General features: G+C 41.0%; 5 protein-coding genes across 5 annotated transcripts in view; 2 read left to right on the top strand and 3 right to left on the bottom strand.

The window, feature by feature from the left end:
* The window catches only part of LOC124148019, a 9,146-nt gene extending 473 nt beyond the window's left edge, over positions 1-8,673 (bottom strand). The window contains exons 1-2 of the mRNA XM_046518946.2: positions 8,274-8,673; positions 1-443 (exon numbers count right to left, since the gene is read on the bottom strand). The exon at positions 1-443 is cut by the window's left edge and continues 473 nt beyond it. Of these exons, the coding sequence (XP_046374902.1) occupies positions 98-443; positions 8,274-8,587 (660 nt within the window). The 5' untranslated portion in view covers positions 8,588-8,673 and the 3' untranslated portion in view covers positions 1-97. The remainder of the gene's footprint in view (positions 444-8,273) is intronic.
* A 10,363-nt stretch (positions 8,674-19,036) lies between these two features.
* Positions 19,037-28,973, bottom strand: LOC124148018 (protein rolling stone-like). Its single transcript, XM_046518945.2, has 3 exons — positions 28,837-28,973; positions 21,873-21,975; positions 19,037-20,140 (listed from the first exon to the last, which is right to left on the bottom strand). The coding sequence occupies exons 2-3, from the start codon at positions 21,960-21,962 to the stop codon at positions 19,382-19,384; spliced, it is 849 nt and encodes a 282-aa protein (XP_046374901.1). The 5' UTR covers positions 21,963-21,975; positions 28,837-28,973; the 3' UTR covers positions 19,037-19,381.
* Positions 28,974-42,736: 13,763 nt separating this feature from the next.
* Positions 42,737-47,541, top strand: LOC124148017. Its single transcript, XM_046518944.2, has 2 exons — positions 42,737-42,887; positions 45,684-47,541. The coding sequence occupies exons 1-2, from the start codon at positions 42,873-42,875 to the stop codon at positions 46,707-46,709; spliced, it is 1,041 nt and encodes a 346-aa protein (XP_046374900.2). The 5' UTR covers positions 42,737-42,872; the 3' UTR covers positions 46,710-47,541.
* A 233-nt stretch (positions 47,542-47,774) lies between these two features.
* On the bottom strand, positions 47,775-50,864 carry LOC125377795 (uncharacterized protein KIAA1958-like). Its single transcript, XM_048391815.1, has 3 exons — positions 49,508-50,864; positions 48,585-48,849; positions 47,775-48,076 (listed from the first exon to the last, which is right to left on the bottom strand). The coding sequence occupies exons 1-3, from the start codon at positions 50,662-50,664 to the stop codon at positions 47,852-47,854; spliced, it is 1,647 nt and encodes a 548-aa protein (XP_048247772.1). The 5' UTR covers positions 50,665-50,864; the 3' UTR covers positions 47,775-47,851.
* A 4,748-nt stretch (positions 50,865-55,612) lies between these two features.
* LOC124148081 (spidroin-1-like) lies at positions 55,613-57,694 on the top strand. The gene has a single exon (XM_048391584.1). It carries the CDS (start codon positions 55,613-55,615, stop codon positions 57,692-57,694), a length of 2,082 nt encoding a protein of 693 aa, XP_048247541.1.
* Positions 57,695-72,089: the final 14,395 nt, after the last annotated feature.

Genomic DNA, 72,089 nt, shown 5'->3' with positions numbered 1-72,089 from the left:
GTTCGAATATTAATCTTCATCAGAATCCGGGTTCGTTTCCCCACGAACTAATCACCGTTCCAGTTTTGGATAAAACGTTTGATGATGCAAATCAGTGTTAATGGGGGGTAGGGCTCTTGTCCTGCACTGGTTTCTTCTTCTTCCATTTCTCCATCATTCTGTTGGATTCTCTCTCCATCTTCTTAAAGTAGATGCTTGCCCCCCTGTCCTCAATCTCCATATGACGTAGAAGCACAGCCTCTACCTGTTTGAGGTGCTGGTGCGCCCTCTCCTGAATCTGTTCCATGCGTTGTTTGTGACGTAGACGAGCCTCCTGTATAGAGATGCTGCTTCTTCGACACGCACTCTGTACCTCCCGCTTTGGTTCCCACAGCTCTCTCTCTCTCTGTGTTTTAGGGGCGGTTTTTTGGGCGGTTATGCAATTGCGCAACGATGTGCTGTCGCTGTTCAACATATATGAAGCAGACATTATGTGATGCAGAAACGAGAATCGGGTGATTCCGGAAATTGAATCAAACGATACGATTGATTTCTCCTCCTTAAACCATGTTATGGTTAATTTATAATTTCTCTATAATTTTGTATAACGACAATAGTTGCGTCAGTTTTTCGTTATAAAATACACGCTCAGAATAGCTGGTGAATTCCTGGCTCAGAATGAACTGCAACAAAACGAGCGTCACGTCATCATAACGGTTTAACTTGGAGATAAACATGTGTTTTCAATGTAGAGTTAGGTGACCTGTAGATTTAACCATGCTAAATTCAATTTGAAACCTATGTTTCTGCTCAAGATGTATTTCCACGCATACATTGATATTGACGTAACTGTAATTCTGCATGTTGTAGCCAAAACTGCGCATATTATTATTTACATTGCCTTCCGACAATGACTTAGAAAGAAGTACTTTTCGATAAATATTAGATTCCCCGGTGATGCGGCTGTTTTAATCACAGATGGTTATTGTGATTTTTTACCTCTGAAACGCCAATTTCAAGGTAGAATATTGAATTAACTTTTTGACTGTGTCACTTTGTCTGTTGTTTTATGCAAGAAACGTCCTTTTCATTGCGTATTGGTGTAGAAACGTAACAAAATCCCCTGTACGTTGAGTGAGTGAGTGAGTATGGTGGCACGCCGTTTTCAGCAATATTCCAGCAACATCACGGCGGGGGACACCGGAAATAGGCTTCACACATTGTACCCATGTCGGGAATCGAACCCGGGTCTTCGGCTTGACGAGCGAACGCTTTAACCACTAGGCTACCCGACCGCCTCCTTGTACGTTGAAACTGCCTTGCCATCATAAACAGTATGAACATTAAGGAGTGAATGAGTGAGTATGGTTTTACGCCGCTTTTAGCAATATTCCAGTAATATCACGGCGGGGACACCAATATGGGCTTCATACATTGTACCCATGTCGGGAATCGAACCCGGGTCTTCGGCGTGACGAGCGAACGCTTTAACCACTAGGCTACCCGACCGCCTCCTTGTACGTTGAAACTGCCTTGCCATCATAAACAGTATGAACATTAAGGAGTGAATGAGTGAGTATGGTTTTACGCCGCTTTTAGCAATATTCCAGTAATATCACGGCGGGGACACCGGAAATGGGCTTCACACATTGTACCCATGTCGGGAATCGAACCCGGGTCTTCGGCGTGACGAGCGAACGCTCTAACCACTAGGCTACCCGACCGCCTCCTTGTACGTTGAAACTGCATTGCCATCGTAAACAGTATGAACATTAAGGAGTGAGTGAGTATGGTTTTACGCCGCTTTTAGCAATATTCCAGTAATATCACGGCGGGGGACACCAGAAATGGGCTTCACACATTGTGCCCATGTCGGGAATCGAACCCGGGTCTTCGGCGTGACGAGTGAACGCTTTAACCACTAGGCTACCCGACCGCATCTTTGTACGTTGAAACTGCATTGCCATTATAAACAGTATGAACGAACATTAAGGAGTGAATGAGTGAGTATGGTTTTACGCCGCTTTTAGCAATATTCCAGTTATATCACGGCGGGGGACACCGGAATTGGGCTTTACACATTGTACCCATGTCGGGAATCGAACCCGGGTCTTCGGCGTGACGAGCGAACGCCTTAACCACTAGGCTACTCGACCTCCCCTGAACATAAAGGAAGGAAATACGGCATATAATGAAATTGTCGATGGCGATATACTGACCACAAAAAGTTAGGGATCATGAATATTTTGAGGGATATGTTTTTGGAGTGAGGACGTAGTTTCTTTGAATGCGTACGGTATATGAAAATAGTTCATGATCCCTAACGTTTTTTTCAGTTTTGGGTTTGTTTGTTAGTTAGTTTAACGTCGAACACAGCTACTCGGCGGTCTGTAAATAATCGAGTCTGAATTAGACAATCCAGTGATTGACAACATGAGCATCGATCCACGCAATTGGGATCAATGACAAGCATCAACCAAGTCAGCGAGCCTGACCACCCGATCCCGTTAGTCGTCTCTTACGACAAGCATAGTCCCCTTCTACGGCAAGCATAGGTTGCTGATCATGATCATGAAGACCAATCCTAAAACGGATCTTCGAGGGTAGTTTTGTTCAGTACATATGTCACATCAATGTTTATTATCAGATGTCACCGCTGGGGCTACGCTAATCACTTTCGCAGAACGAGATACGGGTATGGTGCTACACAATCTCATTAAAATCAGATCTTTGTTCTCGCTACCGCTAAACAAAGATCTGAGGACATCCCATTACGGGTCACGTCAGAACGACCTTTCGCGAATTTTGACCGACCAATGAAATTACTTAAAGAAATCGACATTGGCCAATCAGAAAGCAGCTTTCTCGACCTTTACGACACTAGTTTCCAACTGGCGACTACGCTTCGAAACATATTTTGACGTATTTTTGATTAAAAAATTTTAAACTGATAAGAAGAACATTCTGGAATGGCTCATAGATGGCTTAGGTTGTATGGATATAATCATAAAACCCGGAACTGTCGTTCGGAATACCCCGTGTTAAATATATCGTGGTTGCATGATCAGAAAACACATTCCGACTGTCACTTTCATGATCTAGTAAGCGACGCTATGATTGGTCGGATGAAAGGTCTTTCTGACGTAACCCTTAATGGGATGTCCTCAGATCTTTGTTTAGCGATTGCGAAAACTAAAATCTGAATTTAATGAGATTGGGTGTTACAGAACCAAGAATAATAACATCCTGACACACCAAAGTTACGCAACTCTGCACAGCGATTTGCGGCACCTTGTGTGCCTGGGCGTCGACTGTACAAATGTTTGCATGACCAATAGTAGATTTAAAATCAAAAACTTTTCTCGTGATATGTTTTTATAGAGTATATCGTATCTTATTCATATTTTTATTGATTCATTAAATACTAAGACCAGATGTAAAGAAGACTAAAATCTTGGAAGCGTTAAGATAATAGTACAGGGGAGATAACTCCTGTTTTCCTGACCGTTGTACAGGTTCTAAGAATTCTAATGATTTTATTTAGGCTTCTTGGGTTTGCACAGATGAGTATATGGTATTAGATTGGTTGGTTGGTTGGTTTACGTCGCACTCAGCAATATTCCTGCTATATGACGGCAGCTCAGGAGGGTATGAGAATGCAGTGTCGTGTATAATTTCGAATTCATTAAAATATTTTATGCTCTTTTGTCTGCGATGAGAATAGAGTATAGAGAATACATAAGTAGTGTACACGTTTATGTTAATACAGGTATCACAGAATGGTTGTCCGAACCCCCTGTTTTGAAAAACATGTCATGAAAATATAAGATTTGATCGCCGTGAATGAGTGAGAGAGTTGGGTTTAACGCCACTTTTAACAGTATTCCAGTCATATCACGGCGTGTCAGCTTAATGTGGGAGGAAAGCCCGAAGTCATGCAGGTCTCAGATATTTACCACATCGGTGAAACCTACGAGCACGGGTATGGTGCTGACAAACCTAGAAACATAATTGGGATGAACCAGGATTCACAACTTTCTGGCATGTCAAAGGGACGCAACTCTGCACAGCGAATTGCGGCGCCTGAGACGACTGGGCCACCCGTGCCCGTTGATCGCCGTGGGTCAGGGTCCCGTTGTAGAAATTAAGCAAACTAAACGCTAGGATGATCGTAAGCCCAGGTACGGGAGATCCCTTTGTACAACGGCAACCTTTTGTACCACACGTGCCAAGGCATTACCCAGGGGCGCAACTAGGCTATTTTAATGTATGAGCAAAACCAATTTTACGAGGGCACGAATCCCCGAGGGGCATTTTAAATAATATACTGCAGAGCTGGTAAATTGAGGTTTACCTATTTTTTTTTAAAATGTGCTTTTTTAAAGTGTAAAAGAAAATTGTGCTTTTTTAGGTGCAAGCACTTGCTTTTCTGCTACAATAGTAGTTTCGCCCCTGTTATGTGGCACCAAGCAAATACATTGTATATCCACCGTCGTATCTTGCCTCTGCGTCAGCTTTTTATCAGCAGGGGTTTGTTATTAGACCTGTGAAGAGGTCGATATTTGACGTCAAGTCTACTAAATATCATTATAGCTAAAATGGATAGAATTATCATTAAACTGTCCGCATGTTATCAGAAATGAGCGGGCCACTGTAACTTGATAATGCCCTCATATTGCTTGACGAGGGGCCATTATCACTCCCGTTGTTAGGTGACGTCATAGGATAGGATAGGTGACGTCACGTTCAATAGTGACGTCATCTGGTTTGTTCTATGACTCATCCATATTTGTAAAAGTGGGTCAGTGACATTCGTGTTGATTGCAGCATATGTTTCAAACCCGATATTGTTGTTTCTTTTTATTATATACATATGAATGAAATACTTGAATTTATCAGTAAAGATAGATCAAGTTATCAGTCACTAGTGACTGATATAAAAAAAAGTTCTATCAGTCACTAGTGACTGATCACTCACCTACCCAGAGTTCCATGCGGCCGGCAGCCAGCTAGCATAGTACCTCTGCCACAGGCCAGCGCAATGTGACGATTCGTCACATCTTTCAGTCCATTCAAGATATTGCATATGCTTTTCATCCGTTTCATGTTTGACAAGTCTACACATTTTCATAAACAAATGTCAAAGAATGGTTAACTTTCATTGAGAAAGTATGCAAATACTTAAAAATCTACTTGTTTTTGCGTAGTGATCCTATGTTTACATTGGTTGTACGGCTCCACGTGCTGTCATCGAAGCCCAACGGAGAGCTAGCGACACGGTCACTTTGATGCATAAATATATATTGTTATGCAACTCACTGTCGCAGTTGTAGTAGCATATCTATATAGTTATGCAAAACAATATGTAAATCGCCCCCAAATACTTGCATTAGTCCGTTCTATACTGATTTCTGAAAAAGCGCGTTTGTTTACAAACAAGAGAAAAGTCCGGTACGTGATATGCAAATTAGCCTGTGGCAGTGGTGTTATGCTGAGTCACCACTGCGACGGAGTGTGTAATGACTGATATAAACAAGGTTCCGGAACTATTTTCTCCGGAATCAAAACATTAAAGAGTTATCCCCCTTTGTTTACGTCAGATGCCGACTGTACTCAGTCTCAACCGCAGGTGCATAACTTCTCTTCAACTGACCACAGGAACTTTTTGACGAGTCTCATGTCTGGATATAAAATCTTTGGCAATGTTAATATCACTCTTGCGCCGGACATACTTCGCCAGACATTAGGCACAAATTGCAAGTAATAAAAATAAAACATGTATATAATAAATAGAAAATTCAATGTGTTTTCTCAAATACCACTTTATCTCATCTCGTGAAGTGGGGAGAGTCTAATATTTTCACTCGTGACTGCGTCACTCGTGAAAATATTAGACTCTCCCCACTTCACTCGATGAGATAAAAGTGGTATTTGAGAAACACATTAAATATCCTCTATTTATTTGATAAAAAATTCCATCCATTTCAGCTATAATAACGGTAACGCTATTTTTCAGGGCATTATCATTTGCAGAAGCCCTCGGGCTTTTCAACTGCCCTCCTTCGTCGGGCAGTTCATGGAAGACCTCGGGCTTCTGCAAATGATAATGCCCTGAAAAACAGCGTTACCCTTATAGTAAAGTCCCCAAATGAGAATGAAACATTTCCCCATTGACCTTAATATAGTTATAAACAATGTGATGACTTGTGTTTCACTAATAACAGCATCCGCTCAATTTTATATCAATGCATGCGCATTAGATGCAGTAGTAAAATATACTGTTAAAAGTAATATGAAATATTAAAATAAGAACATTGAAGTGACCAACAAAATAACATTTATCCCAAATTGCCTGCCAAAAGTATTTAGTTTGGATTCCTTGATAAATCGCTGCATCTGTTAATTTCGCTTATATTACTCCAATATAAATGGCTAAGAAATATTGGGTCTCGTGAATATAAATTTATTGATGAATTCAAAATGACGTGAATGCATTAAATTATATATCACGCGCACAAGCAAGCGTAAGACTATTACGTGTCTTTTAGGGCTGGGACGAGTCCAAATTTACTACCCGGGTACCAACCCCCTATTACCCGACCCTACCTGGGTACCTGCTGTAGGTCTCAAGAGGTAGGTACAAACTGTCCGATTGGGAAACGTTTGACTGTAGCTCTCGTAAAATGTGTTTAGATACATGTATGAAAAGATCTGGGCCCCGTTGGACAAAGCGATCTTAGCGCTAAGGTGATCGTAACTCCCATGCCTTAACATAGTCTTACGTCAGTCGTAGCGCTAAAGTTGTTTTGTACAACGGCACCCTGGTGTATACACTGTAGTTGACTGAAGTTTTATTTTTGTTCAAACATATAAAAGTCAGGAGGAATGGGCGTAGTAGTCAAGGAAGAACTGCGAACATTAGTGACTTATAGTTTAAACATAGAGTTTTAGATACTTTTTGTCATTAAACAATATATCACGTGACTAACCACGGGTCCGGTTAGTCCTGTGGGTACCCGGGTCCTACTCAGTACCGACCCGAGTACCCGAGTACCCGAGTACCCGAGTTACCCGTCCTAGCCCTAGTGTCTTTGGCAACCTGAAAAGTATTCACCGAAGTTAGGAAAAATGTTATTATACAGTAAGGTTACTTATCTGTTTCGTATTAAATAAAACGTTCTTGTTTATCAGAACCCTTGTTTGGAGGAAGAAGTTGTTCTTATTTTTTCTTTCTTCAGTTGTTAAAACTCTGTAGATGCGAATCGAGGATCAAATGAGTGGAAAAACGAAATTTGAGTTCAAAACGACCAAATAACGGTAAACAATTGACAATGTTAAGGAGTAGGTCATTCAAGAATTGGATGTTTGTCGTAGGTCGTAGTAGAGAAGTTAAATACTAATTAATTCCTTGTTTGGTTAATATGTGTAATTAAGATACATAAGTCCATCAGGATATTGATATTTTTATTTGGGCCTACAGGGGTGGGATTTTGAAAGGCGTGGGGCAGCTAATACCCAAGTGACTTGACTGAGGGTGAAGTTAACAGGTGAGGTGTCTGTAAAAGCGGTTAGACATTCTATTAACCAATTACACAATCAGATAATTCAAGACTGTTGTCGGGACTCTCCTCGCAACATCCATGTCGCTGTCGCCGATCCTGATTTCCGTGCAATCAACGTTGCGCGTTCATTATATACCAGGAGTACACCCCCTCGACAGACGCTAATCTAGATTTTATGGCGTTTCAATCATTCTCGTCATGCCTGACCGCGGAGATAATTTGATCGCTCGGGAAATCAGCATTGGCCGAACTGAAACCAGTATTGCCGTAGACCCCACGTCTGGCCCCTATCTGTTTGTCTGTATGTATGTGTGCATGTGTACGTGCGTGCGTGAGTGCGTGCGCTCCCATTTGTGAAAAGGGTAGACTAATACTAACCAATTAGTCTATGAAAACATTTCATCAATATTTAAAAAAAAATTAATTCAAAACAGCTTTTAGATTACCTCTTCTGCTGTTTTCTTATAAGGAAACTATACTTGGTTTAGTTTGACCTAGACTTGCGAAGGCTGTGAGTAAAAATATATAAACTAGTATATAAATCCCATAGTCATGGCGCAGGAATGGGAAAATGGGATCGGCGTGCCCTTATATACCGCAAATAATTTGCGAAATAATTCATGGTTGTTGGATAAAACATTTTTTAGTTAATCGTTATTTTTGTCCTGATAGCAAATGCTTTAGGTAAGATGTATTTAATTCATCAACACGATTAGTATGGTACATGCCTACCATCTTCCATAACAGATATCTGTGAAGAATTTCAGAGGAAGACGGCCCGTGAAGAGATGTCGAACGGCAGGTGGCGCTGTGCCGTAATTATGCCAAAAATCCGCCTTCGGCAACGTCGGAGTGGGGCGCAATCTGCTGCTGAACTTGCATCCGGCTATTTGATTGACATTTGGAAGTGTGTAGCCACATTTGTTCCGCAGCTCGTTGATGTCCCCAGTTCGCTTAGCTGTGATGGGAATGACGCCCTGTTCATCGAACTGCTTCGATCCTGTGATTGTGATTGGTTTGGGAGGTCGGATGAAGCCCCGATTCATCTTTGGTCCCGGTGTGTATTACAAGAAACCGCGAGATGCGTTTACTGTGTCACCCACATCACTTCGACAAGGCTTCCCGAGCGACAATCGCGTGACGTCATAAACAGCATGTGGATGAAGCTATGACGTCATAATGTTATGACGTCATAGAAGTGCGGTGTCACGTTAGACCAGCGACATATCGCTTTGACGTCACGACGTTCAAGGATATGCACAGCTAGTTTTAGCCCCGGGGCGACGTTTCGTAACGGGATCGTGGCGCTAAGATGATCGTAACTCCTTCACATTGACTAACGACACACATTGCAATTAGATCGAAAATGATGTTTATCGACCGCTAGTTTAGACTATGTTAGACTATCTTTCCCGTTAATAAGGCCCCGGGTTCAGAGATCCCCTTGTGGATGTCGGGGTAGAATTGGACCTAAGCATACACTAAGTTTACACCTATACCTTACCGTTAGAGCCGACTAAATGGATCGGGTGTGAGGGCCCCGTTCCACAAAGCGATCGCAGTGCTGAGGTGATCGTAATTTAACTCCCATACCTCAAGATAGACGCTACGATCGCTTTGTAAACATGGGCACATTCTCAGCACGGGGCACCGTGCCCCGCCAGCTGCGGATGTTGCTAATGTTATCAACCACAAGGTTGTCTGACTCGATATTTACAGGTCACATTGATATGACGAGAACGAGGGCGGGGAAGGCTTCTCCGGTCCCTGGACACTAAAAAAATAAAAAAATAAAGGTGTTTAAATGATTCCTGGTAAAAACATTTAATTAAAAATACGATATTGCGGCCAATAACAAAAATCGAAAAAAGGTTCGGTATATTATATATTTTTCTCAATCCAATTTTAACTAGCCTTATAAAGTTTTTTCTTTTGTAACTGGGTAAAAGGATGCCATTTTGCTTGATGCTGTAGAAGGTAAGTTATATTTTACACCTGTGTGAATTACGGGTCAATGTTCGTTAAGATCCGGGGTAGAATAGGTCTTCAGCAACCCATGCTTGCCATAAAAGGCGACTATGCTTGTCGTAAGAGCCCACTAACGGGAGCGGATGATCAGGCCCATGCACTGACTTGGTTGATGCAACTCATCGAATCCAAATTGCCTGGATCGATGCTCATTATGTCAATCACTGGATTGTCAGGTCCGGACTCTATTATTTTCAGACGGCCGTCATACAGCTGGGATATTGCTGAGCGCGGCGTTCAAAAATCTTTTCCGGTCCTGTTTCCATCTTGATCAGTAAATAATATATTGTTGCACGATCCAAACTATAGGTAGTCGTACTGAGAAGGTGATTCATGTTGTGTGTCGTTAGATCACGACGCTTGCACTTTGGTGAAACGTGTAAAGTGAGATGCAGATTTGGATTTGGAATATATTAGGAAATCACAACGCGACCGCCTGAAGCTCTGTGTGGCCACAAATCGTTTATAGGGAGATGCGTTTACTGCAACTAAGAGCAATACTGCTCTTTTTCAGATCTCGTAACGCGTCACCGACTTGCTGTGACATTGACTGACAAGTGAAATCGACATTAGGTGTCAATTTATGAACAGCGATGGATAAATCTACATGCTCAATGAAGCATTTTTATCATCAATGCGGAAGAACTCCCGCGCTAATTAGGAAATTTCGTTGAAAGGTCACGTACTGACTTCAAAAATCTTTAATACTGTGAATATGTTTATGTTGATACCGGACGCCTCTGGTTATAATAGTAATAATAATGATGATGATGATGATGATGATGATGATGATGATAATAATATAATGATGATGATGATGATGATGATAATAATACATTTTAGTCGTTAAATAGTGATAGCACCGGTTGTGTGTGAATAATTCCTTTAAAGTGTAAGCGGACAATTTCCTGCATGAATACGCCCCATGAACGCAGCTACAATTTCAATGCAGTCTGAATAACGTCTACGACTTTATTTCTGTACCAAAATGTGTAAATACAAACACGGAGATTCAATAAGAATTCCCCAAACTTTTCCAATGATATCACCATGAAGAGAAATTATAAGATTGCAACACGGAAGCTAGGTTGAGTTACCTCCCTTCTATGAATCGCCTCCAGGGTAATCACACCGAGGTGATCATATTAATCTAATGGGAAATTCCTTCATATTTTCCGTGTTGATTCATACTCAGCAAGCGTGCGAATGAATGTATATTTTTTATTAGCCATTTAAAACTCACAAAACGGCGATTTGGGACCGACGGAAGACAAGATACCTTATGCAGTTAAGGAACATGTGAGGTATTTAGTGTATTTGAATTGAGGGTGTCTACCCAACGCCACCCAGCCCAACCCAAGCCCCAAGCCCCACCCCCTCTCGAGGCATCCGAGTCAATTTGAGTCATGTCAGTGAACACAGCTGGTACAAGTACATTAGATGCGACCTCATAAGCTTAGAGCTATACTTTTTTTTATTGATTTATCACACTTTGCAAGAAAAAAAAGGCGAAAAACACATTTCAACACATACATATTATTTTATTTTATATACTTACAGGGCTCGGCACTCAGAGTGAGTGGGTGAGTGAGTGAGTATGGTTTTACGCCGCTTTAGCAATATTACAGCAATATCACGGCGGGGGAGACCAGAAATGGGCTTCACACATTGTACCCATGTCGGGAATCGAACCCGTGTCTTCGGCGTGACGAACGAACACTTTAACCACTAGGCTACGCGACCGCCCCCGGCACTCAGAAGCAACGTGTGCAAAGTCAAACCGTATCACCGTTTGTTATCTGCACTGACTTTAGTAAGTGTTTGTTTCTTTTTTGTTTAACGCTGCACTCAGCAATATTCCATCTATATGACTGCGGTCTGTAAATAATCGAGTGTGGACCAGATAATCCAGTGACTGACATCATGAGCATCGATGCGCGCATTTGGGTTACGATGACATGTATCAACCAAGTTAGCGAGCCTGACCACCCGAACCCGTTAGTCGCCTCTTACGACAAGCATAGTCGCCTTTTTCCGGCAGGCATGGGTTGATGAAGATCTATTCGACCCTGAATCTTGGTGGGATGGATAAGAAAGAGGAAGGACTAGGTGTAACGTGACTATCCGACGTACTGAAAGGGTGCAAATAACCATGACAGGCGACATGGGTGTGTAGTACAAGATGAATGTTTGAGGAGACTTGATCAGTAATAGGTCATGCGCCCACGATTGGACATCCGCCCATACGGCCCGGCCTGGTCCAAGTTCCAAGTTCGGCTAACTTAGGGAGTTGCTTTTGACGTTGGCAAAAAATGCCCCCCGGTCATGTGCCAGTGACAGCGGTCTGTAAATAATCGAGACCTGACAACCCAGTGATTGACATCATGAGCATCGATGCACGCATTTGGGTTACGATGACATGTATCAACCAAGTCAGCCTGACCACCCGATCCCGTTGGTCGCATCTACGACAAGCATAGACGCCTTTCACGGCAAACATGGGCTGCTGAAGACATATTCTACCCCGTATACTCACAGGTGAATACGACACAATAGATGCAAGGGGGATTGCATTCCTGGATCCGCTTGCACAAAGCAACCTGAGCGCAATGACCATCATAAGTCCCACACTTTAACATAGGCTTTAGCGCTCAGATTACTTTGTGCAAATGTTTTTATACTGCATGTATAGAGGGGGGTGTTTGTTAGTTAGCCACGACATCACATCAACAAAATCAGTAGTTCGTATCCCATTGGTAGTGACCATATTGTAGAACATACGACGCTGCGGTCTACAGTTTTATGTGGTGTGTATTTTGGCACTAAAACATGACACTCACAATAACTACTGTCTTTATGATATATTATATCTCATTAATAAATTGAAATAATTTAGAAGTAGATGACATATCATCTTTTAAATAGGACGACAGTGTAATAAAATATCAATGAAAACGAGAGAACGGTTTCTTGCAGTCTAATGAGTACTTACCTTAATGTATATATAAAACCCCTGGCGAGACGGGTTAAAATTGATCCCCAGCAACCTATGCTGGTCGTAAGTGGCGACTTAAGGGATCGGGTGGTCAGGCTCAGTGATTTGGTTCATTGCGTTTCATCATACCCAGGCGGCGTGGGTCGTTGCTCACAATATCGATCACTGGATTGTCTTGTCCACACTCGATTATTTACAGGTTGACTTCATATATCTAAAGAAACCTTTTAGGGCCATTTGTATTTTTTAAAAACATTTTCTTGAACTTTCAAGATACTAAGTTGAAATTTCAAGATATCATGTTGAAATTTCAAGATATTAAATTGAAATTTCAAGATAGTGATCTTGAGATTTCAAGATGATAATTTGAAATTTCAAGTTAATATCTTGAAATTTCAACTTGGTATCTTGAAATTTTAACTTATGTATCTTGAAATTTCAACATAACATCTTGAAATTTCAACTTAGTATCTTGAAATTTAAACATAACATCATAAAATGTCAAGTTATATTTTAGTACCTTGAAATTTCAAGAAAAAAAATAAATAAAAAGACAAATGGCCCTTAAAGGTTTCCGTATACATGTATATCCTATATTTCTTTGAACCCAGTATTTATTTGAGACATGGCCTGTGTTCCTTCAGTAAAGGTTAGGGACATAGTTTCTTAAAGGGGATATAGTTAAAGTATTATTTAGTAGACCTGTGGTATATGACACGGTCTGTGTTTTGGCCAGGTGTGTATTACAGGAGGGAGACAGGTTTTAATTAACTGGAAGAAAGGTGACTGAATGAATTTAAAGATTGCTCCCTAATGAATTAAGCAACCCAACTTGGTCACATATACAATATACTACGATTATGGGTGTGTTGAAGACTTGCAAAGCTTTTGAAAATTTATCGAGAAGGTTTTGAGGGTCCGTTCCACAAAGCGATCTCAGTACTAAGACGACTCTATGTACCATACTTAAACATACTAGGGTTATGGTAGTCATAGCGCTAAGATCAATTTGTGGAACGGGGTTCTGCACTTATTATGAATCGGTCATGCAACCTGCGCGCTCAACATAACCGTGATGAATATTAATTGGGGCGTAATCACGTCTTGACAGTCGGAATGTGGTCGCAGATTGATTCTGATATAAAAAGGAAGTTTGAATATATGGTCATTTGTACAGCTTAGAATATGGTGTTCATGCATTGCATTAACCATGGAAATGATGTGTGTAAGTATATGATTATGATTATTATTGATATTATTCCGAAAGAAAAACACGTGGTCTATGAATTGTGCAGCGTTAAGACAGCTTTATGAACTTTGACCGTGCACTCATGTTTCGAAGTCGCTTAACTCAATTTGTTTGTGATAAAAACAAATAGATTGAGACTTTTTTAAATATTATGTTGGTACTATGTATATTTTAATTTAATTTTAATATTAATGAGAGTCGAATTCTATTAACACTCAGTGCTCATAGATATGCATGTTGTATATCATTAGTAATATTAATATCAACGAAAGTATACACCCTTGTACGATGGTGGCTTAAAATTAAACAAACAAGAAATTGCTATGCAACGGTGATGTTTTTGATACGGTGTAATGTTTTTTAACATTACTTTGCAGTGTTTTGGTGACTGTAACTGGTGACATTTTGATAACGTTTGGTAAAAAATCCAATATACAAGAGTGTCCCTTCCTGTGCCCAATAGCTTATGTAGTTGTTAAAACATATTGATAAAAACTACACTTAATGGTGACTGCAGGCTCGGATTTATATAAGCTTTGTGATAAAGATATATGATTTTCTTCCCTGAAAGAAGGGGCCGAATTGTTGTGTTTCACAACCCATTAACTTATGATATGTTGATCTAAAAGTTCGTGCATTTACAAACGTACAAGATAGGAAAACAATTCACTGGATATCTTGAGAGTGTTGAATTTAGAAGTTCAACTATTGATAGACACAGAGATGAGCGAAATCCGTTAGAGGCACTCATTGTGAGGAAATATCATTAGTGAGTGAGTGAGTTTCAGAATTGTACATAGCATCAGCTATATCTAAAATACAAAGAAGAGAACGAATTATTCATTTAAAAAAACAAACATTCACAGCTAAAAAGCAAAGTACATTAACAATACAAAAGAAGATGGATTTTAAGAAAGAACGAAAACACAACTCAGAACGTAATTTCAAGACAACGTCGCAATTTATGATACAGATAAATTTTCTCATGAATATATTTTTAAGCCAGAAGCCCGCTTCCACTGGTAAACATGTCTTTCCGATTTACTGCTTTCTATGTGCTTGACAGTGAACATATTTCCCATGACCAGTATTTGGACTTATTCCACGTCAGCACAATTGTGAATATGTCAAGGAATATATTTGAAGCTTTCAATATTTGCATGAGCACCTTTGGCCTTGTTAGTTTTCGTGTGTTTTCTTGTTTAAGCTGTTTACAGAAGCTACTCTGTAAATAAAATCTGTGAAATTTGATACACAGAACATTTGTGTGTCATACTTCCTAATTTGTTTCTTTTCAATGCTCTGATAATAATTATCATCATTTTTTTATTATCATCTTCAGAAACGAGACTTTATCCTTATTCTGTTGTCACTGGCAACGGTGACGTCACAACTGATCGACAGCTGTCCACCAGGATGCGAGTGCACGAAAAAGAACCATTTCACGTGCAGGGAACTGACGTCATTCCCAACATCCCTCTCGTCGGATGCGGAAATGGTATCAATCTACTTGTCTACACTTCCGGTCATACCAAGAAACGCCTTCCAAGGTCTTCCAAATATGAAAATCTTGGATATATATTCCGTTTCCATTGGAACCATAGACACATGTGCATTTCAACACTTGACCAACATGACCAGAATCTCAATATACAACGGAAAGATTCGAACCATCAAAAAGGGCGCTTTCATGGGTCTGTCGTACGATGGATATTTTTCCTTATACATGTCAGAGGTGGGCACCATCGAGTCTTATGCTTTCAGTGACATTTCCAAGACGAAATCCTTCACCATTTTCAATTCAAATGTAACCACGATTGAGTCGAAGGCGTTTTTCAAATTTTCGGATTTAACAAAGTTTTCAATCTATTCGTCTAACATAACCCACATTCAAAGCGGAGCCTTTGAAGACTTTACCCGGGTTGAAAGCGCTCATTTTCACGAGAACACCATTGAGAAACTGGAATGCAATACTGTAGATCTTCTGACCAAAGAATTGGAACAAAATTTTTCGTTTGACAAAATAACTTTGAACTGTGACTGTTCTCTGACGTGGCTTTTAAGAGCTGCGAGCCTATATCCGGGTCTTTCTCTTCAAACGTCAGTCTGTAAACTTCCCATGAGCCTTGCTGGTAAGACCGTTGGGACACTAGCTGAAACCCAAATCTGTCCCAGAGGGGGGACGTTTGGGACGAGTTGTCCCCCTACACGTCAACTACAGCTGCCAACGTGCACTACGACACCGCCGATTAACGCTGGACCATTAAGTATGTTAAATATGAAGCTGTTACTGTTTCTCATAGCATTGTGTCAAGCAAAGTGACATGGATAAACAAGGAGTCACCAAGAGAAACAAACATATGTTCAGACCATAGCAAACTGATTTGTTTATCTGAGTCGTTCCCTCCGCCCTTTTTAAAAATACATGTAGCTATTCAAATAACATCGCCCCATCCACACCCCTTTCCCCATTGAGTAATACGTCGGACCCCGGTATCTAGCAGGACTGTGTTGTAACTTCGAGATATCCAGATATTCGAGATAGCGAGGCTTGGACAACCATACATTTCAAGTAATATCAAACTTCCTATGCATAGAGGAATGTACGTTTTATCTCGAATTCGAGATGAGCAGTCCATTTTGTATGAATTTATATAGTGATACGGAAAATAGGTTCGCGATGTAGGTACATTCGAGACACATCTCGAGATAACGGGGTCTGTATACTGACAATTTACAGATTCAGGTTTGGTCTCGACCATTTGATGTTCGTGCATTACCCCCCTTAATATGGAATCTAACAGATACCAGAGCTAAAAGTATTGAAAGTGAATGTCATTGCCAGAGACACATGATCGGGGGTTCAAATCCGGGTCGCTCTGATATGTTCTTGTGAGTTTCACAAACGTGGACAAAGTCCAAGGCCTGCAGTACTTCGGGCGTCACTGTGACATCAAGCGGACACGCCGTGACTTAACTGTAATTCAGTTGAAAGCGACCTTAAACTGGACTCATTTGCACTCAACAACAACCAACAACCAACTAGTTTCTTTCTTTATGGTTAATCATTTCTGGGTTGTCACATTTCATAAGGCTCAACTGTTAAGCTACAAAATTACCAACTTGTTCAAAAAGTGGGTGAGGGTGAGTTTGGTTTAACGCCGCTTTTAACAGTATTCCAGTTATATCACGGCGTGTCAGCTTCATGTGGGAGGAAAGCGCGAAGTGATGCAGGTCTCAGACGTTTACCACTTCGGTGTAACCCACGAGCAGGGGTATGGTGCTGACAAACCTAGAAACATAATCGTGGCGAACCGGGATTTGAACTTACACTCATAGGTTTCTGGCGTGCTCAAGGGACGCAACTCTGCACAGCGAATCGCGGCGCATAAGACCACTAGGCCACCCGTGCCCCCTGTTCAAAAAGACCCCTTAACTTTGATCTTTAAACAGCCAACCCTTCAAACACTTCTTCGTTAAATGGTCCAGAAGACACCATGTGATGCATGAGTAACCCAGACGGTTTGGGACTTTATTGACATATTTTCATGATACATTTGCTGACTTTTGAATCTTCCGATGCTCAGTTTTGCCAAAACAATGTGACGAATTCATAATCATGTACATTTTCATAGATTTTATATTGTGTCGCGTTTGAATAATTCGTGTAGATTTTCTTCATTTCCCAACGTATCAGTTGAATAAACGTCATAAATCATATAGACAATCATCTTGTTTCTTATTGTTTCGTTGGCGAAGAAAAAACATATGAGGGGAGAAACATAATATTTTCAAGTTCTTTCTTCAATTAGACCACACAAAACTCCCAGGCGTATTGTTTTTAACTGCTATGGTACATCTGTTAGGCATTACAAATTAAATTAAATGTGATTAGAAGTTGACGGGTGACAAGGTGGACACAAATGTATGGATAACAACTTCTTTAATTCTGTAAAAAGCGACGTTTTCGGTATAGATCCTTATACCGTTGTCTAGCCAGGTATGCTGGCTTCACGGGCAACAGTGAGCACAAGTATTGATTCAGCACCTGATCATCCTGTTAAATTGTTTTCAGTCTTTTATCTGTGATACTTATTTGTTTTGTTATTTTCGCTTCATGTTCTTGGTATGATCAACAGCGATGTTGTTATTTACCATCTTAATTAATATATTGTTGTAAGAAAGCGACCGCTTCCGTGGTGTAGTGGTGGGGCTTCCGCACGGGGAGCGGAGAGTCCGGGTTCGATCCCCGGCCGCGTCATACCAAAAGATGGCACTTGTTGTTACCCTGCCTGGAGCTCGGTATTTGGGGCTAAAAAGAGACTGGTCTTCTCGTAGCCAGTATACTGTGTCTGAGTGGGGTTTTCACGCTAAACTGCGGCATGGTATCTCAGTGGGCAAACACTATAAAATCGGCATTAGTCTGGACTTATACACTCACATACACATGCACACACACGTGCAAGAACGTCGCGATATAAGTGCAATAATCTTGGACGCGACGTTAAACGTCATTTCACCTCACCACCTTTAAGAAAACGGTGGATATCGTCCTTGTATTGTCATTGGAGTTTGAACCATGTTTTAATAAGTTCAAAGTAACTGATATTTCGTTGGACCTTAGACTATATATTATAAACTTTTATTTCAATTTCAATTTAATGCAACAGAGTTTTTACCATTTGCTCATGTTATAGTCGGAATCGTACAATCGACTTTGCTTTCAGCAGTGATTTCTTATTGCTAGGGAAAGGGCTTTGTGCCTTATATTTATATATTTATTCCCCGCCCAATAAAGTTGGCGGGGGATATAGAAACGGGCTCCGTCCGTTCGTCACGTTTCGTTTCCGGAGCATAACTCAGAAACCGTTCAATATTTTTTCATGAAACTTTGCAGGTCTGTCAAGTACATGCTGAACTGGTGCCTTTTGCTATTTAGAAATTTTAGAAATTTTTATTTTTTACGTTTCCATGGCAACAAGATGGACTTAGGTTCCAAACTTTTCTTTTTTTACAATTTCCATGACAAGTTCCACCTCGGTTAAAAAAGGGTTAGGGTTTGTTTAGATTTAATTATGTCATAAATTCTGCAACAGGGGTGGGGGATATAGCCACGTTAGTGGCGAACCCTTGTTGTATCTCGAATTCACTGGGGGGCGGTCGGGTAGCCTAGTGGTTAAAGCGTTCGCTCGTCACGCCGAACGCCGTGATATTGCTGGAATATTGCTAAAAGCGGCGTAAAATCAAACTCACTCACTCACTCGAACTCACTGGACACATATTAAGATATGTCACCTGTGACCTAGATCATTTGTTCCATTACAGCATTAGAATCAGAATCGGGTACATCAACAGTTTAGTATTTGTTCAGTAAATACATGTACAATATTATGCAGTACAAAGGTTGTGTATAGACATCCATCATACATGTTGATGGTTACGCGCAAGCCGATAGCAATTCATACAAGACCCTTGAAACACAAAGGTTTTACAACGCATTTTCTTATAGCCGTTGTGACAATCAGACGAAGACAGTTAGTTGCACATGATAACAGAATGTCAGAATAACTAGCCTCTTTCCAGTCTGTGGTAAATGGACAACCTAGCCTTATAAATGCCATAAGTTCCAGCGTGAAGGACAGCAGCTGTACAGCTGGTAACGATAACCATTACGAACGGTATTGCAGGGTGGTTCCAGTCCAACATCTTCCCATACAACACATGCTTGTGATCGGCCATCCAATACAAAATACTGAAGAGGTAATACACCAGTCCGTACGATACAGGGAAACACGCATGAAGTAAACGCACTGGTATTGCAGAAACCATTTGATCCACAAGGATGACGACAGTATTCAAAACATGAACGAACAACTCCCTCGGAAGATACCGCTCCTCTGGTGTGGCGACGGAGGTGTACCACAAGGCTGTAACTATTGGACATATGGAGTTAAGGATGCTGTAAAGAATCCATAGGAATATCAGATGCAGTGGAAGATGGTCACCCCGTTGTTGGCTGGGAACTACTGGTTGAGTCTCTTCCAACGGGTCGCTCTCATGCAGTTCATAGAAGTGGCGAAAGTGTTGTTGACCTGATGGTTGTTGGAGGCATGTGTGGCACGTGCCGGACATATAGTGGAGCAGCAAGACGACGGTGTGGACGACATGGTACGTCATCAGAAGGGTATACGTCCAGTTTGTGACGAAGGCTGGCCATGGGATGCCTGACGAGTCATCTAATGTTAGAACGTTGTATATTAACGAGGACATCAGGTAAGCAGATAGCAGGATCTTGTAGATGATCATGGCAATTGGGGGCACTCGCCACTGGAACGAGGAAAATATAACTTTCATTGCTGAGACTGATAAATCACTTCAGCACAATAGGATGCCTGAGTGTGTTAAGTAAAGCATACTTTTGCGTTTAACGTGAGTGATGTGAAAATTGGTGAATACCTTATTTGATGGAATGGTGCATAACTCTACTGAATTGTGTGCGTTTGGTTAGGTGGATCTTTTTGTTAATTACTAGACATATAGCGTTGTTCTCTGTAGGATATATAGAGTTGTTCATTGTAGAATATATAGATTTGTTCATTGTAGGACATATAGATTTGTTCATTGTAGGATATATAGATTTGTTCATTGTAGGACATATAGATTTGTTCATTGTAGGATATATAGAGTTGTTCTCTGCAGGATATATAGAGTTGTTCTCTGTAGGATATATATAGAGTTGTTCATTGTAGGATATATAGAGTTGTTCTTTGCAGGATATATAGAGTTGTTCATTGCAGGATATATAGAGTTGTTCATTGTAGGACATATTGATTTGTTCATTGTAGGATATATAGATTTGTTCATTGCAGGATATATAGAGTTGTTCATTGTGGGATATATAGATTTGTTCATAGTAGGACATATAGATTAGTTCATTGTAGGATATATAGATTTGTTCATTGTAGGACATATAGATTTGTTCATTGTAGGATATATAGAGTTGTTCTCTGCAGGATATATTGAGTTGTTCTCTGTAGGATATATATAGAGTTGTTCATTGTAGGATATATAGAGTTGTTCTTTGCAGGATATATAGAGTTGTTCATTGCAGGATATATAGAGTTGTTCATTGTAGGACATATTGATTTGTTCATTGTAGGATATATAGATTTGTTCATTGCAGGATATATAGATTTGTTCATTGTAGGACATATAGATTTGTTCATTGTAGGATATATAGAGTTGTTCTCTGCAGGATATATAGAGTTGTTCTCTGTAGGATATGTATAGAGTTGTTCATTGTAGGATATATAGAGTTGTTCTTTGCAGGATATATAGAGTTGTTCATTGCAGGATATATAGAGTTGTTCATTGTAGGACATATTGATTTGTTCATTGTAGGATATATAGATTTGTTCATTGCAGGATATATAGAGTTGTTCATTGTGGGATATATAGATTTGTTCATTGTAGGACATATAGATTTGTTCATTGTAGGATATATAGATTTGTTCATTGTAGGACATATAGATTTGTTCATTGTAGGATATATAGAGTTGTTCTCTGCAGGATATATAGAGTTGTTCTCTGTAGGATATATATAGAGTTGTTCATTGTAGGATATATAGAGTTGTTCTTTGCAGGATATATAGAGTTGTTCATTGCAGGATATATAGAGTTGTTCATTGTAGGACATATTGATTTGTTCATTGTAGGATATATAGATTTGTTCATTGCAGGATATATAGAGTTGTTCATTGTGGGATATATAGATTTGTTCATAGTAGGATATATAGAGTTGTTCATTGTAGGATATATAGAGTTGTCCATTGCAGGATAGTTTGGTAAGTCAGTTGGATTGGTGGGTGCACTACGATGTCTATGCCTGAAACCAATACATTAAGGTGTTCGGCATATATTCACCTATCGGATTCCTTAATGTTTTTTAATAATATATTATGAATTAGAGCATTATTTGAGGGATAGATGATCCTGGCAACGTTACGTAGGTATATTTAAAAACATGTAACTTGCTTTACAGGTAAAGTTCTATGCTCACCTGCCACATGTAAAACCTATCCTGGGGAACTCCGCTGAAACCAAAGTTCTTCATCTGGAACTCTAACGCAAGGGTCTTCCGCCATGTCATGCTTCCGGTTTATCTGGGGGAAAACTCACGTTATAATTAAGTTGATCATTACACGGGCAACTTTGTGATACACGATTTCGATAAGATATTGAGTCACACATTTACAGTTGTATCTATCAGACTCCGAAGATGCATCTTTGAATTGACAGTGTACATCTAGGCGTATCCCATCTCATTGTAGAACAAATGTTTATTATTTCTTTACTGTGCTAGGATCAGGATAAACAATTGATATAAACATAATGTAACCCCGTTTAGTGATCTGATGTCACCCAAGTGACTTGTCACTGAAACTGAAGCATATTTACATTCATGTTGCAATATGTTGAATTATTAAATAACACTGAAGGGTCACATCAGGCTGTGAGGTGTTAGTCATGTTTGTTTGTTTGTTTGTTGTTTAACGCTGCACTCAGCAATATTCCAGCTACATGACGGCGGTCTGTTAATAATCGAGTCAGGACCAGACAATCCAGTGATTGACATCATGAGTATCGATCCACGCAATCCATGATCCACGTAATTGGGATACGACATGCATCAACCAAATCAGCGAGCCTGACCACCTTATCCCTTTGTCGCCTTTCACAACAAGCAGAGTCGCCTTGTACTGTAAGTCATGCTTTGACGACTATCTATTGTTATAGGTTACACACAACCAAATGTTTTCCCATAGACTTCTATAGTAACGTTATATCTTTTTTTAAAATAACTAGGCATTCAACAGCCATTACATTTACATATGTGCACAGTCTGGCCTTAAAGCTCCAATAAAAACACAAATTATGGCTAGGTTAGCCAGCTGCTTTTCCGAGTACAGGAAGCTGAACACACCAACCTCAGTTCCGCACCAAATGTCACCTACCTGAAAATATCTATGCTCACATAAAGCACAAGTCATCTTGTTAAAAAAGTCAGCACCAAATATTGAAAAATATGGGCAGTTTTAATTACTGGATGGATGGACATTTAAAAGACATAAAAATCTTACACAATATCATCCAATCACAGCCTGCAGATGTCTCTTGATCTGCACTGCACTACGACAACCGCACTATCACAACCAGTTCTGATTTAGTGTAGTAGAACCTGTAGGTAGGCGAGCAGATGTACATATTGCTTACAATTACTTTAGTGACCATAGTAGACCCAATTTATGGGTAACGACTTTATTTATTTTACGGAAAAAAACGTAAAACAAATAAGTTGTTGTCCATAAATTGTGTCTACTTTGTTATTCATCAATTTCTAAGCAATGCCTATCAAACAAGACTTAAGTTAAATATCAGTTGTTTCTGCTTTCTTCAGAACTTATGCGATCACCCTTCAACCCATGTACGACACGTATGTTAAACATGATTCCTCAACGAAGCAATGATAGCGAACTGGTACACAATAGAACAATGACAATATTCGAGGATGCTGTTGATCTGACACATGAAGCAACCAGGGTCTGCTGATCATGTTTCCAATTCCCTATTCGACATTATTCGATAATGACCCTTGGCCAGATAGCACAATACTTCCAGTTATATCACGGCGTGTCAGCTCGATGTGGGAGAAAAGTCCGAAGTGATGAAAGTCTCAGACGTTTACCACTTTGGTGACACCCACGAACACGGGTATGGTGCTTACGAACCTAGAAACATTATCGGGAAGATTAACTCAAATACGGGCTCGACACTGTACATGGAGTTGAAGCGCCTAACGTCGACTACAGATACGGGCAATGTGGTAAAAGATAATGTCAATAGTCATTGTGCCGCGGCAAGGGAGTTAACAGACTGCATGTCCAGTTTCCACCCTTGCTGATCAGGCTAGAATTTCAGACTCATATTTTGGCTGGACTGACGAGTCTATATAGTCCAATAAAAATCGCTTACCGAAATCGACATCCGGTTCATAAACAAGATGGCGACTGCCGTCCAAATCGGTCGATTGCAGGATTTGCAAAACATGTGTCATTTCATAGTTTGGGAAGCAAATGTTACGGTGGGCATTTTTTCGTTAACGAACTAATTGAGATTTTACGACATACATTCTCGTTTACGACACTCGATGGTATCATAAGCTAACATGCATTGATATGTAAATGCACTTGCAGTATTGGTAATACATTTATTACCCTCCCTCCATATATATATCACGGAAATGAAAAATTTCCAAAAAACGTTAACTATGTTCTCGGTCACATAAACAGTTTATATTAATTCTGCATGGGGGAATACATATGTGAATCAGTTAAAATGTGTACGCGTAATTCACATATGGCGAACAATTATAGACTTGGTTCTAATATACACGAGTAGTCAGGCGAGGACCAATTTCGCGCAGGAGCAATGATTGGACTATAGTTACCAAATTTAGATATTGATCTGATAACTAGAAAGTGAACATAATGCGCGATCTGCAGGTGTCCGTCTGTCACTCATCGTAAATATATGAAACTGTACACGATTGTAAGGTGTACTATTTCGTTCTCATTGCATATTTCATGGACATCTCTTACTAATTTTATAAAAGGCATCAAGGCGGACTTGTATACAGAAAATAAACTATTAAGGGATTTTTTTAACTATCAACATTAACATAACTTCAATGTAATTATTATATCAGCAACGGCGGATGCAGAAGGTGGGGTGGTATGTTTGTGTGTGTGTGTGTGTGTGTGTGTGTGTGTGTGTGTGTGTGTGTGTGTGCGTGCGTGTGTGTGTGCGTGTTTGCGTGTGTGTATGTGTGTGTGTGCGCGTGCGTGTGTGTGTAATTGTTCCAGTGTGCGAGTGTGTGTGCATGCGTTTTTGAGTGAGTGACAATATGTGCGTGTGTGTGTGTGTGTGTGTGTGTGTGTGTGTGCGTGCGTGCTATGAGTGCGCACTTTTCCTTTTTGTCAGCCCCCTCCAAAGCCCAATCCACCCACCCCAAGAAATACCTCGAGCCATCCCTCAACACGGGTTAATTATGATGGAACTATTTAGGTAACACCTCCACTAAAATAGTGAATATTTTAGGGACGCCGGGATGTTGACTAGTTGACTAGCTCACTGCGCGTACCATCAGCAGAACCAGTTAAGAGCAATTGCCCTGTCGTAAACCATAACGAATGTCGTAAACCATGGTCTTTCTCATTTTTCGAAAGACGAGAGTAAACAAACGCCTCCGTCATCTTAGATTTCCAAACAATGAAATATAAAGTGGAACTTTCGAGCTTTGAAGGTTTCTCTCCCTTAAAACATGAAATGAGAAGTGTTACCCGAACCATGTGACGACATCCATCGTGGAAACCCACGTGGACGGGTATAGTGCTGACAAACCTAAAAGCATGATCAGGGCCAACCGGCATTAGAACCATGGATCATAGGTTTCTGGTCCAAGGGGCGCAACAATGAATAGCAAATTGCAGCGCCTTAGACGACTGGGCTACCTGTGTTGTCTTTGTTTTAATCTATCATCCCTATAATCGGTACCAAGGTCCCATTTTGAGCCCGATTCTCATGGCCGACTAACCATAATCGCATCAAAGAGAAACATTCTGCGCTGAGAGAGACACACATGTGGGACCGATGGAGGTGGTAAAGTCACTTCTGGAACGAGGATACGGTGGCGAATGGATCTAGGGTATTTATCATTATAGTGAGTGAGTGAGTGAGTGAGTGAGTGAGTGAGTTGGGTTATATCACGGTGTGTCAGCTTAATGTGGGAGGAAAGCCCGAAGTGATGCAGGTCTCAGACGTTTACCACTTCGGTGAAACCCACGAGCACGGGTATGGTGCTGACAAACCTAGAAACATAATCGGGGCGAACCGGGATTCGAACCCACAATGGATGGTTTCTCGCGTGCCCAAGGGACGCAACTCTGCACATCGAATCGCGGCGCCTTAGACGACTGGGCCACCCGTTCCCCCATGTATCATTATAAAATCGAGTAGTATAAAATCACCAGTACCAGTCCCAGATAAAAGGCGACTATGCTTGTCGTAAAAAGCGACTAGCGGCATCGGGTGGTCAGGCTTGCTGACTTGGTTGATGCATGTCATCGATCCCAATTGCGTGGATCGATGCTCATGATGTCAATCACTTGATTGTCTAGTCCAGACTCGAATATTTACAGACCATCGTCATATAGCTTGAATATTGCTGAGTGCGGCATTAAACAACAAACAAACAAACAAACAATCTCACGAAGAGAAAACGGATAGAGCTCAGCACACATCGTCCGCGTCACTGTCTTTTTCGATTCAAAGTGTAATGCACACACTGTTAATATTACTAGTAATAGAGGAGTGGTCGGGTAGTCTAGTGGTTAAAGCGTTCGCTCGTCACGCCCAGGTTCGATTCCTAACATTGGTACATTGCATGAAGCCCATTTTCTCGTGTCCCTCGTTGTGATGTTGCAGGGATATTGCTAAAAGCGTCTCAATATCATTCTTGCTCAGCCACCAGTAAAACTGGCTGTTTTCTTCTGGCGATTTGGGGCGGTCGGGTAGCCTACTGGTTACAGCGTTCGCTCGTCACGCCGACGACCCGGGTTCGATTCCCGACATGGGTACAATGTATGAAGCCCATTTCTGGTGACCAACGCCGTGATGTTGCAGGGATATTGCCCATAGCGTCTTAATATCATTCTCGCTCAGCCACCACTAATACTGACTGTTTTCTTCTAGCGATTTGGGGCGGTCGGATAGCCTGGTGGTTAAAGCGTGCGCTCGTCACGCCGAACACCCGGGTTCGATTCCCGACATGGGTACAATGTATGAAGCCCATTTCTGGTGACCAACGCCGTGATGTTGCAGGGATATTGCCCATAGCGTCTTAATATCATTCTCGCTCAGCCACCACTAATACTGACTGTTTTCTTCTAGCGATTTGGGGCGGTCGGATAGCCTAGTGGTTAAAGCGTGCGCTCGTCACGCCGAACACCCGGGTTCGATTCCCGACAATGTGTGAAGCCCATTCCTGGTGTACCCCGCCGTGATATTGCTGAGTGAATTTAACGCCGCTTTCAGCAATATGCCAGCAGTATGACGGCGGCGGGCAGCAGAAATTGGCTTCGCCCATGTAGGGAATCGAAAAATGGCGTGACGAAATCACTATCAATGTGGTTGTTCGAAAATAGGGTGTTACATGTATACATAATGTATATATGATAAATAATTTGTTTTTGTAAGATCTAATCTGGACCAGACAATGATTGACATCATGAGCATCGATCTACCAACAGGGATAAGATGACTTGCATCAACTAAATCAGCGAGCTTTTCCGCCGTGTTCGGTGTTAAACAACAATGAACAAATAAACAAACTCTTACGCATATGTTTAACATCTCTGGTTATGCCACCAGACATAAGCTAATATTTCGGAATGGAGGTCCTCTTCGCAGTTATGAAAAGTGGTTTTTGAATGGTCAACAGATAGAAGCTGTCAACATGTACAGATATTTAGGAATTATTTTCTCACCAAAGTTATCTTTGACCAAGGCCCAAGCATGTCTAGCAGCCCAGGCAAGGAAAGTACTTCTATCAATATATAATTATCAAAAACAATTTGGATACATTAATCACCATGATCTTTTTGATATTTTTGATGCTATGATTTCAACAATCCTATGTTATGGATCAGAGATCTGGGGAACCAGCTACTGTAACATTATTGAGAGTGTCCATAACAGATTCTGCAAATCCTTTTTGAAAGTAAATAAGTTCACCAACAACAACATGGTTCTAGGAGACTGTGGTAGGATCCCCCTACAGTATAACTACATGTCAAGAGCAGTCAAGTACTGGTGCAGACTAGTTCAGATGGAACAACACAGGCTACCCATCCAAGCTTATTATATACTTAAATCTCTTGATGATAATGGTAAAATTACACGGGCATGACATATTAGAATGATTTTATTCCAGTTTGGATTTGGTTTTGTTTGGCTAAGCCAAGACACAAACGAAGATTTTACGACTGCCTCACTCAAAATTGGCACTTTTCCCTGACATCATCAACGAAATGCAATAACTACTCACAGTTCAAGTTATTACTAAATGTGGAATCATATATTACTTGTGATATGAACGTGTCTGCACTTTCTGTTTTTCAAAGGGACATAACCATGTTGAAGATTAATTCCATGTTCTTGTGATTTGTGACCAGTATTCTAGAGCAAGAAGAAACTCTTTTCCCAAGCGTCTCGTTACCCCTCCCTCTATTGAGAATTTTATAAGACTTATGTCAGCTGAAAACGAACAAATTATAAAAGGCTTAGGTAAATTTCTCTCCCAAGTCATGAACATCGAGAGGAAACACAGTTTGGAACAGTAAATCATTATTAAATCTACTCAGCATGCAAATATATATACAGTATATTTCCATTGTATTATGGGCCGGTGGCCTGAAATACCGAATAAATCTGTCTGTCTGTCTGTGTGACATAAGCTAATCTCTAAAGAAGATTTAATCCGCAAGCTCACTGTTTAGCGTTGCGAAAAATGCAAAAGCCAGAAAGATGTGTGATTGTATGTTTCAAACTCGTGAAAAGCATTCAGTGCGAGTGAGTATTGTTTTGCGTAGCATTTGGCTACTTTTCAAGCAATATCACAGTGGGGAGTAATACAAGTGGACGTCACACTTATATCCATATGGGAAATCAAAATATATAGAGCTGAATAATGAAAAGACACTGAGATCCATTGAGCAGCGTCACAGAAGCGTTGAGCTCTGAGATTTTACCCGTGCACATCCAAAGGTAAACAATGGCTCCTGGAAAAAATTGTAACATTTAGTACTGATCACGATCGCATACACTTCTTTCATTCAAGTACATGTACATTTCAGATAAGTACATGTACATTTCATTCCTCATATTTAATGTCCAGTCGCACTCACCTCAAAGAGTCCCTGTTGATCGAGAGTTGAAATTTGCAACACCGTCCTCTTGTACCTTTTCTTCAACAATGTTAAACAACACGCACGACTGACTCGCTCAATTTTCTATCTAGTGTGTTTATTGACTGCACTCCGACAACCACATGTGGTAACAGATGGTATTGAAGCCCTCATGCCCGCTCGATGAGCATTGCGCACTTTTACGTCCCTGAACATTGTTTACTAACATTGCTTCCAACAATTGTGCTATTACATGACTCATTAATTGGCAGGTGTATTTAATGAACACGTATCACTATTATTGTGCGTGGGATATGTTCGCTGCTGGCCGCCACGGCCGACTCAATACGTGTTCACCAACTGATTTTCACAGATTCAGCTGAAGTCATGTGTGAACATGGCGGAGAAGTGCACTGGTCACAGCATACAGTGAAGCGTCGCTGAATTGAAGTATGTTACGTAATGCATGAATGTGTTACTTGATGAATGTCTGAGTATGTTACGTGATGAATGTTTGATTGTGTACGCGATGAATGTCTGAGTGTTACGTGATGAATGTCTGAGTATGTTACGTGACGAATGTCTGAGTGTTACGCGATGAATGTTTGAGTGTGTTACGTGATGAATGTCTGAGTGTGTTACGTGATGAATGTCTGAGTATGTTACGTGACGAATGTCTGAGTGTGTTACGTGATGAATGTCTGAGTGCGTTACGTGGTGAATGTCTGATTGTGTACGCGATGAATGTTTGAGTGTGTTACGTGGTGGATGTCTGAGTATGTTACGTGACGAATGTCTAAGTATGTTACGCGATGAATGTTTGAGTGTGTTACGTGATGAATGTCTGAGTATGTTACGTGGTGGATGTCTGATTGTGTACGCGATGAATGTTTGAGTGTGTTACGTGGTGGATGTCTGATTGTGTACGCGATGAATGTTTGAGTGTGTTACGTGATGAATGTCTGATTGTGTACGCGATGAATGTTTGAGTGTGTTACGCGATGAATGTCTGAGTATGTGACGTGGTGGATGTCTGATTGTGTGCGCGATGAATGTCTGAGTGTATTACGTGATGAATGTCTGAGTGTGTTACGTGATGAATGTCTGAGTATGTTACGTGATGAATGTCTGAGTGTATTACGTGATGAATGTCTGAGTATGTTACGTGATGAATGTCTGAGTGTGTTACGTGATGGATGTCTGAGAGTGTTACGTGATGAATGTCTGATTGTGTTACGTGACGAATGTCTGAGTGTGTTACATGATGAATGTCTGAGTGTGTAACGTGACGAATGTCTGAGTGTGTTATGTGACGAATGTCTGAGTGTGTTACGTGATGAATGTCTGATTGTGTACGCGATGAATGTTTGAGTGTGTTACGTGATGAATGTCTGAGTGTGTTACGTAACGAATGTCTGAGTGTGTTACGTGATGAATGTCTGAGTGTGTTACGTTATGAATGTCTGACGGTGGAGTCTACTATCGCCTACAGTGCACTTTGCCTACATTGTGATACTAGCATGTGATGAACGTCTTAGTGTTTTACGTGACGTATGTCTGAATGTGTCTTGTGACGAATGTCTGAGCGTGTTACGTACGTGATGTATGTCTGCCCCTAACATTCAGCAAGTATGTTCAAGGGATGTTCACAATGATGTACCCACCTGCCACATACAAAAGCCATCCCAGGATACTTCTCTCTACGCAATGAAATCGAACTCGAACATAGGGTTCTCCAAAAAGCGTCATCGTGTTATTGTTTCCCACTAATCCCTCGGAGCACCATGCACTCATAATATCTACATCATCTATTCGTTATTCAAAACGTCAACGACAGAAAGATCAGTCTCGACTATCTGCCGAGATTCCATCGGACGTCAGAAGCACACAATTAAGGCCTTATATATATGAAATATATATATCATCGGAAGTCAGTGACGACACCAGAGGTTTGAGGAAAGTATCGGCAGGTAACTGCTCGAGAGAAGCAAGGCACCTCACACAGTGTCTTGCCATTGAGTAAGGAGTTGTGATTTGTTTTGTTTATTATTTTTTTGTGTAACGCCAAAATAAAAATACAACATTCAGATTTTACATACATGTACATGCTATCTATGAGGAGGTCCAGCATTTCACATATTGTTTTATCAGTAAACTTCAGATGACATCTGCTGATAATTTTTGAAACACTGTTCTGAACTTCTTAAGATAGATATGTAGCTTTATCATATAATGGGTAGGTTTCTCGGCAGGATAAAGCCAACGGATAAAACGATATCCGTTGGGGTCATATGCGGATAGAGATGCAAATATCAAAGGTCAAATAGGGACTACTTTTTGTGTTTATAAACAAACATGGCGTCGCCCTGGTCATTCGGCAATCGAGTCAGAATTAACCATCGAGAATCTGGATAAACTACAGAGATAATTGCTATCATAAGCAAAAGAACTGTCTAATATACTTAAAATCAGTGTCTAAATGTGTCGTCGCTAAGGCATTTCATAAGTTTTGGCAACTTTCGAGATATAAATTTCGAAACAATTTTGCGAGGGCACTAGCCCTAGCCAAGCGGGATCAGTAGCCATATCTGTGCTTGTAGATCTCTGCGGCTTGAAACCTTTTCCACAAATTAAAATAGTTGGATTTGGCCGAAATTTATTTGAATTGTTACCTTGTTTCGTTTTGTCGCTGTGTGTACATCTGACTACACTTCTTAACGTTATGACAGGACAGACCGACTGTCAACAACGTCTGACCGTGGCCGTGACGTCTCATAGACTAGGGTTAGAGTAGCTTCCCTTTGACAAAGGGCAGTTACTCTAGTGGACAGACCGATGGATTGCCGCGAAAGGTAATTAAAAACAATTGTTGTTTTGCGTATATGTTGCTTCGCCACTGCATAAGAAATAGATTTCAGTTGGAACTATATTTGCTACTGTCACTGTCCGACTGACACATCACTTACCCTCTGACGTAATAAATATTAATGCGCGCATTCCAGGAAAACTCGCAATGTTTCGGTAATGATTGTGAGAGAGGGAAAGCGATTTTGAAGCACAGAATTAAAGAATGACATTATATGATAAAGAGGTTATCACGCTTGTGTCTTTGGGGATGGTAAATATCCTGTATTAGGAATAAACACTATGTATTTAGCTCGCCAAGGCTCGCTAAATACATGTTTATTCCTAATCCAGGATATTTACCATCCCCAAACACACTCGCGTGATAACCTCTATATATCTATGCTCACCACGTTAAGTGACAAATGTAGCATGGATCAAGGATTGTAGAGTTTGTCGTGTGGGATAGTGTTGTACAAAGTTGAAAAATCAAATGTGTTGACATAATTGAACGTGTTTCTTCTCTGCGACTGCCAAGTTTCAAGCAAATCTTTTGGATTTTTTAGAAATGCTTTCTGTGAATTGGTAGAAAGCACTGCCTTGATCATCGCATTGAGGATTATGGTTCAGCCTAGAGACAGGGATTTGATGGTGCTCTTATTTGATGGACGCAGCAAAATGTCTCTCTTTTTACGGATTTGTCTGGATCCTTGGAATCCAGTACAAAAGATGAATGGACATGTCTTAGGTTTAAGAGTCAAGTCAAAAGTTGATAGTATTGATGCATGTTTTGGCAGATTTCTTCCTCGGTTGGGACCGATATATGACAGGTATTTTTTTTATGTTGGATCGATTCTGCTTAGATATCTAATGAATAAGGAAAATGTGTTGTCGCTTCTATTTAGTATCATACATATATATATAGTAATAAATAGAAGTGACAACACCTTTTCCTTATTCATAAGAAATCTTAGCAGAGTCGATCCAACAGAAAAACAATACCTAAGGAGAAAACAATATATATATATATATATATATATATATATATATATATATATATATATATATTAGTGAGGACACGCTCACAACTCCTGGTGTCATATATATAAATTATATGTATATATACACCAAGAGTTGTGAGCGTTTCCACACTCATACAGCCGTCACACACACATGCACATGTAAGACAATTGTTAACCTGAAAAACCACAGGAACATACAGGATAATTCTCATATATCATATCTCATTTTTATCAACATGTACGTATGTATTGATCGTAATGAAACAAGGCACACAAACACATCTAGATATTTGATTCTGACATGTGTTGAATTTGTATGCGCGCTATTCAATGTACTGCAAGTAAAGCTAATTTACCTATAGTTTCCATTGTTCCCTTATTCGTCTCTCTCAGTATTTATAGGGGAGGAATAACATGTCCAGTTTCAAATGGCAATTACATGTTTCAGATAGCTGGTACAGAGCTACATTATATTCATGAAAACTACAATACAAAACTGATCAATGTTCCGCTATATCAAATCAGGCAGATGACAAGAACATTTGTTCTGTGAGACATTTTTGTCACAATTTTTCATCAGCAGAGGTGATTAATCAATATAATTTCAGAAAACGTTCCATCCCACAGTGAGATATGTACGTTGCACAATGATGCTCCTGACACTCGCCACCTTCTTTGTTCGTTGCTCCCAGAACGTCAAGATCGCCAGAGTGAGTGAGTGAGAATGGTTTTACGCCGCTTTTAGCAATATTCCAGCAATATCACGGCTTCACACATTGTACCCGTGTCGGGAATCGAACCCGGGTCTTCGGCGTGACGAGCGAACGCTGTAACCAGTAGGCTTCCCGACCGCCCCAAATCGCCAGAAGAAAACAGTCAGTTTTACTGGTGGCTGAGGGAGAATGATATTGAGACGCTTTTAGCAATATCCCTGCGATAACACAACGAGGGACACGAGAAAATGGGCATCATACAATGTAGCAATGTGGGGAATCGAACCTGGGCGTGACGAGCGAACGCTTTAACCACTAGACTACCCGACAACTCCTCTATCACTAGCAATATCAACAGTGTTTGCTGGTAATATAACTTGTTAAAACATTACACTATGTATCGAAAAAGACAGTGACGCGGACGATGTGTACAGACCTATATCCGTATTCTGTTCGTGAGATTGTTTGTTTATTTGTTTGTTTGTTGTTTAACGCCGCACTCAGCAATATTCCAGCTATATGACGACGGTCTGTAAATAATCCAGTGATTGACATCATGAGCATCGATCCACGCAATTGGGATCGATGATATACATCAACCAAGTCAGCGATCCTGACCCCACCCGATCCCGTTAGTCGCCTTTTACGACAAGCATAGTCGCCTTTTACGACAAGCAAAGTCGCCTTTTACGGCAAGCATGGGTTGCTGAAGATCTGTACATGTTCTGCCCCGGATATGTTCGTGAGAGCGCGGCTTGGTTCGATTAAAGCTGGAAAATTGTATGACAGATCTATATTAATCAAATATCACAGAATGAATCAGTATCGCTGTTATAATGTAAGTGTTATTTCAAGTGTGCTCAAACAGCGGCTCAATAACTTTTCGCAAATAATTCAAGGGTGTTTCATCCCCGGCTGCGTCATACCAAACGACGTTAAAAGATGGTACTTGTTGTTACCCTGTCTGGCGCTCGGCATTAAGGGGCTAAAACAAGGACTGGTCGGCTCTGAGTATACTATGTCTAGATCTGAGTGGTGTATTCATGTTAAACTGCGGCATGGTATCTGAGTGTGCTAGCACTATATATAAATCGGCATCAGTCCGGACTAGTACAAGCAGCAAGACACACACACACACACACACACACACACACACACACACACACACGTGCATGCACGTCGCTTTAAAGTGCAATAATCTTGGACGCGACGTTAAACCCAACATGTACCTCACCTCACATAAAGCGAAAGTGATAATAGTATTCATCACTTTTGTTTATTGGGTTTTTTTTAATGGGAAACGTCTAATGACAATACAGACCAATAAAACTCAGTTATTCCCCATATAAGAGAAAACAGTCGTAATGTACCCTCTTTGTAATCACCAAGGCAGAAAAGACGAGGAGAACCTTTAGATATACAATGACATCACCTCATCACAATAAGATCTTTTGCATCTTTTACTCCGATACTATACCACTCCTTGGGAAGAAGAGACAGATGAATTGTTTGAAAGGCATTACTTATATAGAAGTTGACGGATGACAAAGAAGTCACAATTTATGGATAACAACTTCTTTAATGGTGTAAAGGCGACGTTTCGGTACAGAACCTTATACCTTGTCAAACAAGACTGAATGAGGAACATTGTACAGAATATATAGGTGGAGGATTATCAGTGTCCTTCTGTTGTCATTACCTACTCATGGCATCCCACTCATATATGCAATTGGTGTTGCTGTGAATCCTCTACTGTCAATCCTCCAAAGTACAATATATATTCTGTACAATGTTCCTCATTTAGTCTTGCTTTATAACGGTATAAAAAAATATCAGGATCTATACCGAAACGTCGCCTTACAGTATTGAAGAAATTGTTATCCATAAGTTGTGTCTACTTTGGAAGAACAGCCAGTCCCTCCACAATTCATGACTAACAACTAAACGTATTTGGCTGCTTTTCAAGTGTTAAATCCACGTGAACTCACCAACAGACCAGTAGATTATGGGTGACACGTGAGACTATTGAAATCTGACAGTGGTGATTCAGTAGTTTGTCGATACTTGGTATGCGTTATTAACAGTCTGGCATTGAAAATTGATATTCCAGCTTTCATACTGTAAGTGATACAACAACCTCACCATCTGTGTCCCATAAGTTCATTGACACCATTGCTGTAATAAAGTGGCAGCAGATGTATAAATGAAGTCACGTCACATACATATATATTTACCAATTATAATGGGAAGACGTGGTTTGATTAACGTTTTGTTTGTTTGTTGTTTAACGCCTCACTCAGCAATATTCCAGCTATATGACGGCGGTCTGTAAATAATCGAGTCTGGACCAGACAATCAAGTGATTGACATCATGAGCATTGATCCACGCAATTGGGACCGATGACATGCATCAACCAAGTAAGCGAGCCTGACCACCAGATCCCGTTAGACCCTTTTGAGGCTCTTACATGATAGATTTATATTATACGTTTGCGCACATTTATTTGTCTTGATGATCCTCTTGTGAAGCATGTCAAGGCTCATGATGAAAACAAGGCGGTTTTCTTACACGAGCCCAGGATGTGGGACATAATGTCAATGTCAATGTTGTTTTTGTTGACGGTTCCGGGGTGCTGGACGGTACAGAAATGAGTGTCAACAAAGCGAAGTGCCATATCAAATCGGCCAGGGCTCAGTTTTTCAAGGAGAGGCTATCTGAACGACCACTGCATCGAGCTAATGTGCATTGTGTTTAGAAGATCTGGGTTATGCAGAAGGCTGCACATTCTCCGAAAGGTTCTTGGTGGGTTTAATTCGTCAGCGCTTCCTGGAAGAAGTCCCATTCGATGTCTGGGTTGCGTGTAGAGGGGGCAAGGGCCCCGAGCTGATGATAAGCCTGACCAACCTGACTGTGCCAGGATCACCCAAACCCACTTTGCTGCATTTTATATTTTAAATTAATAATATTAATTAATACAACACCAGACGTATCCAGGCCAACAAACCTGATTTTGTCCTTTTTGGTACATCCAATGAAATCATTTATATTGTTGAAGTTTCTGTCCCATTTGACACTAATGTGATTGACAAGATTCAGGACAAACATGTCAAATATGCAGACCTCGCTATCGAAATGTCACGCTGGCATCCCAAGTACCAACTCCCCATTGTTCTCGGTGCCAGCATTCAAGGTGAGGTGAGCCGAAATAGGGTTTAACGTCGCGTCCAAGATTATTGCACTTATATAGCGACGTGCATGTACGTGTGTATGTGTGTGGCTGCTTGTACTAGTCCGGACTGATGCCGGTTTATAGTGCTAGCTCACTGAGATACCATGCCGCAGTTTAACATGAATACCCCACTCAGACACAGTATACTGACTCCGAGCCGACCAGTCCTTGTTTTAGCCCCTAAATGCCGAGCGCCAGACATGGTAACAACAAGTACCATCTTTTAACGTCTTTTGGTATGACGCGGTCGGGGATCGAATCCCGGACCTTCCGCTCTCCGGGCGGACGCTCTACCACTACACCACGGAGGCGGTCTGCCAGCATTCAAGGCTAGCCCAATGATACCTGTAAGTCAGGCTGCTTCCTTTCCTCCGCCATTTCTGGATTAACGAATCAGGGTTATTGAATAACTCCTAGCAGTGAGTATCCGGGTTTACGAGGAACAGGTATATATTTCATTAGGCACCGTCTCTACTGGGTACCCATGTACAACGCGCGGTCAGAGAAACAAATAAATTATATATATCATCATTATGTTACAAAACAAAATGGCGGCGCCCTGTCAAGACGATCTGATCGATAATGAATAATCTATATTGTGATAAAACGAGTCTTACATCGCGAAGTGCATCAAATCACGTGAGCACCTTGATTAAAAACATAAAAGATTTAGAAAATATCTGTTGACAACGAGTTATAAGCGGTACACATGCTTTGTAAATCCTGCAGTCGACCGACATCCGCATGACACTTTACGAACCGGATTTCGATGCGCGATTTTGATTGGACTATGCATAGACTCGTTAGTCCAGCCAAAATGTAACTCCATAATACCAGCCTAGTTCGGCAATGGTGGAAACTGGACTTTTATAGTCAGTTAACTCTCTTGCCTCGGGAAGATGGGGTAGAATAGGTCTTCAGCAACCCATGCTTGTCGTAAAAGGCGACCAACGGGATCGGGTGGTCAGGCTCGCTGACTTGGTTGATGCATGTCATCGATCCCAATTGGGTGGATCAATGCTCATGATATCAATCACTGGATTGTCTGGTCCAGATTCGATTATTTACAGACCGCCGTCATATAGCTGGAATATTGCTGTGTGCGGCGTTAAACAACAAACAAACAAACATGATTTGTTGAAGGACAGTTCTAACCCGGATCTTCACGGGTGTCAAATGAAGTTTTCTCTTTATCCATAGATTCAACTGTATGTATTTTGACCTGAAATGATGTTGGAAATGACATAATTTAATGCTTTTCGTATGACAACATATCCAATCGAAAGCAAACTGTGCATGTCGCATTCGGTCCCACCGTGGACACTTGGGATATCCCTTTTAAAAGTTGAGAAGGGAATGTACTAATACTGTTGACTAAAAATATGAAAAGATAAAGCACATTGATATAGCACATGCGCTGACTCGACACTTTCAGGTCATTATATGGCGGTTTTCATATCATACTCCATGTTAACCCTTGATAGTAACCGGCTGATATGGGTGATAATGGGGTCAAGTGTTGATATGAGGTATGATTTGAAAAATGACATATAATAACCTTTTTTCATTACCCATATGGGCTCAAATATGCAGTGTTATAACTTTTTGATATTTGCAAAGTGTGCAATTAGTGATTCTCGAAGCTGATTGGTCAGTTGAACAAAGATCAATTTTCACTGGACAACGGAACTATTTTTTTCTCATCCCATTCATTCTCAAATCCACGCCTTTCCCTTCAGATGTTTTACGTGCTAGAATCTCACTGATTCGAGATTTTTAAGACAAGACACATAGTTTCATATTAACAACATGATTTCACATTATTATTTTTTAATTTATTTCACATGATTTTCATTTTACAGTAAACACCAAAACTACGTCCCCGTTTGTAAACAAACATGGCTGACCATTTGACACCTGTCGAAGTAAATGACCTCGTTGAAGCGGACGGAGATCTGACTGACATGAAGAGTTATTCGTATAATTCAACCTCTGAACACATTTAATGTCTTTGTTGTCAAAACTGCATATAGCCAGATTGAAGTTCCAAGATTCAGTTTGTGATGTTGCCAGAAACTGTTTCTAGGGCGCCAAGATCATCACCACCAAGTCCTGGTTTGCGTCTGTGTTAGAGGGCTTGCTGTGTGATGAATTTTTCGACCACCCGAATCCAAAAAAAAGGGTTTGTATAGACAGGTTTGCCTTTGTGAACGATGATGACATTGATAACTGCCAATGAAAATGAAAACACAATGAACAAGACTAAAGTTGACAAGTTGACATGAACTTAGTTCACAAATTTTTACAGGTAACAAAAACACGAAAAATAAGACTACTCACACTTTCAACGATGGCATGAGAATAAAAACAAATTTATTTTGCAACAACATTTAGACTTTCCGAAGACATCATAAAGATACACTATTTCGTAGAATTTTGTAACGTTATGTGAAGAAATAATTATATAAGAACGTGAAACTTTTTTATACAATGTTTAGGTTTTCGTAACCGTTACGTCGGCACAGTAGGGCGCTTAGCGGTATGCGGGCTGACTGACGTCCGGGCACCATGTGACTATGAGGGTTAATGACACAGGAAAGGTGCAACTAAACATTATTCTTTGCAAATTTATCATTTCGGCATGCACATCAGACAGTTCAGAATTCGAACTGTCTACTTTGAAGGAGATCAAGGGTAGCATGGAGTGTTATCTTAGCAACATGATTACCAAGCATCTGATTGCGAAATGGATGCACTTTGCTGAACTCGGAGAGGTTTTGAAATCAAAACAAAATAATTAAAAACACAAGGAAAAGAAAACTTACCCCAGCGAGATGATCCTGTGTCCGACATTGAACTAAATGAACTCCGTATTTGCGGACAGCTTGGCTCCAAGTCTCCAGATACCGTGTTAGTCTATTAACAGGTATTTGACTATTATGAATCACATCAAAATATCAACAAACTTCAGCCATCTGTGTTTTTTTGTTTTGTTTTGTTAATTGTTGTTTAACGCCGCACTCGGCAATATTCCAGCTATATGACGGCGGTCTGTAAATAATCGAATCTGGACCAGACAATCCAGTGATTAATATCATGAGCATCGATCCACCCAATTGGGATCGATGACATGCATCAACCAAGTAAGCGAGCCTGATCACCCGATCCCGTTAGTCGCCTTTTACGACAAGCATAGTCACCTTTTACGGCAAGCATGGGTTGCCAAAGACCTATTCTACCCCGGAATCTTCACGGGTCCCGCCATCTGTGTCCACCACACAAATGCGTTTTACAAGTCCTCCTAAAATCCCACATGAACATGTTTCCCATCAGTCACACTTCAAATCACACACGATGTTCATTAAACTTGTTGTCCGGATTAAACTGTAACGCTGGTTCTCTTGTCATTCCTGGTTTCGGATGTCTCATATCTGGGTCAAGTCGGGTCATTCATTCCGACACTGTGACAGCAATCGTACTTTTCAAAGTTTACCATCTTTTCGTAACTTTTCTCAAACAAACAAGACTGATGTACATTCCGTCTATGTTGTTGTTATAGGTTTTGACATTTTTTTCAAATGACACATACAAAAATGACAGGTTTTCCGTGTTTCCTCTTCTCAATGTGAAATGCATGTATCTGCCGATGCACGACGGGGACTGTCTGTCAGTGAGGAGATCTTGTCAAAACAAGCCTTGATTAAAAACCTGAACCTTTTTTTGAAACTTGTCTTCTTTATCAATGCTAGATATAGTGTACGCTGTGTAAATCGGACAGAAATATAACTGCAATAACTTGATCTTTATAGTTTTTAACAAATCTATATTTTTCACGCGTAGCAACACGTTAATTGAGTAATGCGATTGGATTGAATGGACAGTGTTTTTTCACATGCGGATTGATACAAAACAGCTGATTCTTGATCGGCGACAGTTTTATTTCCTTGAAACGTCTTTAATATGATTATGAATAATAAATAGAATAACCCACTCGGTACGACTAATAAAGAAAATATGTCACACGTGAAATTAATGTTGTAGGTTTCTCGCTAAAGCTCGGAACTTAAAACATTAATTTCACTCGTGACAAATTTTCCGTAATCACTCGTACCTCGTGGGTTATTCTATAAATCATATACCATAACATAAAAGCGTAAAATGCATCTATTTACAAGTGAATGTAATACATTTCAACTTGTTTGGAAGAGATTGTCACGGGAAAGGTTGCCGGAGCAGACGACGGTCGAAGGGAGGTAACTCCAATTTCTTACCACCTGAAATTGATCGCCCATTACAAATACATTGACAAGTCATAACAACGCAGCTCGAAGGAGGGTGGAATACAGGTCGGGTTATTACACCTGCTGGGATATGACCATCTCTGTGTCGGCTCTATCGCACATGCAAAACCCCTCATTACATTGATAGGTGTATGATAAAATGAAATTTAAACCAATCGCCAAATCTCGCGCATAAACGATTCTTATATACACCTACACAATACCTAAGCACTGCTAATTATATATATCATTTTAAAATACACATTTTTTAAACTCATACACTTGTCGGACAGTTAAATCACCCACTCTACAGCCCAGACTAAGCCCCCAGTGACTATTTCCTGTTCCGGCAAATGAAATCTGCCCTACGTGGAAGACGCTTCGAGGATGACGAGGACATAAAGGCTGCCACAGAGGCGTGGTTTGAGGGCCAATCTGCGGATTTCTATAAAAGTGGTATTAAAAGCTTGAGGGACAAATGGAGTAAGTGTATTGAGGTGAATGGAGATTATATTGAAAAATAAAACCGCAAAGATAGTCTGTGAGTTGCAAAACTTATTGAACGCCCCTCGTACATCGAAGTAACACTCGATCATCCAATGACGTATTTGTAGTGAGTGAGTGAGTGAGTATGGTTTTACGCCGCTTTTAGCAATATTCCAGCAATATCACCGCGGAGGACACTAGAAATGGGCTTCACACATTGTACCCATGTCGGGAATCGACCCCGGGTTTTCGACGTGACGAGCGAGCGCTTTAACCACTGGGCTACCCGACCGCCCCGACGTTTTTGTAACTACATGCATATCATGGAAATATGTATTTCAATAACCATTCGTATGCTTCCTCTGCTACTGGTATGATTTTGTGGGTTCGAATCCCGGTTCGCCCCGATTATGTTTCTAGATTTGTCAGCACTATCCCCAAGCTGGCTAGTTTCATCAACGTGGTAAACGTCTAAGACCTGCATATCACATTATATAATGTTTCATATGTAAAAATATGGTGAGACTTAAAAAAACTATCTGTCTGTATGTTTGTCTGTCTGCATCACTTCGGGCTTTCCTCCAACATTGAGCTGACACGCCGTGATATAACTGGAATACTGTTTAAAGCGGCGTTAAACCCAACTCACTCACTCACTCTTTGTATCATATTCCGTGAGAAACATACAGTGTTATACCAGCAACGTTTCATCTGGTATCGGTCAAACCTAAGCCATTCTTCAAAATAGGGGCATATATATAGTAGTAGTAGTAGCAGCAGCAGCAGCAGTACTAGTAGTAGAAGTAGTAGTTATAGTATTAGTAGTGCAACACATATTTTCATATCTAATCTAATTATATTACATTACACAGCACATCTAATTACAGTTTAACAGTTGACTATAATTATATCTCCTCCTCCTCCACCCCTCCACCCCCCCCCCCCCCCCCCCCCCCCCACCCCCCCCCCCCTCCCCCCCACCCCCTCATCATCATCAGTATCATAATTATCGGTAGTTGTACTTAGTATTAGATCCGTGAAGATCCGGATTAGAATTGACCTTCAGCAACCCATGTTTGTCGTAGGAGGCGACTAATATAACGGGATTCAGGTGGTCTGAAGTGGACTTGGTTGATGCATGTCATCGTATCCCTGTTGTGTAGATACATGCTCATGATGTCAATAACTGGATTGTCTGACCCAGGCTCGCTTATTTACAGCCCACTGTCATATAGTTGGAATATTCCTGAGTGCGGCATTAAACGACGAACTTAGTAGTAGTAGCAGCAGTTCTACAAGTGCCCTCGAAGATAAGATAAGCCTTTTGGGCTGTTATGAGGAGTGTTCAACCGTTGGCTTCGTAAAGAACAACACTTGTTTATTAACGGACACATTGTACTGTGCATAAATGCATGTCGACATTTCAAGTGGACGTCGTTTGTCTCCATTTCATACCATCAGATGAATTCCGACAAGGTGTGTATGACTGTGTATAACTGTTAATGTAAATCCATATGGTTCAAGATAAGCAAGTCTCGTGAGGTTGTAAGCTGTGTCCTTATTTATATGACGTCACAATCGTAATGGCATAACAGCCTATCATTGTTGATATTATTTTCACACAGTTCACTTCTCTTTTACGTTTTCAGTGGGAACGCGGTCACTATAACTAAATGAGAAATGTGGTTGACGAATTATTACATGGTTAAAGGTAGCGACATAAACTGTAAATTCTTGATTGTCTCCCAGCCCTGGACCATATTATTTGCATATCAGCCCAGCCCTTATTGTAATGTTTTATTCCCAATGTTTAGTCTAGATCTTAGACGGCTTCTGAATCTCCCATCTCACTGGAGCTCTTTTTCAATTTAAATTGAGTTTTTTGTTTCCATCAAAATTATATATTTTCAGAGACTAAGCGTTGGTCTATCAGAACTCAGGTCAAATCAGTTTCTGTTAGCGGGTACATTTATTGTTTAGGATTAGACTCTACCCAATGTGTGATGGGGATATGCTGAGTGTCCAGGTGTCCAGGTGGGTGTTCGGAGATGTTGCTTTACGAACAGGATACGATAAGGGCATGGACCCGACGCATGTTGATCAAATGTTTAGAAGTAAATACGTCCAGTTTTAACGCAACATGAAGTTAGTGCTCTTTGCCAGTTTCCTTTGTTCACATCCACAGGCTTCTTGCTTCACAAAACTCCGCCTCTGTGCTTCATAAACTCAGTCTCCGTGCTTCATAAAACTCCGCCTCTGTGCTTCATAAACTCAGTCTCTGTGCTTCATAAACTCAGTCTCCGTGCTTCATAAAACTCCACCTCTGTGCTTCATAAACTCAGTCTCTGTGCTTCATAAACGCAGTCTCCATGCTTCATAACTCAGTCTCTGTGCTTCATAAAACTCCGCCTCTGTGCTTAAAAAAACTCAGTCTCCGTGCTTCATAAACTCAGTCTCCGTGCTTCATAAACGCAGTCTCCGTGCTTCATAAACGCAGTCTCCGTGCTTCATAAACTCAGTCTCCGTGATTAAAAAAAACGCGCCCTGGGCTTGAATTATTTCATATGCATTACATAGAAGTTGACGGATGACAAATAAGACATAATTTATGGACAACAACTGCTATATTACTGTAGAGGCGACGTTTCGGTATCGATCCTTCCTTAATTGACAAGGGTATAAGGATCTATACGAAGCGTCGCCTTAACAGTAATAAAGAAATTGTTATCCATACATTGTGTCTACTTTGACTCTGGGCTTAGTCTGAGTACTTACTGTCAACTGGATATCAGGTTATGTCATTGTTACAAACGTCATTGAACCATGCCAATTAAGAATTGTGTTTTACGCCGCTCTGAACAGTATTTCAGTTGTATCACGGCGTGTCAGCTTTATGTGGGAGGAAAGCATGAACTGCATTTACCTCTTTTGTATCGTCCATATAACTTCAACATGTCACTCACTTATACTTGCTTGTGACAATGTTTTACTATTTTGAGAGGGTGTTGCACATGGGTTCTGTCAATAATGCAAAACTGTGTACTTTTGACCTTGTCAAACTGTGATTATGCCTTGCAGTAGTATCTCGGTAATCTTTGAAAGAACCCGCAGCCAGCCTGTTTATCTCTGTGTGAACGATCACACTTTTACCTAATAACCTCTTTTAGCTTGAATAGACATCATGGCGTTACCTACACAGATAAACACCCTGTCGAAACAAAACAGGTGTCCTTCGTTAATAATTCATATTACGGAAATTTATTTTTGAAAACAGTTAAGTCATTATTTTGGAAGTACGAATTTGCCGTTTAATGTGGAATGTGTATCATAGTGGTGGACCCATGTTTCATCACCCGTTATTAATCACTTTTGAATTTGACGAAATCCTCATCAATTAGCTCAGAATAAAAAAAAAATTCTTTAGCAATGTCAGTTTGTTTTTCTTTAAGATCAGAATTTATAAACTTGCCACCCAAGGGACAGATATATTATTCATCTGTAAATGTTCATAAATAATAGTTTCAATGAATCCATGGTTTAGACCTGTGACTTCCTCAGTTCAGCAATAGTAATACGTCTATCTGACACGTTTTTCTACCTCCTTGATTGAATCTTCATTGATGGAAATTGAGGGACGTCCAGACGTAGGGACATCATTCAAGGCTTGTTCTCTCAGCCTTAAACATGGCTGCCCAACGTTTAACAGTGGAATAGCTTGGGCACTTATCTCCATACACTTGTCACATGCGGTCATGAATTTCGTGAGGTGTACTTTTCTCTGAGGTTAAAAATTGTATGACTGCTCGGTACTCGTTCTTTTCCATTTCTGTATCAATTTGGACCCTAATCACGTTCAACTGTCTGCCACTAATATACAACGGAGTCAACAGACCAAATACACTTGCAATGAACTGCTCAAGCAATGTACGACATTGACTATTTCACTTTGTTATGGCCCATAGTTGAAAGTTAGTCATGCTTAGAACTTTTTGACCAGCCCTCGTATGTTGTAGACAGTAAAACTGACTGAGAGAGGATTTTGATATTTTGGACCTTTCCCTTTAAAAAAATGCTGTATCCGCCTTTGCCTCATTACCTGAAAACGTTCGTATGTATTCATGGGTAATGACAGTAAAATGGTATAAAGCATAAAAATCTGTGAAGTATTGGCAATGAAGTCAACCCAGTCTCCTTGGAATATACTAAGATACCTGTACTAAGAAAACTCATATAAGGAATTGTGTTTAAACTTCTTTATGTTTCGTTCTCCAGATTGTCACAATTGTCTCGGTCCTACATGCACTTAGTCTCGTGGCGTCACAGGAAGGCAACTGCACGTCAACCTGCACGGTGCTGCAGTCGTCCAAACACACCACGGTGTGTGATGAAATTCATTGTTTACCATTTCTTGACGAAGGGACGGAAATCTTGAATATAGCAGAGTCAACCCTTGAGGAAATACCTGAAAATGCCTTTCTGGACCTTACAAATCTGACCCAAATCCACATAGCTGATTGTACAATCGGAACCCTGAAGTCATATTCATTCAATGGAACATATAACCTCATAGACGTCTTCATTCACCATTCTAATATCAGAACAGTTGAATCCTTTGCCTTCGGAAAGAGTACCTTCGCGAAAGGAGGAAAACTCAACACTTATCAGTTACTTGTAGGCACCATTGAATCTTTTGCTTTTGATGGGATATCTGATTTGGAGGGACTGACCTTCTATGCAACGAACATCACAACTATAGAATCGAAGGCTTTCCACAAGATTTCTTCCTGTGAGTCCTTTCAAATATATCATTCAACAATTGACAATCTCAAGCCCTTAGCTTTGGATGGTTTTACAGAAATGAAAAATGTTCGAATCTTTTCTTGCACCATAATGAACCTCGAACGGGATACCCTGGAGGCCTTTCAATCAGATATGGGTTCTGACTTCATGTTCTTCTACATCAGCGTTTACTGTGGATGTGACATCTCATGGCTCTTCACTGTCAACTTGTTCCTCCCAGAGTTCCCCCTAAACGGGATAGGATGTACCAGGGATTCAGTGTTTGAGGGAGCTACCCTCGACACGTTGAACGTCACTGACATCTGTCCGTCCGTTGCGCCTACAACTACGCCAAAAGCCAGGACGGAGACTACAGAGACCATTACCACTTCCAACGTTGACACCAACACCAGTACTGTGACACCAAAACCATGTACCGCGTGTATGCTGTCAGCATCATTTACATTGATTCAGTGTGTCGTCCTTGCATCTGTTTTGTGGCATGCCATTCAATATTGACGTATTCTCATTAAATCTGTTATTAACTTGAAGGAACGTCTTCATCTGGTTAATGAAATGCATTGAACCGTTCGTGTCTCCAGAGCGTAAAGCTGTAACAAGACATTCGAACCCATTTGAACCCATTCGGTTTATTCTGCTGTGTCATAGCTTTAAACGATTGTACTTCAAATTACGATTCTACTGGTCCTTATATCTATAATACTTTAATATATACATGTGTTATATGTGACACATGTTGTGCTACCTCAATAATATCCATGTAAGGCCAGTTAAAATATCCTTCATAGTCATGATGTATTTCAAAACAGAGAGAGAGAGAGAGAGTGTGAGAGAGAGAGAGAGAGACAGAGAGAGAGAGAGAGAGAGAGAGAGAGAGAGAGAGAGAGAGAGAGAGGTCTTTGTCGGAAAACAGATTCAGCATTTTTTTACTTTGAGTCTTGCTGTAGGATAGACATAGCACTTTGATGTTTAAACTAACGTTAAAACTGTTCAGCCCTTTTTTGAGTTAAGCCTGTTCAGTCCTTTTTGGGGTATAGCGACCTCATTATGAGCACCAAGGTTAGGTGTGGGCTTTGTGCATCTGAAAACAGCAATATCTGGTTAGTTTTGCGGGAGACGTTCTGTTCAATGTATCGGTAGTTGTAACACTATTGTCGTGTGTGAACATGCAATTCCACTGTGGTGGATATCTAATTAGATCACATGTTTCTTCACGGTTTCAAACCTCTGCGTCTAATTTGATGGCTTCCTTGAATACTTTAAAATGTTATCAGAACTCAAATGAACTGTTTGCTGACTCTTTGTAATGGTCATGAAATAAAGATCAGTTTTTAATGACAATACTTATATTGTATTAAAACAAAGTTACGTGAACTTTAATGACAGTTGGGTGGACGCAGTCATTTTGCTGACACTCCAATAGTTTGAGTATGGGTACTAAATCGTCCCATAGTCTTCCTTGAAAGGTTCCCCTCCCATAGTTAAACAAGAGCGGTCGCCCTCCCATAGTACAGCATGATTTTTGCAAAATTATGTTGTGATACATGCTCGGGAGAAGATACAGGAAATGCGTCCTATACTCTTCACTAACTTCAACAAAATATAACAAGATTATGTCACTGTTGACCCAACGTTTATTCTCAGAATGTTAGAGACAAAACAACGCCATCCCTAAGAACCAATTTGAGATCGCGTCCATTCCTCGAAGCTGTGTCATCATTTGTCTCTTTGGTACTGGTCAAAGTTGATGCAGTGGATGCCGTTGACGTAGATCTGATTACTGTCGACTCAGTTGGGGATGCAGGTTTACTTGATTTCCTCTGAATGATGTTGTCAACACGGGCTTCCATCTCCGCAGATGTCCTCTACGTTTAAATGATAAATTAATGCATTTCAGTTATGGAAATGATCTGGTTTGTTTAATCCGTGTAATAAACGATATTCATCCATATTTGGCCCCATCCAAAACATTTTCCTTTCATTAACGACCACCCCTTATACTTAAGTGAGTGAGTGCGTATGGTTTTACGCCGCTTTTAGCAATATTCCAGCAATATCACGGCGGGAGACACCAGAAATGGGCTTCACACATTGTACCCATGTCGGGAATCGAACCCGGGCCTTCGGCGTGACGAGCGAACGATTTAACCACTAGGCTACCCGACCGCACCCCCTTATACTTGAACTAAATACTAGATTTTTCATTGTCATGTTTTAGATGTCACACATATACGAAAAAGTTTTCATTTTCAAAGTGACCCCCACACAACTGAGCTTTCCGTTCGATAACTTGGGAGCGTATTAGTAACATTAGTAGTATTTTGCGGACAAGCATATAATACAAACCAGCGCAAATGTATAAAAAAAACATACCTTGTAGCTTCGTATTGCCACAGACTTGTGCCCTGTCCTCTCAGCGATAAGCTGTTCGTCTAGGCCAGAGTCATACAGACGTGTTGCAGTGGTGGCCCTCAAGGAGTGGTTGGAATAAAAACCACTAAAACCTGCCACTTTACACAGTCTTCCGATAGTGCCTCTTAAAGGATGTAATCCAATCGGAATGTCAGCATACCATGTATTTTCTCTCACAAATTTCAAGGGCCTCAAGTAAAATGCGTTGCATTTTCCGTCTTTAGGTCTGAAAATAACATTAAAAAAAAAATGTATATATACACACATGTATTTTCAATGTCTAAACACGATCAAGTAAAAGTCAGTAATGACAATGTCCCGCGCACAGGGGCGTGAAGTTCATTTTGTTAACGTCATTAAACTTAATGACGTCCCAATATAGTATGACATCATAGTGAAATATTGTTCACGTTTACCATCGATGGCTGAAATATGCATTGCTTCAACTTTGTTAAGTCACGTGTACACCATTGGGATCAAATATAATTGGTTGGTCATGCCACTTTCAGCAATATTTCAGTTATATCGCGGCGGCCTATTAATAAATATAAATGGGGAAAAAATATAGAGCAGTTCTGGACCAGACAGCTAGTGGCTGACGGCATGAGCAACGATCTACGAAGGCTCGACAACAACCAGAACACATTACATGACCACTTCCCCCACTCCTATTATGTCGCCTTTTAGGACAGCCAGGGTATACCGAGGACCCATTCTACCCCGGAAATTGCGTCACTAAATTGTAATGAAGTCATAATAATAGGTGACGTGTTATGAACACTTGAGTTGAAAATTCCAAGACAGTTAAATCAACTTGCCAATATACTCTTAAAAATAACTTCACTGATATCACTGATATACTGTCAAATTCATTGATAACTTACCTGAGTGACATGTACTTTTCATAAAGCCGAACAAGGCACCTCTCTGGACGTTCCAAGTTCTGGCCCACTTTGACGCATTTTCGTTCACACTGTCGATGTTTTAAGCCACCTCTGTTTGTTTTGGACACATCTTCCATGTATTTTAGACCTTTCAACCCATCAGCACCTACTGTTATTTCGAACTGTGAATTCGGGCCCGTTCTAAGATATCGGTGCTCATCACCAGCCCTCAGAGCACAATTGAGGCCAATTAAATACACCATTGTATCTAATAGCTGTTGGGGGGTACTCTCCCCCAGCATCCCCTTCTCCCACAACATGTCTTCCTGGTCCACACGGATCACTTCAGCCTGCCTTTTCTCTATCCCGATTCCCTGTCTTGCCAAATATTTCATTCTCGCATCTAGCACGGACCTTAATCCTTGAAACATCGGAGATTCGAAAAAATTCAGTTGACTGCCGTTTCTTCTGATATAATATTGTAGGGATGAGACAATTTCATAAAGAGTATTTCCGCGATATTCCTCGCCCTTCTGATTTCTGACCTCAATCATAAAATACATCAATGTTTTATTTAACTCCCTTTCCTCCTGAGCCAGTGACACAATGTCAGGGTTCAATACCATGTCCTCTGTTCTGCCCCTCTTACGCCGTTCCTTCACCCACCCTTGAAACAAGCGAACTGCCCACATACTCTTGTTTTCAGTATTCGAGGAGTATGCTGAATCACACAACTTCTTAATGTCAATATCAGATGTTGGCTTGGCAAACCTTGCTGAACTTGAATCTATGCTTTGTTCAGAAGCGCCACGTGATTGAGGTATTTCTGATGAAGCTAATGGCGAGCGAGTGTTACAAGGTAGCCTATCAAGAAGGTTAGATTCAATTGCTTGGCTTGCTTTGTACAGGTCAGTGTCGGAACCTGAGGAAAACCCTTCGAGATCAATCAACTCACATTTACCAACATCAAAGTTTGGAAGTTCATTTGAATCCAAATTTAGTAAAGTTTCAAAATCTGAATTAACGTCCAGCTCAAAAGTGTTCGTGAAACTATTTTGTGTGACAAATAAATCGTTGTCGGAATCATTCGCAGTCATGCTGACAACCCTGCCGAGTCGAACGTCGTTCATCGAAAATCGAAAAATATCATGTTGCATGTGCAGTTATACAGACAACACTCCCATAGTTTTGCACGTTTATTGGTGTGTTTTAGCGACTTGGTTTGTCATGACCATGTACAACTAGAACACACCTCCGTTAGTTTGGCACGTGGATATCACTTGAAGATTAGTTTGAGGCATCAACTTGATCGAACTTTGTTTTAAGTAGGAGAAAGTCCTCAATCTCGCCATTATTTTCGCACGTGAAACTTGTTCTCGGCCTAACGGCCTCGAACAAGCTTCACGTGCGAAAATAATGGCGAGATTTCGGACATTCTCCTATACATAATGCGCTACAGTTCCGAATGTCCGCCTCCTGCTGTTCAATTACTGATAAATAAGTCATCATAATATCGCAAACAGAAAATAATTCATTGCGTACTACAAACTGATGGCAATTATTATATATCTTTGAGATTTCCCAATGATCAGGTGGCCTATACCTAATTAGTTACACACTGTTAGCAAACTAATTGGTCATCTATGCATCATGGAATTTGTTCCCAAATAGATAATTAACTGCACACAGACCCTGACTTTGGCACCAGAAAGAGACGGAGGGGACTTCATGTCGCTGAAGAAAAATCACCTTGCGTGCGGTATGCCTCGTCTCGTTCAGGTGACCTTGGCCACATGTTTCTGTTTGATAGGGGCGATTGTTGCAACTGGACAATTATTGAAAGAAGGGGCTCACGCTAACAGGATCCTCATGGGATACACTCTATGGACAGGACGAGTCTCTAACATTGAGGCTTGCTATTCCCTGTGTTCTTACTACCCTGGCTGTGAATCCCTAAATTGGATAGGTGAGAAACAAGCGTGCCAACTGAAGGCACACTTGGAGGAAGATGCTACCAGACTGAGCATCTACAGGGGAAGTGTCTACATCCCAGGACCTGAGAATCCGAGGGTAAGATTAGAAAAGGTAGGACGGGACGGGATGGGATGGGATAGGATGGGACGGGACGGGACGGGACGGAATAGGATGGGATAAGATGGGGTGGGATTGGATGGCATGGAATGGGATAGGATGTGACTGGATAGGCTGAGATGGGACGGGACCGCATCGGGTGGGATGGGATTGGATGGTATAGCATGGGATGGGATGGGATGGGATGGGACGGGATAGGCTGAGATGGGACGGGACCGCATCGGGTGGGATAGGATTGGATGGTATAGCATGGGATGGGATGGGATCATATCGGATGGGATGGTTCGAGATGGGATGGGATGGGATAGGATGAGACGGGACGGGATGGGATCGCATGGGATGGGATGGGACTAGATAGGATGGGACGGGATAGGATGTGTTGTGATGTGATGGGATGGGATGGGATAGGAATGGGATGGGACGTGATAGGATTGGGTGGGATGGGATGGGATGGGGTTGAGTTGGGGTGGGATGGCACCGGATGGTATGGCATGGGATGGGATGGAATGACGAGGTCGGGTGGGATGGGATCACATCGGACGGGTGGGACGAGATGGGATGGGATGGGATCGCAACGGATGAGATGGTACGGGATAGGACGGGATGGGATGGGATGGGACGGGACGGGATGGGAAGGGGTGGGGGTTGGACGGGATAGGATGGATGTGATGGGACGGGATATGATGGGATGGGATGGGGTGGATGGGATCGCATCGGATGGGTTGGGATGGAATGGGATGGGACGGGATAGAATGGAATGGGATCGGATGGGATGGGATGGTTTATGAATTTATAAACCCGGATGAGATGGGATGGGGCGGGAAGGGCCTGGACGGGATAGGATGGGATCGCAGCAGATGGGATGGGATGGGACGGGGTGGGATTGGATAGGACAAAAAGGCGAGGGATGGGACGGGCTGTGATGTGGTGTGATGGGATGGGATGAGAACCACAAATACAGGTTAACATGAAAATTAATGTAACAATACCTAAATGAGTATACAACGCTGGTAGCCCTTGGCATTGAAAAAAAGTATAATTTAGAAATAAAAGATTGAAAAGCAACGAATATGAATAAACGTGTATGATTATTGAATCGTTTTCAGGAGAACCTGAATGGCGACTAGTGGTCATTTTTTTCCTGAACACGCGTACTGTTTAATTTTATAATTTATGCACAGAAATAAGAGTGTGAATATATACTCAACACCAAAAGAAATGCGAACTATAGAAGTTAAGAAGAATTGTACCAATCAATGGTAAAACTAACAATCAATCAAGTGTTACCACAGTGTTTGTCTATTCTTATCACGATATGCTGCACGTGATTTTCAAACTTTACACGCTTATCCGACACGAGAAAAATGTTGCATCTCGAGTCATGGATCCATGACGTTACATGTGAAGCGTTCATTGGCACGTTCGTTCGTGCATCAAACCAATCTAAAATATCTTGAATATTCGTCATATATTAACCTACATGTATGGTATTCGCGTTTCTATTGGTGAGTATATATTCAAATGGTTGGTTGGTTTGTTGTTTAAAGCCGCACTCAGCAATATTCCAGCTATATGATAGCGGTCTGTAAATACTCGAGTCTAGACCAGATAATCCAGTGTTTAATGTCATGAGCATTGATCCACGCAATTAAGATCGATGACATGCATCAACCAAGTCAGAGAGCCTGCCAACCTGATCCCGTAAGTCGCCTCTTACGAGAAGTATAGTCGCCCTCTTGAAACTTTCCTTCAGAAGATGGTATATCAGTTGGTACGGTTTCACGCCTCAACAACCAGGCAAGAATTAGCCATTCACATACACATACAGTAAACTACAGTTATTACGAACACGCTTATAACGAACTGACGGATATAACGAACTTACTTTTTGTTCCCAACTATTTGCTGTAGTTATGCTGTATATATGCTTATAACGAACTACGGTTATAACGAACTAAAAGTAGTAGTCCCTTTGAGTTCGTTATAACCGCACTTTACTGTACTCAGTTATTAAAGAATATCTAATTTTCCAATAGCATGGTCTATGGTATGATGCATTTCCCGACATGTGTTCGTCACCATGTATTCTGTGTCTGAGTAGGTTATTCATGTTAAGCTGCGGCATTGTATCTCAGCACTCTAATTCGGCATCAGTCCGGACTAGTACAAGCAGCCACACCAAAACACACACGTGCATGCACGTCGTTATATAAGTGCAATAATCTTGGACACGACGTTAAACCCCATTTCACCTCACCTCACCTCACCTAAATATTTGTAGATACATTTAAAAGATGGAATTATCAGAATTCTTTTCTTTAAAAATCAATATATTATAGATTTTTCGGCACAAATTTACAAAACTGGAAACATGGTTAGGGCCATGTTGTGCAAATTGATTTCTTACCCCAGTCGACATTGAACCAATTTACTTTTACACAATATTATCTGGCCATTGATTACTTTTTAAAAACCTGTTGCATGAATAAGTGATGGCGAAATAGACATGATGAAATTTAACAACAGTTCTTTCAATTTTCAATTACATGAACACAAACTCGGTGTATTTTCTGTTGCCCCTCATTTTACATCCGGGTCTTCAGCAACCCATGCTTGACGTAAGAGGTGACTAACAGGATAGGGTGGCCAGGCTCGCTTACTTGGTTGATGCATATCATTGTACCCCAATTGCTCATAATATCAGTCACTGTATTGTCAGATCGAGACTCGATTATTGATAGACCGCCGTAATATCGCTGGAATGGTGCTGAGTGCGGTGTTATACAACAAGGAAACAAACAAATATTTTTACATTTAAAATCCAGTATTGTCATGAAAATAGCTTGTGAAATTTCTTTAACTATATATATGATAAGTTTGGGTTTCATGTTTTCAAACGAACTTGTGGATTCTGTGTTTTTTCGGACCCTCTGATCAATCATGGTGTTTCGTAGACAGATGGTGGAATGTGAAGCGGTATGTTTTAGCGCTCAAATTAAACGTAGAATGTTGAGGTTCTTCTATTCTTCTGAAGCATCTCAACATCATCAAAGTAACCTTGAATTTGTAACAAACACCTGCTTAACCTTTGCCATTCAAGGTGTCTGCATGCTCTATTCTTCTGAAACCTCTCATCACATCAAAGTAACCTTGAATTTGTAACAAACACCTGCTTAACCTTTGCCATTCAAGGTGTCTGCATGCTCTATTCTTCTGAAACCTCTCATCATCATCAAAGTAACCTTGAATTTGTAACAAACACCTGCTTAACCTTTTCCATTCAAGGTGTCTGCATGCTCCATTCTTCTGACACCTCTCAACATCATCAAAGTAACCTTGGATTTGTAACAAACACCTGCTTAACCTTTGCCATTCAAGGTGTCTGCATGCTCTATTCTTCTGAAACCTCTCAACATCATCAAAGTAACCTTGAATTTGTAACAAACACCTGCTTAACCTTTGCCATTCAAGGTGCCCGCATGCTCTATTCTTCTAAAACCTCTCAACATCACAGTAACCTTGGATTTGTAACAAACACCTGCTTAACCTTTGCCATTCAAGGTGTCTGCATGCTCTATTCTTCTAAAACCTCTCAACATCATCAAAGTAACCTTGAATTTGTAACAAACACCTGCTTAACCTTTGCCATTCAAGGTGTCTGCATGCTCTATTCTTCTAAAACCTCTTAACATCAAAGTAACCTTGAATTTGTAGCAAACACCTGCTTAACCTTTGCCATTCAAGGTGTCAGCATGCTCTATTCTTCTGAAACCTCTCAACATCATCAAAGTAACCTTGGATTTGTAACAAATACCTGCTTAACCTTTGCCATTCAAGGTGCCTGCATGCTCTATTCTTCTAAAACCTCTCAACATCATCAAAGTAACCTTGAATTTGTAACAAATACCTGCTTAACTTTTGCCATTCAAGGTGTCTGCATGCTCTTCACAGCCCTGTGTGGCATCTGAGACCTGTGTTCCGGTTGCAAGAGCGGATACACACGTGTGTGTGGACATGGCGATAGAAAGTGACTCCGTGCTTGATCATGAAATATGGAAAATCTCCACACAGATGAATGGACAAGTAAAGGACAGCGATCACATGTCACCTGTTAAAGGTGATGCATACGTGTCAACAACAGTGGCCAGTGCACAGGATGGAGCCGGTGTCTCGATATCAGCAGGTAGTGCAGAAGGAGGCGACGGTGTATCGACACCAGTTGAAACAGATGAAGGTGCGGAGGACGGATCATTAGACATTGCTGGCGGAGGTGCAGATGTCCCGTCATCAGTGGACTGTGCAACAGATAGAGCAGGGGTCTCGACAGCAGCAGGCACAGATGAAGGTGAAAGTTTCTCGACATCAGTAGACATTCCTGAGGGAGATGAAGGTGTCTCGACATCATCAGGTGGTGATGAAGGAGGGGAAAGTGTCTCGACATCAGTAGGCAGTGATGAAGGAGGGGAAAGTGTCTCGCCATCAGTAAGCAGTGATGAAGGAGGGGAAAGTGTCTCAACATCAGTAGGTAGTGATGAAGGAGGGGAAAGCGACTCTACATCAGTAGGCAGTAATGAAGGAGGGGAAAGTGTCTCGCCACCAGTAGGCAGTGATGAAGGAGGGGAAAGTGTCTCGACATCACTAGGCAGTGATGAAGGAGGGGAAAGTGACTCTACATCAGTAGGCAGTGGTGAAGGAGGGGAAAATGTCTCGCCACCAATAAGCAGTGATGAAGGAGAGGAAAGTGACTCTACATCACTAGGCAGTGATGAAGGAGGGGAAAGTGACTCTACATCACTAGGCAGTGATGAAGGAGGGGAAAGTGACTCTATATCACTAGGCAGTGATAAAGGAGGGGAAAGTGTCTTGACATCACTAGGCAGTGATGAAGGAGGGGAAAGTGTCTCGACATCACTAGGCAGTGATGAAGGAGGGGAAAGTGACTCTACATCAGTGGGCAGTGGTGAAGGAGGGGAAAATGTCTCGACATCAGTAGGCAGTGATGAAGGAGGGGAAAGTGCCTTGACATCAGTAGGCAGTGATGAAAGTGGGGAAAGTGTCTCGCCACCAATAAGCAGTGATGAAGGAGGGGAAAGTGACTCGACATCACTAGGCAGTGATGAAGGAGGGGAAAGTGTCTCGACATCACTTGGTAGTGATGAAGGAGGGGAAAGTGTCTCGACATCACTAGGCAGTGATGAAGGAGGGGAAAGTGACTCTACATCAGTAGGCAGTGATGAAGGAGGGGAAAATGTCTCGCCACCAATAAGCAGTGATGAAGGAGGGGAAAGTGACTCGACATCAGTAGGCAGTGACGAAGGAGGGGAAAGTGTCTCGACATCACTAGGCAGTGATGAAGGAGGGGAAAGTGTCTTGACATCAGTAGGCAGTGATGAAGGAGGGGAAAGTGTCTCGCCACCAATAAGCAGTCATGGAGGAGGGGAAAGTGTCTCAACATCAGCAGGTAGTGATGAAGGAGGGGAAAGTGTCTCGACATCACTAGGCAGTGATGAAGGAGGGGAAAGTGTCTTGACATCAGTAGGCAGTGATGAAGGAGGGGAAAGTGTCTCGACATCACTAGGCAGTGATGAAGACGGGGAAAGTGACTCTACATCAGTAGGCAGTGGTGAAGGAGGGGAAAATGTCTCGACATCACTAGGCAGTGATGAAGGAGGGGAAAGTGACTCGACATCACTAAGCAGTGATGAAGGAGGGGAAAGTGACTCTACATCAGTAGGCAGAGATGAAGGAGGGGAAAGTGACTCGACATCACTAGGCAGTGATGAAGGAGAGGAAAATGAGTCTACATCAGTAGGCAGTGATGAAGGAGGGGAAAGTGACTCTACATCAGTAGGCAGTGGTGAAGGAGTTGAAAATGTCTCGACATCACTAGGCAGTGATGAAGGAGGGGAAAGTGACTCGACATCAGTAGGCAGTGATGAAGGAGGGGAAAGTGTCTCGCCACCAATAAGCAGTGATGAAGGAGGGGAAAGTGACTCGACATCAGTAGGTAGTGATGAAGGAGGTGAAAGTGTCTCGACATCAGTAGGCAGTGATGAAGGAGGGGAAAGTGACTCTACATCACTAGGCAGTGGTTAAGGAGGGGAAAGTGACTCTTCATCAGTAGGCAGTGATGAAGGAGGGGAAAGTGGCTCGACTTTGCCAGGCAGTGATGAAGGAGGGGAAAGTGTCTCGCCACCAGTAAGCAGTGATGAAAGAGGGGAAAATGACTCGACATCAGTAGGCAGTGATAATAATTAAGCTTTAGGTATGCCTGATGAATGAAATGTCAATCAAATCCAATTTCGTCAAAGCCGAAACTTAAGTTTTTTCTTCAATCAAAGCCATAGCATCATCATCTAAAATTTATTCCTCAACCAGTTAAGTTATTAAAATTTTCTTGACTTCAGCCTTATGCATACCTGATTTGATGCCCAGTTTATATTGTTTGGCCAATTCGACCAGTTCAGACTTTTTCAGCACAGTGACTTGTTCCGTCGAAGGTTGGCTGGCAAAATCCTCAACACTAAACACCATAGTTATTGTTGGCTTTACAAAATATTAGACAATAAACAATTTATTCAATAATTTTGACAAATAATTTGTGATCCATTAAATTTCGATCCCGGACGAGCCCCTTATTTCTGTTACATGTCGATTCCCAAATTGAAACAATACGTTAATCCAGAAATCTGCACATAAAAGAACTTAGTGTGAAACCAACAAGTGGTATACAACCAGCAAATATATTTCAAAAATCACTAAGTCTACAAACCAATATAAATTACTGCACAGCAATTACAATGGCAGTAAACAATAGAGTGGTAATCCAATATTCACTTATTGTCAACAGTATTACAGTTACCTATGTCGCCTATCGAAAGTATTCATGTTTCAAATACAATAATCCAAATACAGACATTTCCTTAGGAAGTGATTAGTTCGTCTTGTAGTATCTGCTGATTGATTTTCGATTGGTGTATTTTCGATTTGTTGCTAACGCCGCACTCAGCAATATTCCAGCGATATGACAGGGGTCTGTAATTAATCAAGTCTGGACCAAACAATCCAGTAATGAGCATGGATCCACGCAATTGGTATACAATGACAACAATCAACCAAGTAAGAGAGCCTGGCCACCCGATCCCGTTAGTCGCCTCTTTCGACAAGCATTGTCGCCTTTTGTGGCAAGCATTGGTTGCTGAAGACGTATTCTGCTCCAGGTCTTCACAGGATGTTATCTAGTCTGCTGCGTATTCCCGAGAGAATTTACAATGTTACTGGACGTTTCTGCTTCAGTGGTTCACCTTTGAGCGTCTTGATCCCCTTCATTAATAGTCCGTGCTCCCAGTTGCCACGTGGGTTCTCTAAACCAACTCCTGCATGTATTAGACTCACAACATTCAAGTAGCCAGGAAGGTTTGAGGCCTTTAGCGATCGAGCTAGGAACACTGCATACAACATGACCGTCACATGGTATGCTAGAACAATACAAGCAGAACTGGAGATGGGAGGTTCGCATAGAGAAAGCCTGCTTCGTCGATTCAGCATATGCTGCCTTTCTGAACAGCAGCAGCTGTTTTGAGAAGTAACCACTGTTCACCCACAATTCCTGCAGGTGTAGAAATAAGTGTTCACTTATGTGAGGTACACAGTTCCCAATACAACACTTCGCATGACAGAACATACAAATTCCTTCCTCTAATAGGATATACATTGAAGTTCTTTTATAAGTACTTCGGGATCGGGTGGCCAGGCATCTGACTTGGTTGATACATGTCATCGATCCCAAATGCGTGGAGCGATGCTCATGATATCAATCACTGGATTGTCTTGTCCAGACTCGATTATTTACAGACCGCCGTTATATAGCTGGAATATTGCTGAGTGCGGCGTTAAATAACAAACCAAGCAACCAAATCAAAAGTACTTGCCACATGTATACGACTTAAGCAATCTGCTGCTATATTAATATTACAGGCTGACAGCCTAAAATTATTCACTCAAAAAACAAATCCCATAACCAGACTATTACTCTGGGACTCGGGCAGGTTCCCTTGTCGATGTTATACATTGTACAGGGGGCACGGGTGGCCGAGTCTTCTAGGGCGCAGCGATTCGCTGAGCAGAGTTGCGTCCCTTGGGCAGGCCAGAAACCTATGATTGTGGGTTCGAATTCCGGTTCGCCCCGATTATGTTTCTAGGTTTGTCAGCACCATACCCGTGCTCGTAGGTTTCACCGAAGTGGTAAACGTCTGAGACCTGCATCACGTCGGGCCTTCCTCCCACATTAAGCTGACACGCCGCGATATAACTGGAATACTGTTAAAAGCGGCGTTAAACCCAACTCACTCACTCACTCACTATACAATGTACATGTGTTATCAGTATACACAACAATATGCCTATTACCCCAGTCCTCACACCACCTTTTAGCAGGCACATACACCATGAAGAGTTCTTTCAAGTTTATGTGTCCGTTTTGATTTCTATGACGTCATACTGCGAATTACAATACACCCAATCATCTTCATAAAATGCTGCGTCACCTTCTTCATAAGCATCGGTGGAGAATTCATGCACGGGCACTGGGTTTGTCTCAACAAACCTGTTAGTACCATTGAAGGTTTCGCAGAAAGGTTTTCACCACTAAATATCAGCTTTAGCACTTGCCTTGAGGCTGACATGATGAGAACTGCACTGTATTTGATAAAATTAATCTTTTATAAATGTCAACTTCTTATGTGCATATATTGCATGCTCAAAGCGCACAGTAAATTAGGTAAACATAATGCTTTTAATTGTATAACAACAGATATTTCAAATAGCAGTATGGAAATGCAATGCTTTGCTGGTCAAAAGGCAAAGAACCGTTTTGAATTTCTATATACAAAGAGGGCCAGATCATATGGAATCCAGGATATCAATTCCTTCTGTAATGATAGTTATAACAGAATGGTATACATGTATGATAGGAAGAATCATCCATCACTTATGTACACGATTTTGGCAAATCAGGTGTAATATGAGCGAAAGAAAGTCTTAAAATGTGTTTTTGTGCACTTTGGTTCATGTATCGAACATATGAATGCTTTCAGAAATACAATTTGTTAGCGCACTAATATCTGAGATTTGCATGGCTCAAGGTTTTAAAGAGAGATTAGCCGTCAATGCAAATAATAATGTTGCATGTACATTCTACAGACAAAAATACCGTAACAGCACCACAAACATTCCTTGTACGTGACATCATAAAACTACATAATGATCTTGCTACTACAAGAGAGTCATCGTCTTTTGTTGGAATAACTGGTAAAACAATGGCTGATGCTGCAGCTAAAGCAGCACTCAACAAATCTGTGACACCACTTCTGATCCCATACACTGATCATAAACCCATGATTAGATCTTATATCCGTTATCTAAATGCAAAAGAAGTGCGACATCCAAGTAGGTAATAAATAAATTACATGAAATTAAACCTAATATCGGTTACATCTACTTGGGTTGTCAGTCCAGATTTGAAGAGGTCATATAATTACGACATTGTCGAATTGGCCATTCTTGTTATACTCATGAATATTTGTGTAAAGGTGAGGATCCCTTGTGGTGAGAGAATCACGGGCAAGCATGTCCTGCTTGACTGTGCTGATTTTTGATCACAAGGGATAAATATATCAAATCATCATCAATTAAGGATTTCTTTCAAAGTGTTTTATTTTTAAAGAAATTGAACTGTTGAAAAATTTTGAATTGTGTAGATAGTTATATACTGAACAACAAAAGTTGACATAGAATAAGATTTAATGCAAAGTTATTTTTTTTACCAAATCTGAAACAATTTCGGTTTGCAACAGATAAAAGACCCCTGTAAGTGTTCAAATGGTTGAATTTGCCATACTGACTTCAGAAAATGCGTGACTTCATAATAAAAAACAACATGAACATGCCAAAATGTCAATTTACCAATCAATAGCGTGTGTGTCCACCTCTGGTTGCGATGCAAGCAACAGATTTTTCGTCTCATGAAATGGACCAGGCGTCGCACAAAGTCCTGTGGGATATCTGTCCATATCTGCTGGAGCATGTTTCGAAGTTCCTGGAGTGTCTGTGGAACACGTGGTTGACGTCGAAGGCGCCGATCCATCAGGGGAGCAAGCCGGCCAGGGGATGACAATCACGTTGTTTTGTTGAAGGGAATCCTGAACAAGTCGAGCAATATGAGGCCGGGCGTTGTCATGTTGAAAGGTAATGCCTGGGCCATGACGACGCTAAACGGTAGAACAACAGGGCCGATGATCTCGTCGCGGTAGCGCTGTCCATTTAGATTTCCCTCTACAACTATCAAACGGGTCCTCTGTCTTGCTGTAATCCCACCCCATACCATAACGCTGCCGCCCCCGAACCGATCTTCTTCCATGACACAAATGCTTGCCGTAAAAGGTGACAATGCTTGTCGTAAAAGGCGACTAACGGGATCGGGTGGTCAGGCTCGCTGACTTGGTTGATGCATGTCATCGATCCCAATTGCGTGGATCGATGCTCAGACTCCATTATTTACTGACCGCCGTCATATAGCTGGAATATTGCTAAGTGCGGCGTTAAACAACAAACCAACCAACTAAACAAATCCATGACACAATGATTGACGTAACGTTCACATCGACGTCGGTACACTCGAATCCGTCCATCGCTGTGGTTGAGGTGAAAAGGAGACTCGTCAGTGAATAGAACTTGTCCCCACTGCATGGCCGTCCAGCGTAGACGCTGTCTGCAACACTGTGGAGTGCTTGACGGTGGTTTTCTGTTAAAATGGGACGTCTGGCGGATCTTCTGGCGACAATCCCTGCACATCTGAGGCGGCGACGTACGGTTTGTGAAGATATTCGTCGAAGGCCAGGGATGCTTCTTTCAGTCACTGTTGCTAGCTGGAATCGATTTCGTAGGTGTGTTGTTCGAATCCAGTTGTTTTGCCGATTATTGATTACGCGTGGCCTGCCACTCCGAGGATGGTCTCTGACTGCAATCGTATGTTGCCAACGTTGCCATAAACACTAATCGGTGTTTCTGTGGACGTTAAATTGTCTTGCAACATCACGTTGACTCGATCCTGCTTCAAGCGTACCAATGCTTCGTACAGGCGTTTCGTAATGTTGAATAATTGCGTAATTTTGTTGGTTGTTGTCAGCACGATGCTAAACAATACATATGGAATCCCGTTAACGCACGTTTTTATACCCATTCTTGGGTAGTGAAATGCATGGGGCTTGCATAAAAGTCAACTTTTGCATGGAATGCATGCTTTTCTGTAGCAGTTGCGTTTTTGTGACTTGATTCCATACATGTACTAGAATACTGAAAACCAAACATTACTTGTGTGAAAAAAACAATAAAATATTGGTGTCACAGGAACTTTTGATGTTGAGTATATTTTATATTGGTATTGTACAATTTGTAACTTAGATGGTTAGTGGCTGTATCCTCAAAGGGGATTGAAGAAGTGTAAAATTATTGTCCCCCTGGGAGGATATGGAAGACCACATCATTCAAAGCACATTAATTCATACCTCAGTTTTAAACGTAGTATACATGTATTTGTGTGTTTTTACTTATGGCGTAATTGCGAATCATCACCAGCAGCTGAAGGGATTGTGTAAATCCTGCTGGGAAATCGTGCAGGTAGCAGAGGTATCGTAAGTCCCCACGGTCCCTTGTATGGCGGCCTAACTTTGGTTACTGGTGATCTATACCTCATTTTTATATTGTGTTGTTGAATGATAATTTATTCTTTCATATGTTCTTGACTTGTTTTAAAATCGAACTTGTGATACTATAGTTATTATACTGTCCATCGTTGACAACTTTTTATTATAAAAGCCTCGTCATGATATGGCTGAAATATTGCCGATGTGACGTTAAATGTATCTCACTCACTCACACTCACTTTCTAGGACTTTTTCTTATGGTTTATTTGAGGGGCACGGGTTGCCAAGTCGTCTAAGGTGCTGCGTTTCGCTGTGCAGAGTTGCGTCCCTTAGACACGCCAGAAACCTATGATTGTGGGCTCGAATCCCGGTTCGCCACGATTATGTTTCTAGGTTTGTCAGCACCATACCCGTGCTCGTAGGTTTCACCGAAGTGGTAAACGTCTGGGACATGCATCACTTCAGGTTTTCCTCCCACATTAAGCTGACACGCAGCGATATAATTGGAATACTGTTAAAAGCGGCGTTAAACCCAACTCACTTACTATAGTTTATTTGAACAAACACAATTCTTATGTGCCCAATGGCGGGGATAGTGATAACGTTCTCTTGTTAAATAAATAATTCGAAACATCTGAACCTATCATAAGGAAGGGTCAAGTTTAGAGTCACTGTGCACATTATTTCCCTCATAGCAAGCCGTGTCTATATTATTTTGGCGAAATATCCCAAGCGGCCGAGGGGTTAAACCTTCACCGTAATAGAGAAACATCATAACTACATGTACATGCATCCGTGGGATTTAGGGAGGCTTTACGTTCTTCACTAAGTAAATCAAGGATGTATGATTATAGTTAAACAGCTGGACCTGTTCCTTCACGCTGAATAATGGAACATGGGGTCTTTTTCAACATCCGCCACAAGCATGAATCCCTGGACCCACTAATGTTGTTATTGTTAATATAAAAGTCAAATATACAAAAACATAATGTCTCATGTATGCTCCTTTACAAACTCTGGTCCAAATATTCCATTACGTCAGTGTATAAATTCAACATCTGAATCAATCACAGAAGCCCTGTGCTTGTGCAGGTATTCATAGATTGTGGAAGCAAAAAAGTTCAAAAATAAAAATGATGAAAAAGATGGGGAAACATCTGCCATATAAATATCACAATTGCTAATCTAAGTGGGCCTGTGTGATTTGCAGCATGAGGGAAATCAAATTCGTTAATGAGAGGTTATACGTATATTTGTACAATGTCCACTTGATCTGAAAGATTTAACGACTCACTCATCGTTGAATCTAAACCGATGGACTCATCGTTTTACACCCAAACCATGTTATTCCTGATGAGTTATTCACTAAAAGTGTAAACATATACAGAGCAACTGACATGTGATCAAGACTAAACTGTAGAAGTTTCGATGACAAGTCAAATACAAAATATGTGTTAACAGTTCTCGCTGGGACTTCAAGTGCATATTTTAAGAGATCAGATGTTTGAATTCTTCTTTCATGTTCGATTTTGAAGAACGTTTTTCCTTTCACTGCCTGGATACGTCTTTAGAGACAAACGTTATGTTTTGAAGGGGTAGAAATATTTTCCTCTCTGCAATCAAAACAACTGGCAAAATGTGCTTGTTGTTTCAGTATGTTATGCCATGCCCCGTCACAAGAGCGAATGCTCATATATATTCCATAACTCATCAATATGTCACAGAGCAACGTTATCTGTAAGGGACGAAGACGTTCCCACACACTACTCGCGGTATGTATGAGCCATCACTATGGAAGGTCCTAACGGTGCTGATAATCAACATCATGCTTGTACAGTTCTCCTCAGCTGGTAACATATCCTTTTGGAAATTCACCCGGGTAGTACAATACGATAATATGATCAGTACCAACCATCAACTGACGTTCCTCGTGGCCAAGTCATTGAATCACTGCGGTAGCCGATGCTCTAGGGAAGGGGACACTTGCAAAAGTTTCTTCTTCGGAAAGGGAATGAACCTGTGTCATCTATATAGTGAGGATGTTTACAACTTGAGTCTTACCAACCTACGGACGACTACTGGAGCCTTGTATAGCCGTGAGTTCTTTTTTAAAAAGCATACGTCAACTACTATTAACAAAATAAATAAGATAAGTCAATATTAATAAAAATGGAAATGTAATTGGAGCGTAACCAACAGGCTACGGGATATTACGGGTTGTCTGTCTGAAGATACTTAGTGATGTTTGTCCCAAGTCATTGACGGAGGGACAGATTCTGATAGGTTGTTAAACGATATTACCCACTGTCGTTTTGTAGAAGAAAACGTATAAGAAGTCAACCCTACATGGAAACCTAAATGAATTCAACCAATACTTCAGATGATATGTTATTAATTTGTGACGTCATGAATTATGTATGACGTCATATCGTATTGTTCCCAACTCAACAATACATCAGTGTGGCATCATATCGTTTCAAATGATCAATCAGTTTTTAGAATTGCTAAAATGCACATGTGCAAATAGCACGCTACCTTTGTTGGTCTAATATATAGAGCTGAACACAAAAGCCTATTCAAAGAAAATGATATAGTGTCACACTGTTCAACGACAAGCCTTCCATTCAATTTATCATTTCATTCAAGAAGTACGAATCAGTGTTACATCACAGTGACATAATTCGAACGATGTGTCTCCCGTAGATTCATTTAAGTTAATATCGGTTAACTTGATCATGAACAGATGTTTTTCGTTAATTTCTTCTGGAATATATTTGCAGTATATTCAGGTTTTACACCTCTGTAACAATATTCCAGTAATATCACGGAGGGGCACATCATATCTTTGCAGGGAATTGAACCAGACTCCTCCAGCATTATCTGTGCGACCAAGATCCGCCCATTGTGTATTCGGTCTTCACGGACCACACTCAGGCTCTTAGCAAAGTTATTACGACCTCAAAATGGCAAAAGGGATGACACTCATTGGTATAAGCTGTCACACACAAACGTCCAAGTGAAGTCATCTTGAATGCAACGTTAAGTCCCATTTCACCTGACCTCATCAATTCACTCAAGTATTCATTTATAGTTATTTAAAATATTCGAATACTGGCAGAATCATATGTTGTAGATAAATCGGAAATATAAATTACAAAGTTAACGTTTCTGTTTAGTGCCAGCCCTCTGCGTAACAAAGGGTCTGGGGACATGGGCATTTGAATGTCCTAGAACGCACTCATATATATGCGTTCAAGCTTAGAGTCCATACCAAGTCAGGATGGTTGGGTAGCTTAGTAGTAAAAATAATGGTTCATAATCACTCGAGTACATTGCCGTGTACCGTCTTGACATTTAATAGACTGTTCCCGATTTTTTTGTTATTTTGCAATTCATCGTTCTCATTCGGAGCCAAACGGACTGTAACCTCCAGCCATGTAACTTGTAACCTCCAGCCATGTAACTTGTAACCTCAGATGTCCATGCCAGGCGTTCAGTCCGATGACGTAGAAGGAACATTGGACGTCGTGGTCGCATGTTATGCTCTTGTAATCGATTCCTCACCGTTCTTGCACTAATCAGACGTAGGCCAGGGAAGCTGTTGGTTGTCAAAGTTTGCAAACTAAAACCGATTTTGCAGGTGGACCAGATGAATATGATTATCTAATCGACGTTACGTTACTCGTGGACGTCCAGAACGTGGTCGATTCCTGGTGTTGTCAACCCAAGCTTGTCCGTATGATGACACGTTAAACTCCAAACGCCTAGCAACAACGTTTTGTGCAATTCTGGTTTGAAGCATCAACATTTCATGCAACCGCTCATTTTCAGATTGGCATGGCATACCGTTTACGAGGTTTTGTCGTCGACAAAGTTGCTTTTCACAGTTAAAACACTTCATCCATTTACTCTGTTTGACGATGTCATCACAGGTATGTCACGACAAAGTGTTTGTACATGTGATTATCATGCATGATTTTGAAAAATCCACAGTGATTTATATTTTTCTATTTTTATGGTGCACAGGAATCTTTTGGCTAGAATATATACGTGTTTGCAGTTGATAATGACGGGTTTCGTAATTGTACTTACAGGTCAAATTCCAATCACTGGACAGAGGGACAATCCCCCACTGCACTCTGTGCTCTCTGCAATAATGCCAACAGCTGTATCACCAGTCCCGTCGGAATCTTCGCAATTCCTCTCTGAAACCTACATCAGCACTCATTCAGAAGTCGACATAGAAGTTTCATTCACAGGCATGACCAGACAAGCCCTCTCCTCTGGAAACACAGGTCCTGTCACTTTGCTTCAAAGAGGATCTTCGGGAGATCTTGAAGGGTCTAAGATTGAAGGTGTTTTGTCAGGAGGTGCTAAAGCGACTACCAACGACGTCAGTCACATCCATCCGGCGACAGCGTCCCTGACTGTCCTTTCACCGCCTCCATCTATTGTTTCTGTGACAACTACACGGAAACCAGCGATTACAGAAACTGTTTCTTGCTCTTCTGACAGTTGTCAATCAGAAGCAAAGGAACAAGAAACAGAGGAACCAGAAACAGAGGAACAAGAAACAGAGGAACCAGAAACAGTGGAACAAGAAACAGAGGAACCAGAAACAAAGTAACAAGAAACAGAGGAACCAGAAACAGAGGAACCAGATTCATAATAAATGAATTGACGGGAATATAGAGTTAATGTCAGGGCAAGGGAGATTAGATGGAAAACTCAAAAAAATATTTTGGAGAAGAGTTGGATTACTGCCAGTACAAATATAAGTGACAAAATCTTTTCCATATTGATTGTTCAATTCCGACTATATCATGAGCATGTGTTTATGAATCATTATCAAACAGTGATGATACCAAAGTTTCACGAAAAGTTGAGCATATCATGGCCCACAGGTGGCGTCACAAACATATGCAAAGGCAAGTCACATGGTCCACTCAATTTTTCACCTGAAAATACACGGGAACTTATGGTACAAGTCAAACTAGGGAATTCCATCAGACATCATTTTTGTCTCAGAGCTGTCAAATTAGAAACTGAGGTCCATTTGTCCACCATAAAACCTTTTTCTGAAATCTTTGGAAAGCTTTACTGCAATGACACTTTGAAATCTTCGGAGAACGATCATACTTGATTGTATGTCGAAACTTGTGAAATGTAGACACCAAAGGCTGGAGCTGCTTGAATATTTATCGACATAAAGGGAATGTTGATTATTGGAAAGTTGAAGTCATCCCTCTGGTCTTGTGGAGAGTTTTTGTCACTCTGAATCCTATGCATATACACTCTTCCAAAAAAGAAACGCACAGGTAGATTTTTAGTAAATTTATTGTACCTAATAAAGTCGATATATTTAAATTGATATCATAGATACAAAATATGAAATTTCGGAGGTCGATAGTCACATGTTGTCGTTGTACAAAGGCATTGAAAACTGTTTATTGTCATGTCACATAAGGCCACAAGGTTGCGCTGAACTCAGTATCTCCTGTGACCGCCCCGCCCCGGGCAGCAATCACGGCGCTGCATCTCCTCGGCACTGACTGGATAAGTGTACGAATTCTGCCCTGTGGAATTCTGCACCATTCTTTTTGTAACGCGTTGGCCAGTTGTGGAAGTGTCTGCGGCGTGTTCTGGCGTTGACGTACACGTCGATCGTGTTCATCCCAGAGGTGTTCGATTGGGTTGAGATCTGGAGATCTCGACGGCCAGGACAAGACGTTAATGTTGGCATTATGAAGGTAGTCTACCGTGATACGAGCTGTGTGGGGTGGAACGTTGTCCTGTTTATACAGCCCCCTCTGGCGGTCAATCATTGGAAGAAGGTGAGGTTGAAGAATTTGATTCATGTAGCGATTTGCTGTCAAATTTCCCTGAACCACAACCAAGTCAGATCTCGTAGTGTAGGATACCCCACACCATGACACTACCGCCACCGAAATTGTCGAACTCACGTACACAATGTGGGGCAAAACACTCATTTCGATGAAGATAAACACGTTGTCTTCCATCTCGCCGGTGAAGAAGAAATCGTGATTCATCGCTAACTCACACTCGTCTCCAGTTTCTCAAATTCTAAGGCTGTAAGGTATGGCACCAGCGCAAGCGTCGCTGTCGATGGATCTGTTGCAAAACAGGGACGATAACTTGTCTTTTGGGTCGGATTCCAGCCTCGCGAAGATGGTTCCTGGCAGTCTGGTCCGATATCCTCCTCGAAATAGGGATGCGTCCTGCAGTCTCCGTAGCTGTGGCACTGCGATGACGTCGGTGGAACAGTCGAATGTAGCGATCCTGTGCAGGGGAGGTAACTCTTGGTCGGCCGGTCTGCAGTGGAATTGGACTGTGTGTATCGGTCACAAAGGCGGCAAATGGTGCTGTGATGGACGTTGAAATGGCGTGCAACAGAAGACTGTGATTCCCCTCTTTAGATACGTCCAATTGCGATGTTCCGATCGGCAGCGCTAAGTATCGGCATTTTCGAACTTGAAAAATGTTGACAATTGAATGACAAATTATTGGCTTATGCTTGCCTTTTTATAGCCACAACCTCGAGTTACGAATGCCATAACTTGCACGTGCATTTTGTTTTACTGTTTTCCTCCATGACATTATTTAACAAGTGTGAAAGCAATGCCGTTTAAGACATTGCAAATCGACAATGGCTGCGTCGTGACGCACCGTTTTTCGAATATCAGGCCACCAACATTTTCCAATAACATATATCCAATTTATATACCGGATGTTTTGTTCAATGAACTGCATACTACCTGTGCGTTTCTTTTTTTGAAGAGTGTATCTGAAGATGAAACAGACGAGGCGACCTCACTGGTCTCCCTTATATCCAGTCCAGGTAAATCATTGGAAGGGAATTGGCTATTTGATTGAAATATATCAGATCATCTATATACCTGAAGCTTAAGTTTAACTTCTTGGACAAATTGCCTTTTCGGTTTTGCCAATCCCAGCAGAAATCTCGTTTCAAATGCATAACGAAACCGACCATCAAGAACGGGAGCACAATTGTGTCCATGGGGATGCCTACTCCTTGCCTAAATGTCTTACACCCTAGTTGTACATAAATGTTATCAATAAGGAAATCCTGCATTTCACAAATTGTTTTCTCAGTAAACTACATTCTACATTTGCTTTCATTGTTGAAAAGATATGAAACTATATCTATGGTCACAACGTTTGGTGAAAAATGCCCCATGGGTGAAAGAATGGCGTTTTTCTTTGGGTTTGTCGTTCGGGATAGTGATGTACAAAGTTAGAACGTCAAATGTTTTGACGGAATTGAATAATCATGGTTCTCTCCTGAGATTGCAAAAGGTTAAGCAAATCTTTTGAGTTTTTGTAAATCCACATGGCATTAATTCCATTTGTCTTAAATACTTTCAGTGAATATGGATGTTTATGAATCCAGTACAGGTGAAAGACAGGTGAAAGGTCAAAAATGGATAGTACTAATGCATGGTTTTGCCAGATTTCCTCCTCACTTAACATACTAACCACCTTATTCATATGTTTTGTTCTGCAAGAAAAACTCTGGCAATAATCTGCAATTTGAGTGTCTTGCTAAATTTATAAGGGATCTTTGTCGATCGGTACTTGATTGGAACCCACACAAAGTAGATGGTTCATAGTCACTGCCATTGACCTTTTTAGTATCTAGATAGTTATCGATGTAACTCCACTGGGGGTGAAGAAGTATAGACTCGACAGATCTGCTCTCTTTCAAATAGTTTTCGGCGGTTAATCTAGACTGATTATTTACTTGTATTGACATTTTATGTTATCATAATTCATAACATTGTTTCTAACGTATTTGGTTTTCATTCAGAAAATTGTCAAATACAATTTTAAATCGATTCCTGACATGAATATCGATTTGGGGGGTGGGGGGGTTGGGGTGAGGTGTGAGTAACATCCTCCAATTTCAGATCATTGATGGTCACATGCGTTATCGATCTCTTTGATTGCCTACGATGGATCAGAACGCAGACGGTTTCTGTTCTTGTAAGTCACTTATATGTTTATTTCTCGTAATGTAAATGTGTACCTTAGCGATTGTCAAAATTCGAAGTAACACAAGTTCAAATACACACATGTCTTTTCCCAGAATGACTTCCACTCTTGTTTCTTTGAGATTACGTTTTGTTGAGTACAATATTTTCTTATTTGGTGGCAAAAACGTTTCAAAGAGGAGAAGAGGCTTTTCTTGTACTCAAATTTTGACTTACACTGCGAACGGAAGTGTTGACAAAAGAATGATCGCGAGCTTGCTTGAATGACATTCATCAAGAAGCAATGTGAACATTTCCGGACGTCCAAAAACATAAGAAATATCTGAAAAAGCAGAGTCCTCTGCATGATGTCGACTACATAATAAGCATGTGTGATGATAAACCCTTAAAGCTGATATAAGCAATATTTTAGCTAGCTTCATCTGCCTAGTGTAAGCATTTCGGAAACACATTTGGTGTCGGGAAATCTACAGAATGAGAGAAAAGATCATTTTCGTTGTTTTTCGTCACAGTCATCAATATTCCAGGTTTATCATCCAAAACTGGCACCCACAGGAGATATCGCTTGGGTGAGATCAAGCGATATCTACAATGAAATTGCATCACAATGCTTTGCAGACCATTGTGATGTCATTTGCTACCATGACGTCATAATTACATGACATCACTAATGGCTCTGCTACTGAAGCTGTTACCAGTACTTTTACACTTAAGACACTACTTACAACTGTCTACAAACTGAAAAAGTTGAAAGAA

This window comes from Haliotis rufescens, unplaced genomic scaffold, assembly GCF_023055435.1.
Source record: "Haliotis rufescens isolate VD_foot unplaced genomic scaffold, xgHalRufe1.0.p SCAF_10, whole genome shotgun sequence".
NCBI classification, from domain to species: Eukaryota; Metazoa; Mollusca; class Gastropoda; order Lepetellida; family Haliotidae; genus Haliotis; species Haliotis rufescens.
The sequence above is the reverse complement of the archived record's forward strand: the minus strand, read 5'-3'. Positions and strand labels throughout refer to the sequence as shown.

Excerpts from the sequence above, each read along its gene's own strand:
- LOC124148018 (XM_046518945.2), bottom strand. The coding sequence starts at position 21,962 with ATGACATGGCGGAAGACCCTTGCGTTAGAGTTCCAGATGAAGAACTTT. Across the intron at positions 20,141-21,872 it reads ATAGGTTTTACATGTGGCAG|TGGCGAGTGCCCCCAATTGC; the intron begins GTGAGCATAGAA and ends TCCTCGTTCCAG.
- LOC124148081 (XM_048391584.1), top strand. The coding sequence starts at position 55,613 with ATGGCGATAGAAAGTGACTCCGTGCTTGATCATGAAATATGGAAAATC.
- LOC125377795 (XM_048391815.1), bottom strand. The coding sequence starts at position 50,664 with ATGCAACATGATATTTTTCGATTTTCGATGAACGACGTTCGACTCGGC. Across the intron at positions 48,850-49,507 it reads GAAAAGTACATGTCACTCAG|ACCTAAAGACGGAAAATGCA; the intron begins GTAAGTTATCAA and ends TGTTATTTTCAG. Across the intron at positions 48,077-48,584 it reads TGGCAATACGAAGCTACAAG|AGGACATCTGCGGAGATGGA; the intron begins GTATGTTTTTTT and ends ATTTAAACGTAG.